This window comes from Triturus cristatus, chromosome 9, assembly GCF_964204655.1.
Source record: "Triturus cristatus chromosome 9, aTriCri1.1, whole genome shotgun sequence".
Lineage (NCBI taxonomy): Eukaryota > Metazoa > Chordata > Amphibia > Caudata > Salamandridae > Triturus > Triturus cristatus.
This window is the reverse complement of record NC_140592.1, coordinates 712,973,241-713,045,329: the sequence shown is the minus strand read 5'-3', so window position 1 is coordinate 713,045,329 and position 72,089 is coordinate 712,973,241. Positions and strand designations below refer to the sequence as shown.

At 45.4% G+C, this 72,089-nt stretch overlaps 1 protein-coding gene across 1 annotated transcript; it reads right to left on the bottom strand.

Annotated features, from left to right (window-relative positions):
* Positions 1–38,085: 38,085 nt before the first annotated feature.
* LOC146798579 (transmembrane protein 272-like) lies at positions 38,086–57,200 on the bottom strand. The gene is made up of 6 exons (XM_085625880.1): positions 57,150–57,200; positions 48,373–48,501; positions 47,898–47,943; positions 44,961–45,023; positions 42,533–42,712; positions 38,086–40,432 (listed from the first exon to the last, which is right to left on the bottom strand). Exons 2-6 carry the CDS (start codon positions 48,403–48,405, stop codon positions 40,212–40,214), a joined length of 543 nt encoding a protein of 180 aa, XP_085482006.1. The 5' UTR covers positions 48,406–48,501; positions 57,150–57,200; the 3' UTR covers positions 38,086–40,211.
* Positions 57,201–72,089: the final 14,889 nt, after the last annotated feature.

Below are 72,089 nucleotides of genomic sequence, written 5' to 3'. Positions count from 1 at the left end.
GAAAAATACTTTTGGACTGGGATGCTGCCCTGAGCAATTAACAGTGGCTGAGATCAATCCAAGCATTCCATCCATCACTTTTTGTATACTTTGTGTGCTCACGATTGGGAGACAAAATTCGGGTGCAAATTGCGCACCCGCTGATTTTCCTTCCATGGGGTTCCCAAATTAGCTGACGCCTAATGCAGCTTATTGCGTGGCTGACACCTTGGAAAAGTAGTGCATGTCCTTACTATTTCCATCTGTGCGCTATTTGCTCCCGCGATTTCTGAAAACCATGGTAGATAAAATACACCAGTTGTGTGCAGATTGCAATACTGTTATTGGAGTAAACACGAGTTTGCCAATAAAACAAGATTACTTTGCGTTATGGCGAAGGCTTACATTTTCTGCTAAGTAAGCAGTGACGTAGCTAGGCACTTTTCCACCCCTTGACGCGCGAAAGGCGATGATTTCTGCGTTTGCCGCGTTTGACTCCCACAACACTCGCCCTCCCCCTTGCTAAGCCACTGTAAGTAAGCGCTCTCGTTAAAACCGATTCTGGTAATATTCGTCACTGTTTTAATTGTTTCTCTCTTTGTAACGATCGACTAATTGTTAGGCTTTCCTTCAGTACTACTCAGCAACCGTTTACATTCTTCAGATTCCACAAAACGATTTTACATTAACATGCCGGAAACATTTTTCTGCTGACTCACAGCATTACTCCAATGTGTGGACGTTGTACCTGCAGAGTTAGACATAACTCACATGTGCGTCTCCCCATATCGAACTCTCCCCACGTTCTGTTCGCAGAGAAAATAGCAACCTCGTCCATCAAGAAGCCAGAAATAAATGCAGCAGCGTGATTCATGACTGCAGAGCGGAAGTGCACGCGCCAGCACGCTTCACACCAGTTACATCACTAGGCCTGCAGTTTCTTTTGTTTGGTACCAACTTCATTTTAACAAAGTGATGTAGCTGGAATGTTAAGGTCCAGGGATCCAAGCATCTAATAAGTTACCACATACATACCTCATAAGGTACCGCATTAGGGGCCAGATGTATAACGCAATTGTTGCCATTTTAAACCCGCAATTCGCAGAATCATTGTGTTTGATGCTCCCAAATGTCTGTTTTGTGTGTAAAAAACCCATTTTACAAGCCTTAAAAGACTTTCGGACTCGTAAAATGTTTTTTCCGCCAATACCGCGTAACACTTTGAGGGCGAAAAAGGCATTCCTTTCAAAATTCAATTCAGTATGTAATGAATCAATGACTACAACCCGCATTTATGGTTGCCAACCATTGTAAAGTTTCTGGCACCTCAAAGGAGGTTGTGACTGAATTGTGTAGGCAGCCTTAGGGGTAGTAGGCAGCAGTCCAGGGGAGCTGCCTGCTCAATCTGATATTCTGCTGTCCTTCTCGGGCCACCGTCATTCTATTTGTAACCAATTACACTAGGTCTCAAAACTCGGTGCACAACTTGTAATAATTTTTTGCGATGGATGGGATGAACCATTTGGCCCTTAGACGTGACCATGGTAAAGTGAATCGAAAAAATGCAATAATAAAACAAATATCTGAAAATATTCGCAATATGGCAAATATATTTTATCGAATCTATAAAACAGCCCTTTTAAAATGTACCTGTGACTGTACTGGTACTGCAGTGCTCCTCCTTCCACCAGTACTGAGGAGGGAGAAGCTCTGTAGTACTGGTACAGCACTTCTGCATCCTTGTCCTCACTAGTCTCATTGGCCTGCATCTTCTAGGCCGCAGCCTTTCCTTACAGTTTCTCTTAACTGTGACTCAGTCCCTGATGAGTTTAACTCACCTGCCTCCTGCAGTTATCCAGCCATTTTTGAGTCCCCAATGGGATTGCCTTCTTTCCCATGGCACGGTATCAAAGTGCAAGGGGTTCACAGTGACAAATACATTGGTGATTTGCTTTGACCCTTTGGGGCTCATTACGACGGCGGATGTACTTCAGTGCGTCTGGCTTCATCCCGGGATTGGGACCGGTCGCCTATAAGGCGGTGGTCCTGCAAATGATATTACGATGGTGCGACCGCCACCACGGTTCACCGCCATCGTAATCAGCCCCTTTGTGTTCCCCGCCGCAGCTCCAGGTTTCACCCTATTTTCACCAGATTCTGTCAATCCTTGCACTGGCGTAACGAAAATTGAGGGGGCCTCCCTGCACGATACGAAGAGGGGCTCCCTCCAGGATCAATCACGAGCTCTCTGGCCAGAGTGCAGTGCCAAGGGGGCCCCCTAGAGCTTGGGGCCCCCCGCACCGCGTGGGCTGCGGGGGCCTGTATTACGCCCCTGAGTCCTTGTTGACTTACAGCATTGCTGCAGGATCCCTGGTTTATCCTGGTTGTCTGGTGACTGGACCCACACTGGTTGGTGGTGGGTTTTGTTTCACTACTATCTTATAGTTTGCCACCCGCTGTTCTTGTCCACACTTCTGCAGTGGGCAGCGGTTTAGCCTTGCCTCATTGCACTGAGTCCCTCTCATGTAGCTGAGATGTGAGACAGAGGGGCATCAGGGGGATGTCCAGTCACAATGAAGACATGCCGGCCTCGCTCTTAGGCTGCAATGACCCTACTCTTCTGGCAGTAAATTGGCAAAATATCCCCATATGTAAGAACGACTTTCCATTTTCTTTCTTTTGCAGATTTATATAGCACAAACTCGACCCGAAGGTATTGGAGCACTTTACATGAGCAATAGTTACGTTACACCAGCACACATTCATTATTTGGTAGGCGCGGGGAAATTACGTTATTTGCCCAGAATCACAGGATGCTGAGCCTGGTTCGAACCCATTCCTCAGCTCCAAAGTCGTAAGGCTACAACCTCTCCCCATTGAGTAGTGACCTGCAAATAGTCCATCCCGGTAGTCCTGAAATATTAAATTGCTTCTGGTGGATTCTGTAGGGACCCAGAGGGAAGGGCAACAGTTAAAAGGAGCAGGATGATGGGAGCTGCAGTCTCAGAATAGCACTGTCGTTATGGGAGGTGGTGGTGAAAAGGAGCAGACTTATGGGAGGAGGTGGGTCAAGCCCTGTTTGCTTATCTGTGAGGTTAAATTGTTCAGCCTTTTGTTTCACCAAACAAAAATATATATTTTTTATTTTTTTTTATATTTGCCATCCAGAGATATTTTTATATCCCATTTTTTGCATTGTTTTCTCAGCGAGTGAATTCTTGCAAACAATCTCAGTGATAAAAATGAATATTGAGGTGAAAAGTTACGAGAATTACAAGGACCCTTCTTACTTCCAGACGATCTTACCGTAGGCATGCTAAGAAACAGGACAATAAACTTTCATTGCTGGCGTTCATCAGTCTCATGTGGTACAGATACAAGATTTTGGTAAACCAGGATCCGATATTCCATCACAAAGAAATGCAATTTCTATCAGGAACTTTAAACACAATTGAAACCTAAATCTCATCTGGAATAACAGAGAGCAGTTAAGACACTGGGATTCTCTATTTTTTTATTACCCGCACAGAACTGCTCTCACTCGCCAAAGATAAAGCATATTATTTCCTCGAAAAAGGATGTATTTTTACATGTTCAAAAGCCCACAGAGCCCATAATCTGTTGTTCCCTTTTGACTCTTGCAAAGGCTCAAGTAAAGGTCGTGGCTGTCGAATATGCAATTCTTAATATTCCATTGTCTCATGTCTTCTAGATGAACCTTTTTGGTTTGATTAATCAAATTGGAAAAATCACTTTAAACTCCTGAAAAAGGGATATGGCTATTGAAAGAGTTGGTACTGTAATTTCTGGGGTGTCTTTATTGCAAGAGCAAACAAAGTCATGCACCCCTTTATTGGAGGAAGTTCTAAGAAGCGGGAGTCAACACCTGTAAAAAATAATAATGACACAGGTACCTGTCTCCATTGAAGACCAATGTCTTTCTTATGATATGCATGCTTTACCAAACATTCTTTTTTCTATATTTAGATCACTCAAAAAAAGATGGAGCTCAAGAACACACTTTTACTGTTCTTAAGGGTATTGTATACTCTCTTTTGAGTCCAGAGATTAGCCAAAAGGAGAATTTCTGAATCATCAATTCGAGCAGATGCCACTCTATTATCTACCTATAAATCCTCATCTGTCTCATATGATCAAGACTGAGAATGGAGGGGGACCTGGGTGGAGGCTGTTTCCCATTGGTGTGAGCCAGAGTTCCTCAGCCATGTGCAAGAAAAGCAAGGAATCGTCGACGAAAGTAGAAGGTGCTCAGCCATTGCTTCTGTTTTGACCGGACTGACCCGGTATGACATTGTGACGCTCTCCCAACAGCCAGCCACTCACTTTGTCAGTCTGAGTTCTTGCATACATGATTTCGGTAAAATTAGCTAGTGCCAGATGTGGTTAAAAAGCATAAAGGTTAATAACAGCCCGATCTCTTGTGGACAACCATGAGGGTCGGTGAAAGTGCAGGGCGTATGAAATATTCACCCTGTGTAAATGGATTTGACAGGAAGGGAAAGCTTAGGGTGAAGCCGTAAAGTAGTCTGTTATCAGTTTTTGAACAGTTGTGGTGGGTTTGGAGGGGGCTAGGTGAGGAATAGTAGATCTTCCAGCTTCCTGACGTATTTGCCACACCTCGCTAGGGTTTGAGTGAACGTACGGGAGAAGTATAGTGCTGCTGCCTCCAGGCATTAATGGATGCCTCTTCTTAAATAGAGTGGCTTGAGGAGAGCTCTCCTAGGGGCTTTCAGAGATAGCAACACAGAAAGTGGAGCAATGATTTCGTCTTATAGTTACATAGTCTGCAGGACTCTCCTGCTCGGTGTGTGACCCATTTGTTGGCGTTGACAGTTTGCAGACCGACCAGGCGCGAAAACATGATATTCCTTCTCGCCGATCCGTTTAGGCTGTCTAAAAGGTATGATTAAGGTTTCCATGGTAAATAAGAATCATTCAAAGGAGAAAGGATTATTGAGGCCTTTAGGGTCCGAATGTCCTGGTGATGCGGGATTACTCTCACCTGCTTGCTTATGACTCCTTTCCACACCATGTAAGGGAGGAGTCTGATTTTAGCACTGTGTCTTCTATTTGAAGTTAGCCGTTTGAATTTATCAATTCCAAGGGTTCCCTGGGCTCTCAAACGTTTCTTTTAAACAGGCTTTGAGAGTGATGTCCGGAGCTTTTAGTACCCTAATGTAGAATTTCAGGGTATCATCCTCGCAGGAAAGTGATTGTTTTGAGATGCCCAGCTCTCGCCGTAGTCTTGCCCTGTGTATGTATTTGGGGAGTTGGAAGGCACACTTACAGGTACTGCATTGGGTGAGGTCTAGGCTGAGCGCACATTCCTCTGGGTAGGCCTGAGGCCCATAGGGTAGGGCAGGGTGGCATTTATGACCCTTAGAATAGGGTCTGCTGAGGCGCTACGCAGAGTCCGTTTGAGCCTTGTCAGGCTGTGGGTTATAGCTCCGGCTTTCTTTTTTAAGGCAGCTAGGTGGACCAAGTGTCGGGAGGACTCACTAAACCATACCCCCAAATAGTTGAACTTAGGTGTTGTTTTGATCGAAGCAGCTCCAATGATCCAGGTTAAGAATGTATTTTTTCTGCATTGACCAAAGATCAGGACTGGTCTTGCCCTGATCAATTTTGAGAGAGTTGGCCTTGTTGTATTCGTCGAGCCTATTCAGACCACATTGTAGTCCAGTTTTGGTGTGATCCATTATGACGATATAATTGACATATTGTACAATGTGTAATTTCGAGTAGGCCAGGTGTGGTGGAAGCAAGCAGCTGCACTCCAGAAATCTCCCAAGAATAGCTGTGTAGAAGTTAAAAAGGAGTGGTGGGAGAAAGCATCCTTCCTTCAAGCCTTCTGTGTTGGTGATTTTTGTAGAAATGGTTGAGAGGCCTGTTCTCACCTGTACCCAGGTGTTTGTGTACAGGGATATGAGATCACCAAGCAGGTCCCGCGGTATCCCCCAGGTGTCTAATTTTGGCCAGATAGTATTACGGACCACTTTATCAAAGGCGGTACTGTAGTCGATGAAACAACATTAGAGAGGGAGTTGACTTTTTTGAGCAGCTCATGATGGCTAGAGCAGTGATGTTATCGATTGTGGAGGCAGCTGTGCGGAACCCAATTTGGAAAAAAGTTAAGATGTTTTTTCCACAACCCATTCCTTAAGTGATTTGAGAACGCACTGGGCATATACCTTGGCCTCTAGGTCTAGCAATGCAATAAGTCAGTTGTTGGAAAGGATGGCCGGGTCCCCTTGTTTGAAGACTGGGCATAAGGTCAAGCCTCCCCACGAGTCAGGGATCTGTGCTGTGGTGAAGGCTTGGTTGAAGAGGGGGTTAGCACATTAGCCCAGTCCTCCAGGGCACATTTAAATGTGCCGGCTCGAATGCTGTTGAGGCCTGGGGATCCATAATTTTTAATGTTTCTCTAGTGTCTGCACACCTGCGCAGGTGTGGTCAGGCCATGTGTTTCCATCGACATGTAATCGCTTGTCCCTTTCCTTAGAGCGTCACTGGAGCCTGAGGACTCACTGTTGTATTGTGTTTCAACATGCTGTACCCAGGTTACTTCTGGGACTGCACTCCTCTTGCAGCTTTTGGAGGAAGTTTATGTAGTTCCAGAAGTGGGCCAGACTTTTCTATTTTAGCATACGGTGAATTTTTATCCATTCTTGTTGTTCATTGAGTTTCTTTGCTTCCCAGGTTAATTCTTTGTGCAATTTGCGGAGATTGTTTTTTTTTTTTAAAGTGCATACAGTGGAATTTTGCTTGTGTGCACAGGTTGCCCTCCTTAGGGATCTTCGTGTGCTACTGATGGCCCTGTTGTGAGGTTTCCGCTGAGGCTTCCTTGAATGCACGCCATGGGTAACGCATCCAGTCAGAAGATCTCTTAGCTTGGTTATTAGATCATCCAAATTTTGGTTATAGTTTTCTTGGAGGTTGGTGTTAAAATTCAAGGTTATGTCGTTAAGCCATGTTCTCACCTTGTAGAAACCTGATCTTCCCATTCAATTCTCCTGACCAGAGTATGGACCTCGGACCGAGCTGAGTGCCCCACTTCTATGACAGTGGCGCCAACTGGGGCTTGTAAATCCACTGTTTGGGTCAGTGGGTTATGTTCGCTTTCAGTGCAGATAGGGATTTACAGTTTGACTAAGTGACATGCCATGGGGGACAGAAAAATGTAGTCTATGGTTGAGATGTTCTTGAATGTTGTAGGAAATTATACATGAGGAGTTTGAGACTGGGAGATTTGTTCCGCTGAGTGTAAATTACAGTTAAACAATAGAGTGTTTATGGTTTTCTGTTCTTTGGATTTGGGGACTAAGTTGTCGTTAATCCCCAGACCCCTGATGTTGAAGTCACCGAATAGTAAAATTTCAAGAAAGGCATACTCTAGGAGGAGGTCTTCCAAGCTCTTGGTGAGAAGTTGATAATTTGGGTATTTTGGTTATATCATGATAGCAGTTTATTAGAAGTAAAGAGAGAGGTAAGACCCCAGAAATTAGGAAATTAGGACTGCTTACCTGGTTGTGAAATTTCGGTGAAGGGTGTAGGAGAGTAGGGTCTGCAATCCTATGATCACCCAGATTTTTTGCTTTTGCTTCATTGGTTTATGACTTTCCCCGGCTGTCGGCCTGCCAATCAGACCCACAGCCTAGCTGTTCTCTCTCGAAATTAAACACATGTACATTAGGTGCATCCACCAATTGGAACTGGGCCGCCTTGTCAGTCCCTGTCTCAGCATACCACAGGTATCCAGGGCATCGGTGTACCCAGGGCCTACCAGGGGCTGCAGCATGTATTATGCCACCCCTGGAATGGCCGCCCAAATCTGACACAACTGGCTGCACGACAGCTGGGGCAACGTGGTGTAATCACCCGTTGCTGTAGGTGTAGTATTCCTACACCTAACCCTAAAATGGACACATGGATTCCTATCAGTCACTCCTATGGCAGGCCTTATCAATCCTGAAGGCAGAGTGCAGGGAATCATGTGGGACGGTGCTCTGGCGCGAGCTGAGCCCGTCGACGGCTTGCGGAACCAAGTCCTAATAGCCGTTCCATGGTGACGCGGGCCAACTACTTTTAAATGCATTATAATCCTCGCGGTTATTTGCTAACTTTGGCATCGCATCACCTACACATGTCGAGTAAGGTGTCATACGAATTGGAATACGAACCCCTCGCCAGTTCTGGCGACGGGGTTAGCATTCCCCCCTTTTAGAGGGGCACGACATGGAAGTAACCTTGAACCCCGGTTAAAGTTGACTCAAGCCTCAGCATCACAAAATGGATGCTGCCACCAGACACAAGTCTGACCTCCTGCTGCTGGGAGACCTTCCAACGAGGGGAGCTTGGACAAAGGGTTTCCTGTCGAGGGCGGTGTTGGCACCATCCCAGACAGGGTTTGTGTATCCCAGGTAGGCAGGGCTGAAAGGAAGGTGATTGCCAGTGGCACCCCGGTGCTCACTGTGCATAGCCCGGCTCAAACCAGTTTCGGGGGCACACCAGCCCCTGAGCTGGGGCGAAGCCGGACAAAGGATAGGGGTGTAACCACCCCCCTCCTGGCTCCACCCATAGGTAGAACCTAGTCACGGGCCAGCCCCTTTTCTTAGAATAAAGGTAGGAGCGAGTCCCCTTCCCAAATTGGATAATTCTGAATCTTGAACTACTTTCCACGAAAGGAACTCTTGACTATTTCTGAAGACTCTCCCTTGTGGCTAAGGAGTAGCCACCCTGCACCAGCAGGCACCACCTAAGCGCTTGCGGTTTGCTGTAAGTCTCTCCTACGGATCAAGACTGCCCAGCTCGACGAAGCCCGAGTCCCTGCCATCTCTGACCTTTTACCTACCTCATCAGCCCAGCTGAGAGTCGTAGGTGTGACGAGACCTGCGGGACCGGCCATCTTCAGAACCTGCACGACGCTTATCTAGCACGCCCACCGAGGGACCCTCGGGTGAGTGCACCTAGGGTTTGAGAAGTCCTAACCCTGAGCAGCTCCAGCACCGAAGTCTGCCTCCCCAGCATCCCCGAGATCTGCGTGGGAGCCCTTCCGCTCCTTGCTGTTCACCGCGTTGTTCGACCACTTGCCGACCGGCTTGTGGCCCTCTTCACGACGCACCACGTTTGTTTCATCACTAGTCTGGTTGCTCCAGACTGGCCCTTGCTCCCCTTCAACAGAGGAGTACCTCGGACCCTCCTGGTCCACTCCAGAAGCCATCTTGACTCCACCGCGTGGGTTGCCACTGCCAAGATCCGCTGCCCCATCCCTGGGCCCAGCCTCATCGACAGCAGACACCTGCGTGGGACAGCTCGCCCTCCCTCCTGGTCGCCGCCGCGCCTCCTGGTCCGAGGAACAGCCGAGTCCGACGTCATCCACTCACCTGGTCGAGATGACTTCAGCCGGTACCCTCCTGGTGCCCACACGATCGCTGGCTAGCGGTTGAGAACTGAGTCCCCTCTGCTTTCAGGTTTCCTTCATCACCGATCCAGGCTTGGATCTCGCTGAACATCGACACTGGTCGCCTGCCAGCAACTCTTCTTTCAGGCTCCTGAGACTACAACGAGGACTTCCGACACCTGGCCGAACCTTCCACAGCCGCAGCCTCTGGGCTAGGTAACTCGAGCATTTCGGTGCTCCATCGCAGGTTCGCTTTACAAGTGTCCAGTCCCTTTTTCGTTTAGTCCCACTGATCGGATCACTCCGGAATCAGTAACTTTAGACTTTCTAACTTCCCCCCTTCCACTTACAGTGTAATGGTTTCGTGCCCTCGGGCATTTGTGTAAATTGTGCAACCAGAAGTATTTTCCTAAGAGTTTTGTATTGTGCTTAGCTCCCTGACTCATAAAGAGCCAGGGTAGTCTTGTTATAAATAAATATCCTTTATTTTCATAACAACTTGTGTGGTGTCCTTTCACTTGGTGTTCAAGGGGTATATGTGATGGTAAACAGCTGGCTTAACACGCCCTCTAGAGTTTAGCCTAAGACTGCTCGTATCCACGCTACTAGGATAGCTGGTCTATAAGGTTGGCTTACAACCAATCATCAATAAGGGTTGTTTGGAATGATACACAGTGATCACTAGAATAGTGAGCACTACATATCAGGCCAACTTCTCACATTGGTGAGCAGCGGTTGGGATTTGAGCTTGCTGTTGTTTTACCACACACGTATCCTAAGAATATCGCAGTGAAAGATCACATAAGTACCGAGGTACATATAACTTAACTTAGAATACTCCGAGTTCTACTGAACCGGCTGTTGTAGTGTAACAGGGCTTAGCACACCCTGACTACAACTCTTAGCAAGGGATCAGTAGGTAAACACATAGTGTAGGTAGGTGCATCACTTACGCCTCACTAGAAAAGCATGTCGGTCCACGGAGAGTCTTCGCAGACTCCCTTAGTGGTCGGTGACCCTCCACAGGTCGTGTCACGATATGCAGCTCTTAGCTTCAAGGAGATGCGACAACTGTGCGCCTCCAGGAAGCTAAACCAGGGTTCTAACCCTACCATCGCAATTCTGATAGGTCTCTTAGAGGCGTACGATGCTAGGAGGTCCTCTAACACAGGTCCCCCCAGTGCTGATGGGAACATGCCTCCCTTAGAGGGAACCCTCGGTGACCCAGACCTCGACCTCCACACAGAGGAGGAGGACGAGGAGGAGTTATCAGGAGACGAGGCAGACAAAGGTCCAGTGGTAGTCGGCAGGCTTACAAGGACCAACTTAAGCAGGCATGAGAATGGAACTGGGGGAGCCCGGGCCCACGCTCAAGCAGGCCTAACCTTGGGAACGGACGAGCTAGGTCTCTCTCCAGAGGCTCTGGCAGATCGGTTCACACACATGTCTCTCAGGCATCTTCTCAGAGAGGAATGACGTCCCCTCAGAGAAGGGAGCATGAAGCGAAGATGAGGGAAGTCAATCTGAGGATCGAGCGGGAAGAACTTGCCCTCGCCAAAGAAAGACTTGCCCTGGCCCGAGAGCAGAAATTAAGTGGGTTAGATCCCACTGGTGGCAGCATTCTCAATAGAGAGAAAGACAGGGGTATAGACACTAGACACCTGAGTAAAATAGTGCCCCCCTTTAAACAAGGGGACGACATCCACAAGTGGATAACTGCCTTGGAGAGGGCCTGCACTGTCCAGTGTGTCCCCCCAAGTCAGTGGGCAGCTATACTGTGGCTTTCCTTTGAAGGTAAAGGAAGAGACAAGCTCCTCACTACTAGAGCTGAGGATGCTAACAACTACCAAGTCCTGAAGAACACACTGATTGATGGGTTCGGCTTAACCACGGAACAGTACCGGGTGCTGTTCCGGGACACCCAGAAGATTCAGTCTCAGGATTGGACTGACTTTGTCGATTGTGCCACTAAGGCTTTGGAAGGCTGGTTGCTGGGTAGCAAGGTTACTGATTACACAGGATTGTACAATCTTATCATGCGAGAACAGATTTTAAACAACTGTCAGAACCAATTGTTGCATCAGCACCTTGTCGACTCGGATCTGACCTCTCCCCAAGAATTGGGAAAGAAGGCAGACAGATGGGTCAGAACAAGGGTCAAGCAGAACCAGAACCAGAACCAGGGTGGTCAGAAGAAAGCAGACCAGAAGGGTAATAACAAAAACGAACAAAATGACCAGAAGTCTTCGACAGGTCCCCAACAAACCAAAGAGGGTGGGGGTCAGGCTTCACAGAAGAAGAAGACTCAAGAAGGCCAGTCAAAAAGGTGGTGCCAATACTGTAAAAGTAAGACTCACTGGTTTAGTGAGTGCACCAAGAAAGGAGGGCAAACTCCTGCCACTGCAGCCCCTAAGGCACCTGCACCCCCTAGTACAGTCAGCAGTGGTAGTGCGCCTCCCAAGGCATTAGTTGGGTTAACCTTGGGAACCGAGGGGAGTGACGACTTAGTCGGCACACTCACTCAGGCCGTCCTTGTCTGTACAGGGGATATGGATATGTCCCCTGATGCCAGTCCCAATACTTTGGGCAAATACAGACAGACACCTTTGATTAATGGAAAAGTGGCTCAGGCCTACAGGGACACTTGTGCCAGTGTCACCATGGTGACGCCTAACTTTGTGGACCCTGGACAGATCATGCTAGGTACCAGTTACCTAGTGACCAATGCCAGCAACGTCACTACCAATCACAGTATGGCAGTTGTTGATTTCTCCTGGGGAGGGGTAAGTGGCCCGAAAAAGGTTGTGGTTAGTTCAGACCTCCCCGTAGAATGTCTGTTGGGCAATGATTTGGAAACGTCACAATGGTCAGAAGTGGAGCAGAGGACTCACATGGAAATGTTAGGCTTGCCAGCACATGTCCTTGCTGTGACCAGGTCACAGGCCAAAAGGTGCCCCACTGAACAGGTGCTGGATCCTGGAAGAACGGACCAGACACCTTCCAAGAAGAGGAGCAGTAAGGGTAAGGCTTCGCCTTCCCCCTTGCCCCAGGTCGTGGATCAAGTCTCTGAGGAGGCTGACCTTAAAGAACTGAGGGAAACTGAGCCGAAAGAGCTTGAACCTGGTCAGGTTGAGTTTCTGGGCTCAGGGGGACCCTCCAGGGAAGACCTGGGGAAGGCACAGTTAGACTGCCCCTCCCTTGAACCCCTCAGACAGCAGGCTGCTGCTGAGGCTGCAGGGAACGCCACAGGTACCCACAAGGTGTACTGGGACGATGGACTCCTGTACTCCGAGGCAAGAGACCCCAAACCTGGTGCGACCAGGAGGCTGGTCATCCCCTTGTCTCTGAGAGGTTTCCTTCTTACCTTGGCCCACGAGATTCCCCTTGCAGGTCACTTAGGCCAGAATAAGACTTGGGACAGAATTGTTCCACACTTTCACTGGCCCCACATGTCCGAAGATACGAAGGAGTTTTGCCGCTCCTGTGTCACTTGCCAAGCCAGCGGTAAGTCAGGTGGCACGACAAAGGCCCCCCTCATACCACTACCGGTGGTGGGGGTACCCTTTGAACGGGTGGGGATCGACATTGTCGGACCAATGGAACCCCAGACAGCATCAGGGCACAAGTTTATACTGGTGGTGGTGGACCACGCCACTAGGTATCCTGAAGCTATTCCACTTAGGACCACTACAGCACCTGTGGTGGCACGGGCCCTACTTGGAGTGTTCTCCAGAGTGGGCTTCCCTAAGGAGGTCGTCTCAGACAGAGGTGCAAACTTCATGTCGGGATATCTGACTGCAATGTGGAAGGAGTGTGGTGTCAACTACAAGTTCACCACACCCTATCACCCACAATGCAATGGGCTTGTTGAGAGATTCAACAGGACCCTAAAAGGGATGATTCACGGACTACCTGAAAAGCTTCGGCGGAGATGGGATGTCCTGATACCCTGCCTCTTGTTCGCCTACAGAGAGGTCCCGCAGAAGGGGGTTGGCTACAGCCCTTTTGAGCTTCTGTTCGGACATCCTGTAAGGGGCCCCCTTTGTTTGGTAAAGGAAGGATGGGAGAGACCTCTCAGAAAGCCGGCATCGAACATTGTGGACTATGTACTCGGTCTCAGCTCGCGGATGGCGGAGTACATGGAAAAGGCGTCTAAAAACCTTGAGGCGAGCCAAGAATTACAGAAAGCTTGGCACGACCAAAAGGCTGTCCTGACTGTGTACCAGCCTGGACAGAAGGTGTGGGTGCTGGAGCCGGTGGCCCCAGCAGCACTCAAAGACAAATGGTCTGGGCCCCACACGATCATTGAGCAAAAGGGAGAGGTCACCTACTTGGTAGACCTGGGAACTCCCCGGAGCCCCCACAGGGTGCTCCATGTAAACAGGCTCAAGGCATATGTCGACAGGGAGGGCATGGGCTTGCTCATGGCCACAGACGAGGGACAGGAGGAGGAGAGTGACCCTCTCCCGGACCTGCTCTCTCAGAACCCTGACGATGGGTCAGTAGATGGTGTTGTCTTTTGTGGCAGCCTCTCTGGACATCAACAAAAGGATTGTAAACAGGTTCTTCAATCCTTTCGACATATGTTCTCTCTGACGCCCAGTCAGACCAATTGGTGTACCCATGAGGTCGACACTGGGGACAGTCTGCCCGTAAAGAGTAAAATCTATCGGCAACCTGATCATGTCAGAGACTGCATCAAGACGGAGGTGCAGAAAATGTTGGAGCTGGGAGTCATTGAACCCTCGGACAGCCCCTGGGCTAGTCCCGTAGTTTTCGTGCCGAAACCTCACACCCAGGGCGGTAAGAAAGAGATGAGGTTTTGCGTGGACTACAGAGGTCTCAATGCAGTCACTAAGACTGACGCCCACCCAATACCAAGAGCAGACGAACTTATCGACCGGTTGGCTTCGGCCAGCTACTTAAGTACGTTTGACCTGACAGCTGGGTATTGGCAAATCAGGTCAGCTGAGGAGGCCAAGCCCAAAACAGCATTTTCTACCCCGGGTGGGCACTATCAGTTCGTGGTAATGCCCTTTGGTTTGAAAAATGCACCTGCCACCTTCCAAAGGCTGGTGAATCGAGTTCTCACTGGGTTGGACGACTTCTGCGCGGCGTATCTGGACGATATCGCTGTCTTTAGCTCCACCTGGGAGGATCACCTGGTCCACCTGAGGAAAGTGTTAGAGGCCCTGCAAAAGGCAGGCCTCACTATCAAGGCCACTAAGTGCCAGATAGGGCAGACACAGGTTGTATACCTGGGCCACCTTGTAGGTGGAGGCCAGGTTCAACCATTGGAGAGCAAAATACAGGCCATCCAGGACTGGGCTCCTCCAACCACCCAGACTCAGGTTCGAGCTTTCTTGGGCCTGACTGGTTATTACCGGAAGTTTGTCAGAAATTATGGATCCATTGTGACCCCGCTAAACGACCTGACAAGTAAAAAGATGCCAAAAAAAGTTCAGTGGACAGCAAGCTGTCAGAAGGCATTCGATGACCTAAAGCAGGCCATGTGCACAGCACCTATCCTAAAGAGTCCAGACTACTCCAGACCATTCATTGTCCAAACAGACGCTTCGGAGCTGGGTGTGGGAGCTGTTCTATCTCAACTGAATTTTGATGGTCATGACCAGCCCATAGCTTTTATTAGCAGGAGGCTGACCCCCAGAGAGAAGAATTGGTCAGCTATTGAGAGGGAGGCCTTTGCTGTGGTTTGGGACCTGAAGAAGTTGAGGCCATACTTGTTTGGCACTCACTTCAAGATTCAGACCGACCATAAGCCCCTCTTGTGGCTAAATCAAATGAAGGGTGAAAACCCCAAACTACTTAGGTGGTCCATTTCCCTACAGGGGATGGACTTCACAGTGGAGCATAGACCTGGCACTGATCATGGCAATGCAGCTGGGCTCTCCAGGTATTTCCACTTAGAGCAAGAAGACTCACCTGGTCAAGGTTAGCTTATTGTCCCAAAGTTTGGGGGGGGGTCATGTAGGAGAGTAGGGTCTGCAATCCTATGATCACCCAGATTTTTTGCTTTTGCTTCATTGGTTTATGACTTTCCCCGGCTGTGGGCCTGCCAATCAGACCCACAGCCTAGCTGTTCTCTCTCGAAATTAAACACATGTACATTAGGTGCATCCACCAATTGGAACTGGGCCGCCTTGTCAGTCCCTGTCTCAGCATACCACAGGTATCCAGGGCATCGGTGTACCCAGGGCCTACCAGGGGCTGCAGCATGTATTATGCCACCCCTGGAATGGCCGCCCAAATCTGACACAACTGGCTGCACGACAGCTGGGGCAACGTGGTGTAATCACCCGTTGCTGTAGGTGTAGTATTCCTACACCTAACCCTAAAATGGACACATGGATTCCTATCAGTCACTCCTATGGCAGGCCTTATCAATCCTGAAGGCAGAGTGCAGGGAATCATGTGGGACGGTGCTCTGGCGCGAGCTGAGCCCGTCGACGGCTTGCGGAACCAAGTCCTAATAGCCGTTCCATGGTGACGCGGGCCAACTACTTTTAAATGCATTATAATCCTCGCGGTTATTTGCTAACTTTGGCATCGCATCACCTACACATGTCGAGTAAGGTGTCATACGAATTGGAATACGAACCCCTCGCCAGTTCTGGCGACGGGGTTAGCATTCCCCCCTTTTAGAGGGGCACGACATGGAAGTAACCTTGAACCCCGGTTAAAGTTGACTCAAGCCTCAGCATCACAAAATGGATGCTGCCACCAGACACAAGTCTGACCTCCTGCTGCTGGGAGACCTTCCAGCGAGGGGAGCTTGGACAAAGGGTTTCCTGTCGAGGGCGGTGTTGGCACCATCCCAGACAGGGTTTGTGTATCCCAGGTAGGCAGGGCTGAAAGGAAGGTGATTGCCAGTGGCCCCCCGGTGCTCACTGTGCATAGCCCGGCTCAAACCAGTTTCGGGGGCACACCAGCCCCTGAGCTGGGGCGAAGCCGGACAAAGGATAGGGGTGTAACCACCACCCTCCTGGCTCCACCCATAGGTAGAACCTAGTCACGGGCCAGCCCCTTTTCTTAGAATAAAGGTAGGAGCGAGTCCCCTTCCCAAATTGGATAATTCTGAATCTTGAACTACTTTCCACGAAAGGTACTCTTGACTATTTCTGAAGACTCTCCCTTGTGGCTAAGGAGTAGCCACCCTGCACCAGCAGGCACCACCTAAGCGCTTGCGGTTTGCTGTAAGTCTCTCCTACGGATCAAGACTGCCCAGCTCGACGAAGCCCGAGTCCCTGCCATCTCTGACCTTTTACCTACCTCATCAGCCCAGCTGAGAGTCGTAGGTGTGACGAGACCTGCGGGACCGGCCATCTTCAGAACCTGCACGACGCTTATCTAGCACGCCCACCGAGGGACCCTCGGGTGAGTGCACCTAGGGTTTGAGAAGCCCTAACCCTGAGCAGCTCCAGCACCGAAGTCTGCCTCCCCAGCATCCCCGAGATCTGCGTGGGGACCCTTCCGCTCCTTGCTGTTCACCGCGTTGTTCGACCACTTGCCGACCGGCTTGTGGCCCTCTTCACGACGCACCACGTTTGTTTCATCACTAGTCTGGTTGCTCCAGACTGGCCCTTGCTCCCATTCAACAGAGGAGTACCTCGGACCCTCCTGGTCCACTCCAGACGCCATCTTGACTCCACCGCGTGGGTTGCCACTGCCAAGATCCGCTGCCCCATCCCTGGGCCCAGCCTCATCGACAGCAGACACCTGCGTGGGACAGCTCGCCCTCCCTCCTGGTCCGAGGAACAGCCGAGTCCGACGTCATCCACTCACCTGGTCGAGGTGACTTCAGCCGGTACCCTCCTGGTGCCCACACGATCGCTGGCTAGCGGTTGAGAACTGAGTCCCCTCTGCTTTCAGGTTTCCTTCATCACCGATCCAGGCTTGGATCTCGCTGAACATCGACACTGGTCGCCTGCCAGCAACTCTTCTTTCAGGCTCCTGAGACTACAACGAGGACTTCCGACACCTGGCCGAACCTTCCACAGCCGCAGCCACTGGGCTAGGTAACTCGAGCATTTCGGTGCTCCATCGCAGGTTCGCTTTACAAGTGTCCAGTCCCTTTTTCGTTTAGTCCCACTGATCGGATCACTCCGGAATCAGTAACTTTAGACTTTCTAACTTCCCCCCTTCCACTTACAGTGTAATGGTTTCGTGCCCTCGGGCATTTGTGTAAATTGTGCAACCAGAAGTATTTTCCTAAGAGTTTTGTATTGTGCTTAGCTCCCTGACTCATAAAGAGCCAGGGTAGTCTTGTTATAAATAAATATCCTTTATTTTCATAACAACTTGTGTGGTGTCCTTTCACTTGGTGTTCAAGGGGTATATGTGATGGTAAACAGCTGGCTTAACACGCCCTCTAGAGTTTAGCCTAAGACTGCTCGTATCCACGCTACTAGGATAGCTGGTCTATAAGGTTGGCTTACAACCAATCATCAATAAGGGTTGTTTGGAATGATACACAGTGATCACTAGAATAGTGAGCACTACATATCAGGCCAACTTCTCCCAAAGGGGTATAGCCTTAATCTTGCAGGAGTGCTTGATGAAAATTGAGAGCCCCCCTGATAGGCACCCAAAGAGGTTGCACTGAGTTGCTGGTTGGAAGAGCTCATAATAGCCATAAAGAACTGATGGAGTTAGAGCCCAGGTCTGTAGGCAAATGATGTTGCTTTTGTTTAAGAAAACCACCACAGGTTTTCACGTGCGCATTGACCTGAGCCCAGCCACTTTCCAAGAAGTGATGGTCAATTTGGAGGCTACTTGTGTGGGTGGAGCATGGGGACACTTTTGGATATTTCTGCTATGAGCATGAATCTTGAGGCCCTCGGTGGGAGATCCCCTGGTGGCTCCATCTGTTGGAATTGTCAAAAGAGTTTGACTTACATCTCACCAGTCGTTGATTGCTAGTGCAAGAGATTTTGATGGAGTTGTCAGATTTCGAAGTGTTAGGGACCCAGTCTTGGGTCGCTCACATTGTCCCTTTCAGCACGCTCATGAGAGGCCTTGCCGTGTCTTCTTGTTGTACTATGTACGGGTATTTTAGCGGGTAGCCGTCCAGAGCTAAATTTCCCAGCCTTCAAAAGTACTAGCTTCCCCGAGGCTGATGTCCCTTAATGTCACTCTTGACCATGTTGTGATGGGGGCCTTGGAGGTCCCTTTGTCCGGTATTCGAGCAAACTTCATTGATGTTAGATCAGAGGAGTTATCCCCCTGAGGGCTGGGATGTCTTTAAATAAGCACAGCAGGATGTTCCTGTTAAGAATGTCATGCTGTCCCTTGTGGGTATAATGCAGGATAAGGACAAGTTCTGACTCATCGTGGGTGTTTAGAGAGGAGGACTCCCTGAGATCTGCGAGGTATCATAGAGGAGCCTTGGGGGGGATGGGCTATGGGTTCAGGTGGAAAGCTGCTCTCCTCTGTCCGCCTTTGCCCCTCAGTTGCCTGGGTTTGGGGATCCCTGTAGGGGGTTGTACTCAGTGAGTTGGCCCAGGGAGGATTATGAATGCAGCGGGTCAGCTGCGGCGTATTTAGACCTAGCATGCTGCCTTCTAATAAGATATGTGGTGTCTCAGTGTTAGTGCTTTTGTTTGTTGTTTGATTGTCTGATCCCGACCCTGCATCTGGGGAGCCCCTTGCAGGGGGTATTTTGGAGTCTTGGTCAGCCAGTCTGTTGGTCCGTTGAATGTCCCTCGTGAGTTGGGTGTGCAAAGCACTTGCCCAAGCTGTGAGGATATGGGGTTCAGTGGAAGTAGAATCAGCAGCGAGGGCCTTGAATGCATCTTGTTCATATGTAGTAAAATAGTTTGAAGTAGCATTTGTGGTGGTATTGTCTTTCTTGCATTCAGTGGTTTTGGTGATTTTCGTTTTTGGTTTTGGGATCTGGTTGAAGATGGGCAAGTGGTTTGGTCCCCCTCTGTTCCTGCGACGCCTTGATGAGGACCCATGCCCAGGCGAGCCAGGATCTCCGTTTTTCAAGACATTGTTTTTTGACTGTTTTTTAAGTTTATTTTTTTCTCCTCTGGATGGGATTGTTACTGTTAGGGGTAAGAGAGAGTTGGGTGGTGTCTTCTTGGAGCTTGTTTATCTATCCTGTGTAAGCTTGAAGCTGATGAGCCCATCTGGCTGTGAGTACATTTTGGTGTGCAAAGTGCTATTAATTCCAGAAACGGGGATCTTGCTATCTGACCAGCAGGGAGGGATAGCTTATTAGGAGTGGTGTTAAGATCCAGTTCTCGGGAGGGGGTGGCACCTCTTTGTGGGGTTGGCGTGGCGCTTCATTACAGAGAAAAGGGATTCCCGCTTTGTGGGTTTTGAGTGTGGTTTCCAGAGCGTTGGATGTTATTCTTGACACTGTCTACGAGTGATCATAATAACTCTGAAAGGGACGAGAGTTTGTTAAGCAGTGGGGAGCAAGGGCATGAGTTGTTGACTTCCATTAGCCTGATGGACTTTTCCATGATACTTAGCCTGGAGTCCAAGTCTGCTAAAGTGCAGGCCATAGTTTGAATTAGGTCGATCTGAAGTTCCATCTTCTGTGATTGCCACAGTAGTGCGGTTGTTAAGGAGTCTTGTTTTATGTGTAGAGAGGTCAGTTAGACCGAGGGAGGGCTGAGGGGTCCGAGTACAATGATGGTTCTGTATCTGCTTGTGTTGAATTGTAGGGCTGCAATGAAGTTTTGTGCAGAGTCCTGGTGTTTGGGTCAGGGAGGCTTCAATGTGGGCTTCCAGCAGGGCTAGGAGCCGGTCTGATAGGTTCCTAGGCTCAGGAGAGCTTGTCATCCTTGACCTCTTTGTTGGCATTGGAGTGTAAATTAGCCCAGGTGAGATGTTGTCCGGTGGAGGCCTGTCGAAGTAGGAAAGGGCTTGGGTAAGATACTGCCAGGTTCAGCGTCTGTCCATCTCTCAATGGGGGTTCAACAAGGCAAGGGAATTAGTTACATGAATTTGAACATGTTCTGACGGGAGCGTGCACGGGCTTGTATGTGGGGCTCTTGGTATAACTTCTGTGGCCCTGGGGACTTCTGAGCTGTGGGAATGGCCCCCCTTAGTAGCTGTGGTTGCTTAAGCGTGATGGTGGGTCATTCTCTGACTCTCGGGTGAAATGAAGCTGTTGGAGAGGCTCAGGGTCTGCATGTGGCTGGATTGAGTGGGGGCAAGGTGTTCAGGTGGTGGCCTGACAGTGGGTCTATTTATGGAATTCATTGCCTTGGCTGATGTGACTGGATTTGATGGCTGTGTGGAGGGTGAAGGTGAGGATAGATGTCTCAGAGTGCGAGTCTGAGGCTGAGTCATTGCCTTACTAAAGTATTCACTGATCAACCACTGCGTTGGTTGGGCTGTTTAGCCCCCTGATGTTGCGAGGATTGGCCCGCGGGTGGAACCAGTGAAGTTTCGGCTCGAAGAATGGTGCCCTTTTTCTGGGGCAATAATTTTCTTTGCGGTATAGCCCCTGGGCTTTCCTTGCTGCCAGCTGGTCTTTTCAGATGGGGGCTGTTGTAGAGGGAGCTTCACAGGAGGAGGGCAGCAACCTTCTCAGTCCTGCCCAGGTCAAAGGTGGGACTCTCGCAATGCTGTCACGCTTGCAACCTTTCTCCTGCAATTTTTTTGTACCATTGCTACTTTGTACGTTGTTCAGCTTAATTTTTAAAGGAACGGAATCTTTTTATAAGAGTTCTTTTTAATCTGTGTCTTTTACCTGATTGCATACTGCACTTGCTCGCTCCTCAGCGTGTCCCCACTTCCGGCCCAAGCACTTCCGGTTGGTTCCCAGTCTAGTGCATAGATTAGACAGCCGCTGCACAGCAGGGCTGAGTGGTGGGTGGATGGAGCCTCAGGGTATTTTTATCGAGCTGGAGCAAGCGTGCAGAGGGCGCGCGCAGCGGGCGCGCCTATGGCAAGCCCGTCTGGGCCCGTCCGCGCCCGACCGGGCCCAGGGGCCAGGACCCTTGGCCCGGGCCATGTTTACTCTCTGGCAGAACTCCACCACCTAAATCATAACATAGCACCGCCTGACAACTTAATAAAAGCCACACTCCAATCAGAAGGGCTACTAAGGCCACGTAAATCTACGGTCCACCACAATCACGCAGATCTTTCTCCAAGTCCACTTTGGCACACTACCCCTCCGGGACTCAGTTTTGCGACCTTGAACACTCGGTCCTTGCAAAAACACAACCTAGAGGTTTTCTCCCTACTGCAAGATGACACCACAGATATATTAGGTGTCACCGAGACCTGGCTTGAGGAATCCTCAACCCAGACCTGGTAGCCACTATGACCCCTAACTACGCAGCCCTCTATCATAATAGACCAGGCAGCAGCAGAGGGGACGGGGTCGCCTTTTTCTACAAGCATCCCCTCAAGACTGAGATGCTCTTTGCAGAAAGCATTGAAGGGGCAGATGTACTAGGGGCAAAATTCTATTTTCAGACAGCTTGCGTTGTCGCCCTGATTGTATACCGCCCCCGAGAACATCGCCCAGGTTTGTCTAATACCTGATGGAACTGACCCACGATATGCGCTCACAGTACCAATATATAGTAATAATGGGAGACTTCAATTTCCACTGGGAGCAATCTCCCAAAGAGAGCCAAGCTACATTAAGGGACGAGGCTCTGACCGCATTGGAATTCCACCAAATTGTGATAGGTCCCACCCATGAGAAAGGCCACACACTTAACTTGGTTTGGACCTCCCAGCCACATGTTGACCCTCCGGTCATTAGGCCCTGCTCCTGGTCCGATCACTATATCATTAGTGGCCGGTCCCACCTTTGGAGCATAAAACCCTTCCACCCCCTGAATGGCAAGTCCTTAGGAGCTGGAATAAGATCAGAGCAGAGGACCTATTCTCAACCCTCAAAAAATCCAGCCCCCCGAAGTCCTACTCCAGGTGACCCCGATGCACAAAGTACCACCCTGATACAAAGGCTGAACAGTGCTATTCGCACTTTCGCACCTGCACGTAGGGAAAAAATAAGGGACAAAGGGAAAGAGGCTCCCTGGTTCGATGATACCTTACGAAGTTTGAAACAAGAACTTCGCCAATATGAAAGAGCCTGGCGGAAAGCTTATGAGCTCGAAGCTCGATTAAAATACCATGCTAAATTCACTGCATACAAAAAAGCTATACTAACAAGAAAATCAGATTTCTATGAACTCAAGATCGCGTTCGCTAACAATGTACAAAAAGAGACTTTCAAGATCCTGAAAGAACTTAGACAAGTGAAGCAACAGAAGCCTTCCTTTTGTAGGGAAAACAGCAATTTATTTCAAGCCTTCTTCACCTCTAAAATAGAGGATCTTCTGACCGAAATCCAGCGTACCCCTACTCTCCCCTGCCTTTTAGAACCTGTACCCCAGGCCCCCTTCTTTGACAAACCCCTCACCTCCTTCCGTGTGCTCACGCCTGACTCTCTGGCTTTACTTATAGGACGTGTGAAATCAGGTTCACCCGCAGACCCCTGCCCCCCTAGGATTTTCAGGATGGTCTTCCCTGGGATCAAGGCCGAGATCCTTTCACTTCTCAACACATCCCTGTAGACAGGACAAGTCCCTAAGGATTTCAAGGAGGCACGTGTAATTCCGCTCTTAAGAAAAGCGGGGGCCGATACTAGGAACCTGAAGAGTTTTTGGCTCATCTCTCAACTCCCGTTCCTTTCAAAGGTTCTAGAACAGCATGTACTTGTTACACTGTCACATCACCTGGAAGTCAATCATCTCCTGCAAACTAACCAGGCGGGCTTTCGGGCCCACCACAGCATGGAACTGGTTATACTCTCAGTGTTGGATGGATTGAGACTGAGGGCAGACACCAAAAAACCATGCGCCCTGATTCTGCTGGATCTATCCGCAGCATTCGACACAGTCAGTTATGACTTACTCCTGTCGTGGATATCTGATCTAGGAGTTCAGGGCAAGGCAATAAAATGGCTCACGTCCTTTCTGGATGGCCGTTCCCAGAGAACACAACTAACTGACGCTGTATCCAATGTAGGCACACTTCCCTGTGTGGTTCCACAGGGGTCTGCACTGTCACCCCTTCTGTTCAATGCCTATCTCCAGCCTTTGATAGCCGCACTGAATCAAATGGAGTGCCAGATTTACAACTATGCCGACAACACCCAAATTATCATTCAGATTGATAATTCTCCAATCGCCCAGGCTAGAGTTCAGAACATCCTCAAATTCACTGTCAACTGGATGACGGCCAACTCTCTAAAGATCAATCCAGATAAAACAGAGGTGCTGGCCATCGCCACTGATGCCAACCCCTGGAGCAATCTCTTCTGGCCTCAAGAACTAGGCAAATACCCAGAGCCGGCACAGGCTGTTAAAAGCCTGGGCTTGAACATCGATGCCAAGCTATCCATGACCCAACAGGTATCGGCAATAGTGGGCACTTGCACAGGCTTACTGAGACAGCTACGCAAATTGGCCCCCTTTCTTACCTTTGACACCCTTAGATTAGCGGTATCAGCCCTAATTATATCAAGACTAGATTATGGCAACTCCCTCTACCTCGGTCTTCCAGGAAAACTTCTGGCAAGATTGCAGATAGTTATGAATGATGCCGCTAGACTGATCTTTAAGTTACCCAGACAAACGCATGCCACGCCTATCTTGCGCCAGCTGCACTGGCTCCCAGTCAGACAGAGGATTACATTTAAAGGCCTCTGCATTGCACACAAAGCTATTTATGGCTAAGCCCCAAGATACATCAAAGACAGTCTAGCCAAATACAATCCAAGTAGAATGTTACGGTCATCAGAGGCCAGTCTCTTGGTCTGTCCTCGCTTTCGCTTGTCCTCCATTGGAGGAAGGGCGTTCTCCTGTTGCACCCCCCAAATCTGGAACAAGTTGCCTGAGAATGTACGAAAGAAACATTCCTTGCTCCCGTTCAGGAAAAAGCTCAAGACAGTTCTCTTTCAGGAGGCTTGCGCCATCCCCCACTTGGACTAAGGCAGCACCCTCTCACAGCGCTTAGAGACCGCATGGTGATAATGCGCTTCACAAATTCCAATTCCAATTCCAGTTATATCTTGGTTACCTCCTTAATTTCCCTTGATCCTTCTGGGCCTCCTGACTCCTAGCTCCTGCCACCTGCCTCTGACCCTTAGAGCTTTGTTGCATTTGGTGAAGGGCCTATTGGGACCTCCTGACAGCCTCCGAGAGCCTTGTGAATCTTGCTGCTTACTGTGTGCTGGCCGTGTGTGTGCAAGGGCCATGCAGGACCCAGAGGCTTGCCGGGGCAGCAATTGTGATGAGGTCCAGCTGTAGAACCTGGGTCTTGCGGAGGTCTTGCGGTGGTGTGTGGGGGAGAAACAGCTGACAGACGAGAGCCTGCCCGCCCCTGGACAAGTCGCACCAACCTAGTGCAGGCCACTTCCATCCGCGATGGGGCGTCGTCTCAGGCCTAGCCCACTGTATGCCGGGATCCTTCATCCTCCTCCACTACCCCTTCACTGCCTGGGGGTTTGATGGTTGATAGTGGCCGTGGCAGTGCCGCGTTCCGCGGTGACGGTGGTGGAGGGAACTGGTGATGCGGATGGTGCACCTGATAGTTGATCATGGGGAGGGTAATACGGGCCGGTCCTTGGCTCTGATGACCGGGACCCCCCTTTCCTTCTCCCGATCCCCGCACTTCGCACGTGCTGCGACTCACCAGCACTGGCACTCCGTTTGGTCACTCGGCCACACCGCTCTTAGTTCTCGGTCCCGCTCTGCTCTGCGCCACTGTGTCGGCTGCAACTGCCTGCGCACCAATCTGCTCCAATCTGAACCAGTGTTCTCTCCTCGCCCAGACTGTTTACACGCATGTGTTCCCAGAAGTGGTCTAATGAACATACTGACAGGGAGTACCTTTAAGTTTAGTTTTCTGGAACATCATTGACCTGTTTTCAAATTCTATTTAGTATTTTCAGGAAACACAGATTTGTCGTTCCTTTGAACTCAATGATTATAATGTGATTAGTAAAGCTGCAAAAGATCATCTCACGACCATGCCAGTGGTGGATTAACTATTTTACTCTTACAAAAGTAGCTTGTTGCTAAAATACACTTTCTTCTGTGTCTCTGCACTAGTTGGGTAAAACACTGTTTCTGTCTCATTATTTACATATAATCTCTATGTTTCTCTTTAACATTTACATTGCCCCAGAATGGAAATTTAATAATGATTTGGTGGAAGTTTTGTATGCTATGTCAGTAATTGTAAACGAGGAAGCAGATTGTTTTATCATTACAGGGATCTAAATACAAAAGTATCATACAAAAAGTTGGAGCTATCTCAGTCTCCCGAGATGGAGCTGATTTGAAATAATCCCAAAGCTTTTTCCCAACAACTTTAAAGAGACACTGGATATACTCTTGTAGACAAATTAAGAGAAATGAGATGTATAACTTTGAAAGATTCCCACCTATTATTCAATAATAGATTATACAATTGTAACGTAAACATTTTTTTGTTTAGTTAATGATTTTAAAGTGGATATTTATGAACATAGTGACAATTATTTTTTCCATTTAACTCTTGACTTTACCACCTCTGCCAGTCCCTCCAGGAATTTACTAGGTGCCAAACTAGAAATAAATTACTTACTTGTCTAGACCAATATCCTCCATCTATTGCTGTTTTACTCTGTTTGATCTGGTCTGGGATTGGTTAAACTTCCCCACAACCCTTTTTTAGGTCGAGCATTCGAGACCTCTTGTATATACTTTAGTATATACTTATATGTGTATGTACTTTGTGGGCTCTGGAGATCATCCCTAGGACTTGTCTGCTTCCACTTAGGGACTTTTTTTTCCTGTTCAACTGCCGCTATTTAACTGGCTTGATAGAAAACGACCAGCAGAGGTCAGTAAAATACCAGAATTGCTTTCTGCTGAAAGACTTTCTTTTTTTTCCTGTTCAACTGCCGCTATTTAACTGTCTTGATAGAAACGACCAGCAGAGATCAGTAAAATACCAAAATCACTTTAGCATTCCCTAGATTCCAGTCCATAGAAATTGTCTTCCACGAGCACCCGTAGACAATAATATTTTTTTCAAATCTTGTATTTTCAGTGATATGACCACCGAAGGCCCTGAATTTGTATCAAAAACAGAGCTTTGGACTATACCATTTCCTGCTAAAAGGCAATATTTCTCTCCATGTGTTCCAATACCTGCCGTGTCACGCAGTTTGATGCTTACTTTCCCTCCATGTTACAGAACAGTAGATGTTTCAGAACCCAGACTAATGTGCTGCATAGCTAAATGCATATAAGGTCCCAAAGGGGAAACCGATTGCAATGCAAATGCTTGTTTCAGATATTATTACAGAGGATATCATTATACGAATGAGCAATGGACCTTTTAGTCATTCAAATGTAGATGCAAAATGGTAAGCCTACTAGGAGATGCACTATAAAACGAGAAGTAACTAAGCAAATATTATGTTATAGTACGAACAATTTAATTCGTAGGCAATATATTAAGCCTAGGCAAAATTTTAATTACGCCAGAACAATTATAGTAATTTGGTAAACTTGCATTACTCTTGTGATGCAAAATTACATAAAATTACGCAATCTCAAGAGCACAGGAACAGAGAGTGAGCAGCTGATGACTCTCTGCTGCAGTTCCTGTTCTGTTGCATTTAGCACTATTCTCTTAGTGCGAGATTGTTAATTTTGGATGTGGGCTGCTAAGAAAATGCAGAGAAAATAGTACTAAATGCAGGGCTACCCGCCTTGAGTAATTTAGCAGTAATTTCGCATAATTACACTATAGCACATTATGCAATTAACGCCCTTCCCTACAATGTGAGTCATACTTCAGAATAAGAGTGAAACGTATAAGATCCCGAAAGAAAAAATTGTGAAAACTCTGTAATAACCTTTCATTACTCTGCGAGGATGTGCAGGGCACCATTTATTTAAAAAAGCAGCACCAGAAAGTTATTCAAGAAAATACTGGCATTTTATTGCTCTTTCCTTAGGGGCTTGGTGCTCTCCTAATCCAATCACTATCCCCGAAAATGTATAGTTTCAACATGTATCTGAAATCTATACTCAATATACAAAATCTCTGAATAGTTTTCTCACAAACACACATTCACACTCAATTGTTCAGCCCCTTTGGCTGATCGAATTGTCAAGTATATTTATTCAGCCTGATTATCCAATGAACTAGGTCCAGTTCAAGTTCTCATTACTATAATGAAAAAAAGACTATGAGCTCAGGGGGGATATCTTGAAGCCAGTACTTGATGAATTCCATCTTTCAGGAACAATTGCATGCAGTTGAAAGGGGAGCATGATCCTGCCGTCAATAAAAAAGGTTTGCAAAAAGATCCCCTCAATTCTCGACAAATTGCCTTCCTTGATAATGCCGGGAATATATTATTATTATCAGAGCATTCAGAAACATGGGTTGCAGAAAAGGGCATAATTCCCATCAAACAAACAGGTTTTCAAACTAATTATTCCTATTTAGACAACGTTGCTGTATTGAATCCAATATTATATAAATATTTTAAAACAAGAAATCAGACAATCTATGTTGGCTTTTTTTGATTTTTCTAGTGAATTTGACCACGTAGACAGACCCACACTATGGAGGAAATTAGCATCCCTTAATATTCCTGATGGCAATCTAACTCTGGTAAATGAACAACCAACCGCGGCTTGGATTAGGATCCAGAGGGGCCTGAAAGAGTCCTTCCTCCCCATATTCCAACTGAGAATGGTTTCAAGCAAGGGCGCCTCTTAGCCTCTCCTATTTTCTTTATACTTATACAAGCTTCCAAAAAACATAGATACTACGTTTTCTGTCACCCCCACAGTAGGAGGGCGTTGTCTCCATACACTAATGTATTAAGACAATATCATGCTCTTATGTTTATTTCCCAAAGACTTGCAATATGCATTGACTATACTTCACAAATACCACAATCAAAGTTAAATCAAGATTAACACTGCTTAAAGTGAAATTATGATTTTTGAAGCTGGAAAAACAAATCTTTTTGGTTGGCACCTTGGAGGAGAAACAAGTTGAAATGTATCTGTAGAAAATCTGCGCTTCCTGATGGGTCAACTGGGATGTTTTGCCTTTTTTATTGAGCCCTGTGTTTGTTGGCTATAGAACTCTGTGTACTTTACTCCAACTAAAGTGCCTATGCTCTCCCTGTTGAACGTAGTAACATAGGTATACTTCTGATTGGTACATTTAATATACTTTAAGTCCATAGTATAAGGTATCATCTGTACCCAGGGCCTGCAAATTAAATACTACTGGTGGGCTGCAGCACTTATTATGCCACCCTCTACAGTAGCACTGTAAATCATGTCTCCAGGCCTGCCACAGCACTCTTGGTGTGCAGTTTTAAACTACCATTACTACTTGTCAAAATTAACCTTTTGCCAGGTTTAAGCCTTCCTTTTTGACACTTATAAGTCACTCCTAAGTTAGCCTTTAAGTCCCGAGTCAAAAGCCCATGCAGTTAGGTGTTCTAACGAAGTTTGATCATAAAGTTTGAACTGATTATCAGGAAGAGAAATCAAACGATAATTAGCAGGCTGATCCCGTTTGTCTTTTTGTGAATGGGCTTCACTATTGCTCCCTTTCAGGAGTCTGGGATAATGCCAGTAAGCATTACCCATCAGAGAAACCAACTCAACATTAGTCCCCATTTCTTATGATCCTTTCTAAATATCACAGATGGAAACCCATCCGAACCACCTGCCCTAGAGGCATTCACATTTCTGATTATGTTGGAAAGCATTACTGCCGTCTGAGTAATTGCAATCACTTTCACTACAGCACTAGCCTGGAACACAAAATATTTTTCAAGGTTTCCACCACTATATAGTGAATATATAAAAGTGTACCAATAATCCTCACTTATCAGAGCCTCAAGAGAGGACTGCGAGAAAAGAGTTACTGAATTCACTAGCCGCCAAAGCACTTACTATGTTTATCAACAATGGCAGATAGCATTGACTCCCAATTTAACATACAAAACTCTCTCCTTTTATGGGCACATAATATGTTCACAGTCACCATTGCGGTTTTTTAGCTCACATCACTAGGATTTGACTTGAAGTGACAACTACTACTATTTGCCACGCTTCTACCCTCCCTCCAATCATCATCAAATCAACTGTTTCCTTTACTTCTTATACTACTAGCTGAATGAGGGCCCCCCTTTACAAGTTTGAACTGGGCTAACAATTACTTTGTTAACCCGGACTACCAATCCAACACATCTTGACCTTTTTCCAGGTCAAAATGCTCAAATTCCATTGTGGAAAAAGCCTGTAATATATCTCGGAAATCAAAACTCCTATTCTCATATAGTAAACTATGTCAAAAGATGAGTTGGTACTTGGACAGGGCAAAAAAAAGTACTCCGGACTAAGGGCAATATGATCGCTGGGCCCTACGTCTAAAACTCTGACATCTTTTACCTAATGGGACTGGTGCACTGAAACCAGCACATATTCAATGGCCAGATTGCTAGTACCATGTTTGAAAGTTCTCATAGCAGGAGTATCGTCATTACACCGACCATTAACATGTATCAAGTTCAATAAACGAGACAGAACCTCTACATCTCCTTCTCTAGGAATTTCAGGAAAAGTGCTTTCTGGAATGTTTAATGCTAATCATGCCTCTTTCATAGCCACATCAAGCTCCTTAAAAGTTGATCTTTCATTAAAATCCCCCCAACCACCAACCATGCATTTGGATAATCACATATCAATTTTCCCATATGATTAACCAGATTCAGCAATTCACACTGTGGCAGGGGATGAATTGGAGGAACATACCCTGTTTTCTCAGGCAGGTTGCTCCCCACGCCGCACCGCACCACCTGTGTGTCCGTGTCCCCGTGAGTCCGCCGCTGCTGAATGCCAGAAGTTCAAGGACCGCCTCCACCCGCAGGCTACCACCTGCGCCTCATACCTGGTGGCCAGTGGTAAGCCGTAGGTTCTGTGCGCTCGCTCTGCCCCCTTTCTGCCTGTCTGCCCTGCTGCGATTTGCCTTTTGTAATTGTGTTGTATCCTGTTAATTCTGTGATTGTGTTTTTATTCTGTCTTTGCCCCTTATTTGATTTTGGTATTGTGTTTTAATTCTGTCTTTCCCCTTTATTTGATTCTGGTATTGTGTTTTTATTCTGTTTTGGCCCCTTATTTCTCCTGTACTATACTGTGCCCCTCTGTTATTTCAGCCCGTTCTAACTCCCGTTTTCCCCGCCACTGCGTCCCCTGCTGCCCCGCCCCTCTACTCACCCATTCGCCGCCCCGGTCCCGCCTCCCAGCTGCTGCTCCCTCCCACCTCCCCTTATATGGCGGCCGCGCCACTGGCGCACCAAAGGCGCGCCTAAGGCAAGCCTGTCTGCGCCCGTCCACGCCTGGACAGTGTCCAGCGCCAGTCCCCTGGCCCCCATGAACGCCACGACTCCCGACGCCGCTACGACGCCAGCACCCTCCATGCACTCAACGCCGAACAACTGCACACCTGCTTTCTGGCCGCCCCGAAGCGCACCAAAGGACCCTTCTCCTGCCGGAGCTGCAGCTTCACCAGTCTCCAAGCTGCCAACCCTCCCACCAGGACAGGACGCAACCACCTCAGATGCATACTACTGAACACCCGCTTCGCACGCAAACACGCAGTGGAACTCTGGGACCTGCTCGCCACATCCTCCCCGGACGTCACCTTCCTGACAGAGACCTGGATGAACGACTCCTCGGCACCCGACATCGCCATAGCCATCCCGGATGGCTACAAGATCACCCGCAGAGACCACACCCACGGAGTAGGAGGCAGAATCGCCATCATCCACAAGTCCATCCTCAAGGTCTCGACCAACTCCGACGACACGCTCAGCACCGCCGAACACCTGCACTTCCAGATCCACACTGATCCCAACACCACCCTCAGAGGAACTCTGATCTACAGACCCCCCCAGACCCCGGCCTCAGTTCAGCGACTCCATTGCCGACTTCGTCAGCACGCACGCCCACGCCTCCATGGACTACATCCTCCTCAGTGACCTGAACTTCCACCTCGAGAACAACAACAACACCAACTCCACCCCCCTGATCGACAACCTCACCAACCTTGGACTCAGGCAGCTCGTCACAACACCCACCCACTCCGCCGGCCACACGCTTGACCCCATCTTCTCCGCAAGCTCCCACGTCTCCTTCAGGCAGACCACCGAACTTCACTGGACCGACCACCGCTGCATCCACTTCACCTTCCAAAAACCCACCATGCACCACCGCACCAAACAGATCCCCCACCGCAGCTGGAGCAAAATCACTGAGGACCAGCTAAACACTGCCCTCGCCCAAAGCCCACCCACTGACCCCACCGATCCCGACACCGCCGCCAGCAACCTCAGGCGTTGGATCGACGACTGCGCCAACACTCTCATCCCGACCAAGAAACCCTCCAACAGACGCACCAACAAGACTGCCAGCTGATTCTCCACAGACCTCCAGGCCACCAAACAAACCTGCCAAAAACTAGAGAGGAAATGGCACCGCAAACAGACACCGGAGAACCACACAGCCCACAAGAATGCCATGCGCTAACACCATCACCTCATCAGATCCACCAATAGGACCTCCATCAAGGACCGCCTCGACAACAACGCACACAACTGCAAAGAGCTCTTCAACATCGTGAAGGAACTCTCCAACCCCAGCTCCAACACCAACGACATCCCACCATCGCAACTCCATTGCTACCTTCTTCCATCGCAAGATCGCAGACATCCACGACAGCTTCGACAACCTGACTACATCAACAGCCAACGACACCTCCGACCCCACAGCCACTACCCACAGTGACCCCCTGCTCACCTGGACCAACATCAACGACGACGACACCATCAAAATCATGAACACCATCCACTCCGGCTCCCCATCAGACCCGTGCCCACACCACATCTTCAACAAACCCAGCGCCACCATTGTACCCCATCTCCGCAAGGCCATCAACATCTCCTTCGAAACCGCGATCTTCCTGGAGAGCTGGAAGCACGCTGAGATCAACGCCTTGCTCAAAAAACCCAAGGCGGATCCGAAGGACCTCAAGAACTTTCGGCCCATCTCACAGCTCCGGTTCCCAGCGAAGGTCATCGAGAAAACCGTCAACAAACAGTTGACCCGCTTCCTCGAGGAGAACACCATCCTGGACCCGTCCCAGTCCGGGTTCCGCAGCAACCACAGCACCGAAACTGCCCTCATCGCTGCCCCCGACGACATCAGGGCCCTGTTGGACAACGGCGAGACAGCGGCCCTCATCCTCCTGGACCTATCAGCCGCCTTTGACACGGTCTGCCACCGCACCCTATGCACACACCTCCACAACGCAGGGATCCGAGACAAGGCGCTGGAATGGACCACCTCCTTCCTCTCCGTCAGAACCCAGAGCGTCTGCCTCCCCCCTTTCCGTTCCGAAGCCTCCAAGATCATCTGCGGCGTACCCCAAAGATCATCCCTCAGCCCGACATTGTTCAACATCTACATGGTCCTGCTCGCCCACGTCACCAGACTGCACGACCTCAACATCATCTCCTACGCCGATGACACACAGCTGATCCTCTCCCTCACCAAGGACCCCCTCACCGCCAAAACCAACCTCCACGCAGGAATGAAAGCCATCGCCGTATGGATGACGAACAGCCATCTGAAGCTGAACTCAAACAAGATGGAGGTCCTCATCCTCGGCTCCACCCCCTCAGCCTGGGACGACTCCTGGTGGCCGACCGCCCTGGGAGTAGCACCGACACCCAACGACCACGCATGCAACCTGGGATTCATCCTTGACTCAACGCTCTCCATGACCGAGCAAGTCAACACCGTCTCATCCTTCTGCTTCAACACCCTCCGCATGCTCTGCAAGATCTACAGGTGGATCCCCACCGACACAAGAAGAACGGTCACCCAGGCCCCCGTCAGCAGCAGGCTGGACTACGGAAACGCCCTTTATGCGCGAGCCCCGACCAAACTGCTGAAACGACTGCAGTGCATACAGAATGCCTCTGCCTGCCTGATCTTCGACATCCCCCAACACAGCCACCTGAGAGACCTGCACTGGCTTCCCGTCAACAAGAGGATCACCTTCAAGCTCCTCACCCACGCACACAAGGTACTCCACGACACTGGACCAGCATACCTCAACAGACAACTCCCCTTCTACACCCCGAACCGCCAGCTCCGCTCCACCGACTGCGCCCTCGCCACCGTCCCCCGCATCCGAAGAGCGACATCCGGAGGCAGATCATTCTCCTACTTCGCCGCCAAGACCTGGAACACCCTCCCAATTCTCCTACGGCAGACCCAAGACCTACTGACCTTCAGGAGGCTACTCAAGACCTGGCTTTTCGAGCAGTAACAGCACCCCCCCCCTAGCGCTTAGAGACCCTCACGGGTGAGTAGTGCGCTCTACAAATTTCCTGATTGATTTATTCTAGACAAATCATTTGTTTTAACCCCTCATCATTGGTGAATGAATCAATTAAACAAGTGTGGGGTATATGCAAGTAGTGTAGCGTTTCATTACCTTCTTCCCACAGCGGACAAATACCAATATGAGCAGTCCACCCACTGCTCTCCCTCTTTTCGAAAGCCTTGGCATTTTGACCTAAGGCAACAAACCCCTCCAATGCTGGGCACTTCAACAACCAGGTATTCTGGAGGAACAATATAGGGTAATTTGTTAAGACCTCTCTGTGCTTTTCCATTTCTATATATGATTTAAACCCATGATTGTTCTAAACCAGGACACGTCCCACCAGCGGATGCCCCCACCCCTACCAGTCAATTTAATCAGCCACCCCACTGCTCCAAGCAGAAATTAAGAGAGCCTCAAAGTTTTTTAGGAGGCGCATCTCTGTTCTATGAGGGATAAACCCCTGGCCACCCTATCCTCTTTCCCTCCTATGTTCGTCTAACTGAGGGTGGTGAGGACGATGGGACCAACTTTGACTCTTACAATGAGGGCTCTATCATTATGGAACTTTATTGTATCTATTCATTCTTGCGAACGGTGTCGCACAGCACCAACTCCTTCTAGCGCCTATTCTCTGGCCTCCACCCGGGGGCCGCAAGAAAATCCTGGTTACATTTTAGCCCTCCATGTTCATTTAGAAATGTGGGAAATTCAGTATAAGAGCCCTCCCCTGATTTGACAGCGGGTGCACATATTGCCTCACTTCCATCATAGAGACTAATGCAATTTGTCACCAAGACTGAGCCTGAGGACACCACTATGTTCCCTGTCTCCTCTGAAATAAACAGTACACTGGTCAGGTCATGCAACCTTCCTGAAACCAACCAGGGCCAAGTCCTTTTAGTAAAACTTCCTAAATCTTTTAATATTGGCAAAAGTCACTTAGCAGCCTGGATCTATTTAGAGGTTGACAAACTGAATGCTGCATTTTCCTTTTAGAATGCATAATTGGGAATAACAATGGAGGTGCCAATTGTTTACAAGCCCAACCTGCCTGTAATAGGGAGAAATTGTTTGTATCAAGACAGGATTTTCTTTAGTCAAATCACTACTCCAACGTAAGGGTTAGGCAACGATCTCCCCTTCAAAATTGTAATACTTTGAGTATTTTGTTGTGTATCTACTTATTTTTGTCCCCAGAAACCTTTTTTGCCACTTTTGAGCTTTCCTTGATTTCCTAAATGTCCCCACTCCCTTTCTCTGGAAGTTTTCCTAACCTCACTGTGCCTTTTTCTGCCCAGCTTTCCCTTAGTGGTTAGTTGTTTACACATCTTAGGGGTAACCCTTGGAGCTGGCAGCTTGGAAGAATCAAGGAGTCTGGCTCAGGGACTCCATTCCATGTGGCCTTAAACAGCTCCTATGCTTTCTTCCTACCCTCCCTTCTTGAGCTCTCCTTCTCACCCCAGGTCTCAACAACATAGTGAGGCTGCACTTAGATAAGACCCTTTGTTTCCCAAATACACAACCCTTTTTTTTAAATAAGAAAGGGGCATCTAGAAACATATATCTCATCATTTATGGTGCGAGTAGATAAAGGGAACCCCACTATAGGAGAGGAGAACTAGGATCAGTGATAACACCATTTAAATCTCCTTCTAAAATGTCCACCCATGAACCATCCGTTAGTGATTTAATAATACTTTCGAGTAGGTGGATAAGCTTAACATTTCGAGTAATGCTCAAAACCAGTGCCTTTAACATTCCCTGAAAGGTTGTTTGCATTAGGGAAAGGAGATTCCACATTGACAATTGTTGGGCAAAATCAGAAACATTTCCCAGGGAATTGGTCTTTTTGGTTCGTTCATGCTTAACATGCTTATCATCATCATCGTCAGTCCTTCACCTGGGCCCAGCGGTCGAGTCCTTGCACTCCTCGTACATGGCAGAAGAAATACAATCCGATTGACCATTATACGGTGGCTCAGAAAAGGTTACACCAGACCCAACTCCTCTCCAAATTATTGGGGAGGATGAAGATCCTGGGGTTCTGGCTCCTAGGGCTCCCCCTTCTGATATTGGAGTCCCTCAATCAGGTCGGAGAGACTTGACGATTCATACCTTTCCGAACCTCACTGACTAAGCTATGCTCCTGAGTGTATGTGGAAAACCTGTAAAAAGTCCTGAACATTGGGAGTTGGGGGGTGTAGCACTAGATGTTCACTGCTAAGAAAGGGCACATGCTGCCTCTTTGTATAGCAATGTTCCACTTTTCCTATTTTGCTGAGTAAACTTGTGCAGGCCTCACGTAAGCATACAATTGGTCCAACTAATCTCTGACAATATACAGCTGTTGACGTTATTCTGCGTATTAATTCGTCATCATATAAGGTCTGGTACATCCATCAGTACCAGCTATGGATTGTGTCCTGCAGTATTATTAAAATCAAAGGACACGGGCATCCTGGCCTCACTCTATTGCTGTTGTCTGCAGGACTGTGGCAACATTTGTTTTTCCTTTGTACTGACGGGTGTGAGTGGTGGAATCCCCTAATGCAGCAGACGTCACATCCGGTCTCCTGCAACAGCTCATAGAGTTTTCTCTGCTCTCTGTTTAACCTGTAAAGAATGGCACCACATCAACTATGCTCATTCAAACAGGTGCACACACAAACATAGTATATTTCCTTGACATTGCAACCATGTCTCGCTTTCTTGTTCCACTGGTCAAATCACTGAAGAAGGTTCAGAAGGCAAATCCAGCTACACTTAGGCGCACTTCAGACTGTAACAATTATCCAGACCAGCACCAAACCTACACGTCGAGCATGATGCAACTCTGCATGATCATCAACTAGTCTTTCAACTTCAAATGTAAATGTAATAAAGAATGCTGCTTCCTTATTTACATATGATTAACCATGGTTCTTAAGAAGCTGATCAAATTTTGTGTAATTCCATCACTTGAAGGCTAGTGGGGTTATGTAAGAAATGGTGATATTATAAAGCGGAGAGTACATTTATATGGTCTGTTCACCTAAAACAATATGCATTAATAGTTTGTAGAAATTATCGACTTGCAAAAATGCAATGACATATCTGGTACATTAGCAAGTGTTCTGCTCAGGAAGTAAAACGTCCAAGAACACAAAAGAACATTCAAGAACAAAAATGCGACAGTGTATGTAAAACAGAATATTTTGATTGTATTTGTTCATCCCATTCATATCCAGGTGTGAATTATTTAAACGATGCCAGTTTTCCAAACAAATTAATTTATTGAACCACAATAACAAACCGACAACGAATAATAATCATATATACATAAGGCACCCCGGAGCAAATGGTTGAAAACCTTATGTAGAAACATGGGTACCAGGTGTAGCTCCGTTGCAATGAGAATACTGCTGACCAATACAAACAAATCTAGTGTAATAGCAACTGCTAAATTCCTAAGCTGGAAGTGGTTGATAAGTGAAAAAATGACTGAGAGTCCCAAGCCCATCCAACCTAGTGATTAGCAAACTGAGTAAGCCGATGTACAAACGGTTAGGATAACATTACTCTGGCAGCCCGACGAGTAACGTCTAATGCAAACTTCTGTTTGGCATAACTCCAATCATGGGCATAGAATTTTATGCTTATATTAGTGTTTCATATACTGACGCATCATTGACAGTTCTTATGTTGATCTCTTTACGGCCATTCGAGGATGTATATATATTTTTTTCTTATCAATTGTTCACTTTTATGATATTTTTATGGAAATCGACATTTTTAAGCATTTTAGAACAATATGTGTGGTTTATTAATGAATACAATGGTCTTACGCTTTTAGCGAACTTCTTAACATTTATACGGTTCTGAAATCCTTGAATAGCAATGTTAAATAATTTTGTATACATACAAACTACTATGATAATAGGGTGTACCTATCCCCTAATGGAAATGTTGTGTGTACTGTTGTGATTGTCTTTTGTGGTCTCAGTGATCGAAATAAAGATTATGAACTGAACTGAACTGAAAAATGCAATGGCATATCTGGTACATTAGCAAGTGTTCTGCTCAGGAAGTAAAACGCCCAAGAACACAAAAGAACATTCAAGAACAAAAATGCGACAGTGTCTGTAAAACACTATCTTTTAATTGTATTTGTTCATCCCATTCATATCTAGGTGTGAATTATTTAAAGGATGCCAGGATTCCAAACAAATTAATTTATTAAAGCACAATAACAACGACAACAAATAATAATCATATATTCATACATGATTTTGAATGTGTTAACAGTCACATTTTCTTTATTAGTAAGAAGTAGTGGGGTACTGGGAAAAACTATTTGCTAAGCATTTTTCTACCTCTAAAGTTGTATGTCAGTCATTACCCTGTCGCAAAGGCGTTAGACACCTGTGATTCCATGACCCTCAAATGTTTTTAATTTTGACTTGTCACATTAAGATAAAATACTGAAAGGAGAAGCACGAAATAATCACTCACATAAAATAAATACTATTGTTTTAAATAGAGAAATGTATAACTTATGGCATTCAGCAATTCGCCTTAGAGGTACTTTATCACTTTTTCTTTTTTTTAGTTTTATATAGCGCAAGCTTGACCCGAAGGTATCAGGTATCGGAGCACTTTACACGAGTACCAGTTACATTACACAAGGAAACATTCATTTCAAATTAGGTCTATTTGTATACCTTTCTTATTTGAAATACACATTCAGGCCCGGATTTACATATTTTTCACCCAGTGCAGCATAGCACCCACATTATTTTCGAATCTACCAAGATTGACCTTAAACTGGTGTTGCTCCGTCTGATAAATCACAAAGGCGCTGGCATCATGGTACATCTGTGAGTGTTCACTGTCTAGCATAGGGTTTATGCTGGAGACCTACCATTCCAGAACTAATTCCTACGTGTAAACAAACTCAGAAGGCTCCAGTGCATGGGATATGTGTTGTGCACTGCATTCCATATGGAATGAAAGGATTTAAAAAAAATAAAAAATAAAATGTACTTTTCTTGAGCCTTCTTCTACTAGGCAAGGCCTGGTCTTGCTATGCTTCTTAGAGCCGGCTTTGCGTCAGAACCTGTGCATGCTTGCGTTGATCCACCCTAGTAATGCCACCTTCAAGCAACAGTTTGTGTGATCTGTAACGTTCACCTTCCCATTGGAACATAGATTTTGCTCTGAATAGTGAATAGCATGCGCCACTTTGTGGCTGCCTGCACAGGCATGAAGCCTTAGTAAACCTCGGCCGCCTTCTCTTTCCAACAAACGCTTTCATCTTACACTATTTCAACAGTGTGGCTCAATTTTTTCAATTCCCAGAAATGTTGGCTATCTAGGGTCATCATAATGATCTGAAAAAAACCTTTGTTGTGATCCGTAGGTGATAATCTTCTATTATTGACCAAGATAGTTCGCTGGTGCACCAAATTATGCTCATTGTTGTGTGCTGTACCGGGCAATTAACAAAACTATTCTAGAAAAAAATATTTCCTGTGCAAATCTTGGTTAAGACTTTACTGATTTTGTAGCCCGTAAAATAACTCGAATCGCAACACCTGTTACTTTTTTGTGACAGCGAGCAACCTTATATAAATCAGTATTAACCATCCTTCAATAGTAAGAATGCAGTCCGAATTGCTGAAATACATACCATCTAAAAGGAACAACAGCAAACCCAGTAAATCTATTAGTTCTGTGTCACTAGGATGTTCGAAATACAGTTAATTACTTATGTAGAAAAACAGTTCATGCAGCTGCAGCCTGTGCAGGTAAGTGTGGTCGGGCCAAGTTGGGGGGGATTTGACAGACGACCACGAGGGAAAATTAAATAATTATTTTTTCATCGTCTTCATCTTTCAAAATACCCCTTTTCCCCCACTCGGCCCCGATGCCCCACTGGTCTTACCTGCACCGGCCGCGGCTGAGTTCATGCCATGTTTTCCGTTGGCGCTATACATGGGCCACTTGTCAGTGACCCTCTCTCATAGCCAAGTTTTACCTTTGGCCCATACATGTGTCCTGCCTTTGTGCAAAATCAGGATACACTACACCTTTGGTTATCATGTGGTCTTTATTGTTAAACCACGTGCCTAATAATAATAGGGTTTGGCCATCATCCTGGTGAGTAGATGATGTGTCAGTCAGGAGCAAAGGTGGTCCCTAATTGTCAGTGCAACAAAACCATCTATTAGCAATTATGAATTTACAAAATAACCAATTTCTTTCTTGAGACACCGTTGTGCAAATAGTCCATGGAACTGCAAGTTTTCTAACAAAATGTAAGGATTTTGGAGCCTTAAGTTCATCATTTAGTAACACAGGAAACGCAAGAGGAGCACTGAGAACAAAGACAGCAAGAGGAACAAGAAGAACAAGCGAGGAAAGAGGAGAAAAGTTTGACAATGATCGCGGGGAGGGACAGCGCCAGGATGATCCAGTGGATGATCAAGATGGAGAACGTAAATAGGTAGACAGTTCTGTTGCAGTTCGTGTAGTTGGGGTACAGCGGGAAAGTCCAGACGCTCCCTGTTGGGTGAAAAAAAAAGATTTATCATATCCCCAACACTGATCTCAGATCCTTGCCGGACCATCTTTAAAATAATCCTACATTTTTGACTAACCCACATTTCCACAAAACCCATGAGTGCAACAGCCACCATGTGTCACTTAAAACTCTACTTATGTGTATAACTCCCTTTTCCTGGCATAAGATGTAATCTCCAGAAGTTACATTGATACCAATGATAAAACTATGAATCTTTCAGTTTAACAGTTCTATAATATAAGCTTTAAGACACTGTATATTTACATGAAACAATACGGCCGCTCTCTAACGCATGAGGGGGGATTGGAGGACTATAACATTAAATATCACAAAAGATGCGTGTAAAATTTCACTTTAAATATTTACCATGGAAATAACAGAGATGCATTTAGATAGCGTAACCTTTTTGGAGAAGAAATTATTTGCAATCAGGAAGAAGTCATTGGGGGGCTACGATAAATTGGATGGACCTTAGCGGTACTAAGTGAGATGTGTCGCAATTAAGGAAAATCTCTCCGAAGGCCCATCTTCAGGTGTTTTCACTCACTGGGGCAATCTCTGACCCCCACTGATAAAAGTTTGAAACTTTAAGGTTATTTTTTAAGTTAAAATGGCTTTTTATCAGAGGTGAGTATGGTAAGGCTCTGTTTGAAATACTTTTTGAGTAGGATACATATTTTTTCCCTTTATCATCGAGCTCAGCCTACAACTGATGGTAAAATCCAGTTTACCACTTAGAATATAATTTTCATTTCTGTGCTGGAAAAGCTGCTTGGAAGCTTCAGCCAAGATGGTAGAGACCTGGTCAAATTGTTTTAAGAAAACAAACCCACTCTAGCCCAGTAGATCAGGTAGGGCTTATTGCTTAACATACCACAATCTGCATCTCATGGTAAACAATGTACTTTTCAACTGTCAAATCTGGCAATTCTGGGTTGCCCAAATCTTATGAACGGTGTGGACTATATTGCCCCTGGTAATTAGTGGGTGCTGTAAACTCCATACAACATGGAATTCCGACCCCTGCGCAAACTCTGGCCTGCTCACAGGTAGGGCCTGTGGAGGAACTACATGTCTTGTGCTTATGTTTGAGTTCTGATTGATGCTGGGTTCTTCCATTCTAGTCAAGGCGTAAATAAATATGTACCTGTCACCCTTTGCAGACCATTGAATAATAATTGAATGATGGTGTCAAGGTTTGAGAAACAGACAGGTGCCAAACTCCTCTGTCCGTATCTCCACGAAAGAACTGAAACTCTTCACCTTCTCTGTTTACTTCTCTCCCTACCCAATGTCCCCTCTTGGCCAATCGACAGCACCTCCTATCAATTTATGCACATGTCAATGATTGTTCTTATATGGATTTTACCTGGCCACACCCAATTTGTAAGTTAACCAGACATTTGTTTTAAAGCTGCATCTGTCAGTACAAAATATCTGCCAATGTAAAGCACTGTGATAACCTCTGGGGCTACATCAACCCAATATAATTATCGCCAATAAAATGCAAAAAATAAGAGATCTGGAGGCAGGAAAATATAGGTATTTGGAATCAATTTATGGAACAAGCTGCCACGCTAAGTTTGACTTGGGACAAATATATCATATTTTAAATGATGTTTCAAAAAATTACATTCAGACCAATTTTAGCAACCACTATAAGTGCTTCTAAATAAAAAAAAATACACAAGGAATCTTAGTATTTTACTAAGAAATAGTATGTATCACTTGTCTTACCTTGCCCAAAAATTTAAATCGTGGTGGGTATTTTCTGTTGTGATGTTAATAAATTGTACAACTAGCCATTCAGAAACAGGAGCCTATCAGATCACTTTATCTGTAAGTATATTGATAATGATAATCAGTATACCCACCACTTCATGCTCATTCACTATCTTGTAAATGGCTTGTTGTCTCATTTTAAAGCCCTTTCTTCATCCACCATCCTACGGATGGCACTTTGTGTTTATAAATTATGTTGCAAATGGACTGCTAATTTCATTAGTTATCTCGTGATTGATAGCTTCCAATCGTTGATGATAACTTTCCCTAGAACTGTACGACATAAGTAAAGGTATTACCTGTGATAAGCCAAGCAAACCAAAAGAGGCTCAACAGCGCAAGGATGCCATAGACGAGCTTATTTGGCCTCAGTCCAGCCACAATAGAGAGGAGGGACATGACGATGACGGTGACACCATTGACGATGAGGTAGATAGGGATGAAGCGTTGTGCTGGGCATTCATGCAGATAAACAGAACCTGTGAGTATGAAAACAACAAACCAGTGAAATAACTACATTAGGTGTTGCATTACAGAGCAATGAAATATTGCAAAAGAAATATTCAGTAGGGTGGCTGATATTTAGTTTTATCTTCTCCCAGGAAATAACACGTTGCCAGATACTCCAGACGCACCTGATAGGAGGAACTAGTCTTATTAAATGTATAGAATGCAGACAGTATTGCCTCAAATCTCCAGGCCACTAAGCACATTCCTAGACAAAACCATCCTGGGATATGCAGTTGTGTGGTTTGTTGTTGAAAGGCAATGGACCTCATTCCAAGTTAGGTCAGTGAAGGCTTTTACCACACTTGGTAATACCATTACCACAGAATGAGGTATTTACCACCCCAGTTATGGTAAATGCCTCCTCTTTCTAGTTTTCATCTTGCAACTGAGACATAACATGTACAATTATTAAGGTAGCACACCAAATTCTGGTTTGTGTGTGTTTCGGTTCAGGAAGGTCCTGGCTTGGCAGTTCGGGCTGGACTATTCCTATTGGAGCAGGGTCAAGGTTGATTTGCATAAAGCTGGGTCCAAAATGAGCCGGCATTGTGTGCCAAATAATGATGGATTGGGATGCGGCCTGAGTGATTACCAGTGTCTTAGATTAATTCAAGCATTCCATCCATCACTGTTTTGTATACACACCAAGTTCCACATATTTTGGCATTCCTAATGGCCTTTACCTTAATTTGTTCCATCAAGGAAAACTGTGAGGGTATGTTTATCAAACAACTCAGAATCCCCGTCCCTTAGTTTACACAGAGATCAGCATTTAGCCCTGAACTTGAAATGGGGGCCTAAAGCAGTTTAGCTTAAAAACATATGATTTAACACACCGCCTGATTTGACTCTGGTTTTCTTTTTAAACCACCTGTGCCTCGTCAACTTCTTTTTCTCATTCTTTTCTCCTCCCTTTCTCCAATCCTCATCTCCTCCTTTGCTTTGATCTTTTGCTCTCATTCTAGCCATCTTCCAATCAATCATTTCTATTGGACCCTCTCTTTCTCTTTCTTTCTCTCCCTGTCTCTCACTCTCTCACTCACATTCTCACTCTCTCTTCCTACCGGTCAGTTTCATGTTCCAGCTAGTTTTTTCAATCTATTATTTTAATTGTATTTTACATGCTTTTCTTATAGCTCATCGGATCATTTTGGGATCACATGACAATCCATGACTTACACTACTGACTCAATTGTAAGTTGTGAGGCATTATATAACACCCGCAGTCACACCTCAGAGCTCTCACAAAAATGTGAGACAAAAGAGATCATGCTTATCAGCAGTGTCATAGCAAGAATGTTAATAAAATCCTATCCTATGAAAATTGTAGAGTGTATGCTTAGGTTGGTTGAATCTAAACACAGAAACCAACGTGATTCCCTTCGGATGAGTTACCTGCAATAATTTCAAGAAGTGAGGTGAGTCACATCCTGAATATTGGCAGAGGTTCCCTCAACCTCTTGCCCTTGGATTACAGTCGGGGAGGTGAGCACTATTTTTAAGAGGCACTCAATTAATTTACTATGACAGCTCTTTTCAGGGAAACATTTGAGTCCCTCACAGCTACTCAGACATTTGTCTCAGTGGATTTTGGTGCTTGCAGTTCTGTTCTTCCAAAAGAAAAAAAAAAGTGCTGAATAGTGAGTAGCATTAGGGTTTTGGCCAAAAGAGGTATTTAAAAATAACTATCCAGAGATGTTGTGTGGGACTGTTTCCAACAGAGACTACTTTACGTGTATTTATTGAGTTTCAAAACATTGCAAATGGCCAACAGTCCAGAGATAGCTCCTTTATAGGGTGAAATTAGGGATGCCTTAGTTGAGCGGAGAGGTTGGGGTGGGTCTGTCGCCGGAGACATCCCCTTGGTGGGGTGTAGTATGGACTTAATGATCTACCACAAACCAAAGTGTCACAGAAGTTCTGCTCGAGTACTAACAAAATCTTTCTTAAAAGAGATAGACAAAGATCGACCACGTCCTCGTTAATGAGGTAGATCCCAAATCGCATGTCATACACCAAATAAGGCATTACTAGTCAACAGGTTATAAGTATGTATCCATTCAGCATTAAAAAAAAAACTTTCCAGGGGTGATATCTCCTAACCTCATGAGGTGAACTGGAAAAAGGGATGAAAAGAGGATAGAAAAAGAGATGCATATGTCAGGGTAGAGGGGAGACGAAGGAGTACAAAGAGGCAATGAGATCCTTTGATCTTACCAATGACAATCTCAGCGATGCTCAGTGCTATCCAAACAAGTGACATTAGACCAAGAAGCCATTCTGAAAAAGAAGAAAACATATCAATTTGTGAAATGCCTACTGCTACTCATCTGTGATTCTAAAGGTAGAAGCCATTTAGAAAGGTTAAATAAACAAAATACAACTTTCAAATTAAACGTTCAGTCCCTAACCACCTCATCATCTCGCCAACAACAGGTTAGCATCAAAAACAGAGCTGATTTAAAGGCCATCCGGACCCCACTTATTTCTATAATTCTCATCTTGTTCTGTCGTATAATTCTCAGCCCTTTACTTCTTGTAATTCTCGGCGAAACATGTTTCAAGTCACACAGCAAGTGATTTTTCTTTTTAGTTCATTTCAAACATATTTTTTGCATATTTATTGTTCTTTCCTATTTTAAGCAGTGAATTATATTTCCAATTGCAAAATAAGTTCATGCCATACTGTTACTCTACTTTGTAAGTTAAGAACTCATGTAAAATCTTTTTTGCCAGCACGCATTTCACTCTAGGTTTCATTACCTGTGTGCTCTCTGAAGGCAAGTATTGTCATCCGACTCAATGTGTGCCTTTCGTTCTAAGAATATATCGAAGGAAACCTCAGATCCCTTTTCTAAGTTGTTACTGAATAGCAAGATTGGTTTGCGATTCGGTATTTTGAAGGGGAGTGTTTAGGGCATCCCTTCCAAACAGTGATTCGCAGTGGTATGTATTAATGTTTTGGGACCAAATTTCGTTCACAAAACATAAATATTGTACCACCAATTCAAAGTTGGTGGTAACCCATTCAAAATAGGAATGAATACCATGGGACCACTTTCCCTTTGAGAATGTAACACAAATATTTTTTAAGTGCGGGCAGTGGTCCCAAAGACCACTGCCTACTCTTAAAAATTTACTTTTAAGCATTTAATTTTTTTCTTTTTAAACATTCAGTTTTTCATGAAAGTTAAACGGCTGCATTTTAAAGTAAAAAGTGTTGCTTTAATCAAAAGCAATCACAGACAAGGTGGTCTGCGGACCCTAGCAGGCCACCATCCCTGTGATGGCTATGATTTCTAATAGGTCGCAATCTCCGACCTATCTCATGAATATTTATGAGGTAGGTCAATTTACAACCCATTAGGAATCGCTAATTGAAACTCAACAAGTTTCATACCTTAGGAATAGTGATTTAATAATTGTGATTTGCAGGAAATCGCAATTAGGAAATCACTCTTCCCAATGTTTGTACATCTGGCCCATAGTTGACTCCTCCATCACCCCAAAAGAAGGGCATTCTCCATACAACCACCAGCCTCAGTGTGACCACATCATCCCTATCTTCAGGGCTCCTCTATAGCTCCCAACCCCATTATGCATTAAGTTCAAAACGTTTTGTATCATTTAGTAGGTGATCTATTCAAGCAAATCTAGCTAACCAGCTGAAAACACCCTTCATTCCAGGCCCCAGCCTCAACAAATAACTGCTGTAAATCATTGATTGAATACTAATACCCAAAGCTGTGGTATCCATTCTCATAGAAGAAGTAGTGTCTGAGGGACAGCTTCCACTTTGCAAATATGGACTATTGGGAATGGGGACCCGCCAGTGTCCCAAGGTACTGCTGCATGCACCCAGCAAGGCATTTGCCAAATGCGTATTCTATTTTTTGATTGCAGCTCCTGTTCCTTTAAAGTGCAGGAAGTGGAATGATAAAATAAAATGTTGTTTAAGAATGCAAAGGCAGGGATGAGGTCCGCTGCCTCTTCAGTCCTCCATCCCTACCATTCTGCACCATTCGTAGACAGAAACCTGCATCATCGATATTAATAGGACAGGATTCTGCAAATCCTACTGAATGTTCATTTTGTGCTCAAGAGTAATATATCTATCACAGTCGAAAAGGAAGGTATGGTAACAAGGTGTTCGGTGTGTACAAACACCAACTGGCCTGCGATTCAGCCCATAGTACATCTGAGGCCGTATAACAAATATGGTGGCTTTCCCTCTTTGTGCAATGGTGCACCTTTAGATAGGTGCGCCGTGAGCAAACAGGGAAAGAGCGCAATATCACCATGAATGCTCTGCCCCTAGGCCAGCCGCGAACCAGTGCTGCCCTGGGGGCAGCGCATTCCAGATAAATACGGCGCAGCTGCTTTAAAGCTGCTCCGTGTTTTACTGTGCAAGTGGCATCTGCTTGCACTTTCAAGAGGGGTGAGAAATCCCCTTGCAGGTGGATGCAGTGAGTGACTGCACCCTCCCACAAGGGGATGACTGTGAGGTCCATGGGACACTCTTTCTCCCCTCTAGAAGGCTGCCTTTAGCAGGCGCCTCCTAAAGTCATGTCTGCGTCCAAAATAGGGCACAGGCGCAGAGGCAAAGTGCATGGGCTGACGCCTCCGTGCAAATGAGGAAACACCCTCTGATGATAGCGCTGGTGTTCCACGTGTGCCAGAGCTATCTGTAACACAGAGTGGGCCGTAGAAGCCTCTGAGGCCCCTTCTGTAATACCAATGTGTCCCGGGGGTGCACAGAGCGGGCGCACATGCCCTTTGCACCCCTGAGGTTTTCTGTGTAGTACGGCTCCAGGTCCCTAAAACCACAGGGACCTGGAGACTGCAATGACCTGTCATCTGTGCAGATGTTTGTGCCGGATGGTATGTCAAGGCATGAATGGAGATGAGGGTGAACACTCCATCAGTGAGCCATTCATGGAAAAGCTCAGCAGTGACTAGGCACAAAGGTGGAACTAATTCATGTGCATTTGTGAGAAAAGCAGTGACTGGAAATGTATTTTTCTGAATAAAATGATTTCCATTTCCAGAGGAACTCAACCATCAAACACCAAGAACTCTCCAACACCAAGAAAATCCCAGAAGAAAATGATAATCTTAGTTAATTTAAATGCAGTAAAATAACCAAATACTCACTGAAACACTGAGTGGCACAGCAACAGCAACTCTTGACTGATGTGTCCTGTGCAGACATAAGACAGTGATTGCATTAGAACTGAGATCAAGCTTGGCATTGAGCAGCTTTGGGTCTGCTTTGTACCAGCAGGGAGCTGTGGCAGGCGTGCCTTGATGCTGCCTTCAACCATGAAATGCGCTACGAAGCCTCAATGATGGTGCGCTATACAAATGCTAATTAAAAATGTCAGTAAAGAACGAGATTAATTTGCCATTGAGATATGTGTGTGTGCCGATGCTGTACCGTAGGTCCTCTTTGTGTTTCATAGTGGCATTTGTGAGCATTGCATCTGTCCTTGCACAGCCAACAAAGAATGTTGTAGAAGTGAAAGAGAACCACACTTCCAATCTTCTCTTTCAAGTATAGTAGAAGCTCTTATTGATTCCATATTGATATCTTTTGATGTTTCTACGTTTTTTACATCTGTCTATTTACCTGGCAGTCCTGATGCACTCTGTCTTGGGCCATGACTCTGTTGCTTGTCGGTTTTCTTCGGATTCAGTCCCACGGCTCACCAAGGATGTCCTTATGAGCCAATGATGGGCGTTTTTCTTGTTGGCCGACCTGCAGAAAATGTAGGATTAGTTAGTTTGATAATCCCAAATGCACAACTTTGTTTGAGATATTTTGTTCATCTCAACTCCACTCTTTCTTTCTATTGGTCTCCCTTGCCATCTCACTCCTGACTGCCTTGAACTCTTTTTCTTTGTTGTAAGTGCTTCTTTCCCTGTTTTATGCTGCAATCTGAGTCTTTCTTTCACTCATTAGCTTGCCTTACCTTTCTTGCTCACTTTTCCTTTCACTTGTATGTCAGAATATCGACCAAAGAAATATCATGCTGCAAGAATGTTGTAACAAAAAAATCTACTGCCAAAATATTGTGGAGGTAGGTTCCAGGGAGAAGGTAGAAAATAAAAATACCTCCACTTTAACCAATACTCTGATCACACCCAGCATGCCAAGTGAGCAAACCTGCGCTTAGGAGAATTTTGTTTACCTTCTCATCCTCCTTCCATCAATTCATACATTTATACTTTCCCCATTTATATATTCATCCATCCATCCATCCATCCATCCATCCTTCCTTCCTTTCTTCCTTTCACCATCGTTCCTTACAATCTTACCCATCTGCCCATTCTTCATTCTTCCTGCCATTCACCCTTTTATCTGTTGATCATTTCACTCTTCCATCTATCCTTGTGTCCTTCCACCTACCCAATCTTTCATGCTTCCATCCATTCATTCTTTCACTCTTCCATCCTACTTTTCACATTTTCTTCATTATATCTTTCAACATGTACTTCCTTTCTTGCAACCTTCCTTTGACCACCAGCTCTTTCCTCTCTCTTTCCATCTACCCATGTTTATGTCTCTCATCTTTATTTTGGTCTTTCCTACTATTCTTTCTCATGCTCACTTTTTTATTTCACCCTCTATGTGCATTTCCCCTATTTTAAACATTTCATCATGTCTCTGTTTATTTTGCAATGAATGTCAACCCACCTACCAAACCTCTATGTCCATTTTGTAACTAATCGTATTTATTAGCATTTTGTTTGCAGACAGGAAAGCACCATACACATCGAATTAACGTTTTCGGGGGACCCAGTTACCCCGCTCGTTCACCCAATGAGCAACCCCCGCTTAGGCTGCTTAAGGGGGTGGTTCACTGCATCACTGGTTACGTGTATATTGGTAAGTATAGATTTACTATTTTAACTTGACATCTACATACTTTAAAAATCAATTTTTGGACAAGAGACATATATGTAGTGATAAGTACAGCAAACAATTACTGACCTAGCTGATATTTTGGTTGTCTGTATTGTTGATATGATATTTTTGTAGTGTGACAGTTACACTTGATATTTCATCACCATCCTCCTCCCCCATTTCTATTAGGCAGTTAAGAGTGTACCAATGACGGTTAAGAAGCCCAATGATGTCATGACTTTCAGTTTCAATTTCCAAAACACTATCTGATATTAGACAAAGGGCCAGATGTACGACCCGCCAATTAGCGAGTCGCAAATTGCGTCGCATTTGCGACTCGGTCATTGGAATGCACAACAATGTCTCAGACACTGTTTGCGATTCCTAATGGGGTCGCAAATTGCATGCCTCATTAATATGAATGAGGCAGGCGCAATTTGCGACCCCTTTAGGAATGGCTAGCATTCACAGGGATGATGGCCTGCTGGGGTCAGCAGGCCATCATGTCTGTGACTGCTTTTTTAATAAAGCACTTTTCTTTTTCTTAAATGCAGTCCGTTTTCCTTAAAGGAAAACAGGATGCATTTAAAAAAGAAAAATGAAACTTTTCAGTTTAATTTAAAAAAAAAATATTTCCCCACATACTCACAAAGGGGAAGGGGTCCCCTGGGGACCCCTTCCCATTTGCGAGTGGTTTACCACCTACTTGAAGTAGGTGGTAAACAGCAAGTGTTTTGCTGCCGCAAATGCGGCTGCAAAACATTAGTACATAGCATGTTGATTCGCTATTAGGAAGGGATGCCCCTTCCTAACAGCGAGAGTGGCAAATGCTATTTTGCGAGTCAGTGACTCGCAAGATAGCATTTGTACATGCTATTACACTTTTTTGCGGCCACAAACGGGAGGATCTCCCCGTTTGCGGACGCAAAAAAGGGTCGTACATCTGGCCCAAAAGTCATTTAACTGTGACTATTCCTAGCCTTTCTCTCGGGATTATTTCTCTACTTTTCATTATTTATAAGCCTCCCACCTGTTTTCTCTTATGTGTTTATCCATTTTTCCACACCATGCATACCCATTATAATATGTCACATCTAATAATGTGGAAACTGTCCGTTTTAGGTGTGAGGATGCATTTTGCGCTTAAACATAGAGCGAAAACGCAAGAGCCATGAACAAAAGCTACTTATATTCAGGTCGTTTGTGTTATTCCCGTGCTCTCTGGGATTAGTTTTGGGAATTTCACATAACAATTGTAAAGCAAAATTCATAAAAATACGCATGATTGCATCGGTGTATTAGAAATGTTGACACTGCTTGCTGATAACTACTGAGTACATGTTCTTATCTGAACCAAATCCCTCAGTTCCGTCTAAACGTAATTAGTACTTTAATCACATCATCTCGTCCATTCAGGAAAATCCGTGATACTTCAGAGAGTGGGAATTTGCCTAAGTAGGTGAATTCATACAATAAAGGACAGCAATTGGGGGCATTTTAGAGGGGGCTACATGGTCCAGCATCACCAGGACCCCAGGAGGCAGTCCCTGGTCTTTCCCCTCACGTGATCTACCACGTGCAATAAAGCGCGACGAGGAGTCCCACTCCACGGATGAAGTTGGCGACATTTCAGAGGAGACTACATGGTCCAACATCACCAGGGCACCAGGAGGAGGTCCTAGGTCTTCCCTTCACCTGATCTACCAAGCGCTATAAAGCACGGCGAGGAGTCTGGCTGCACGGGTGAGATTGGCGGCATTTCAGAGGGTACTACACAGTCCAGCTTCACCAGGACCCCAGGAGGCGGTCCCTGGTCTTCCCCCTCACCTGATCTACTAAGCGGTATTAAGCGTGGCGAGCAGTCCCGCCACATGGGCCACGCCCGGGCCAATGGCGGTCCCGTCCTGCGCCCATCAGCGACAGGCAGAGGGAGGGCAGGCCACCCCCCTTGGCATGCGGCCGAGTTGCAAATCCCCATGCTAAATAAGGTCAACTCTTACGAACATATATCTACTGACTTTTGTGGTGCCTGTTTGGCTGTCCTTCCAGACTGAGACCAAATATGTCAAAGACCGGATCCAGGACTCATCATCAAACAGTCTCCCCCAATGAGGCAAGTGGTATTAGGCATTTAAAATAATAGTAACCCCTCATGGTTTTCCCACATAAGCTTGTAGCCTGGCCAATTGTTTGTGTTTTTTGGAGGGAAGACTGTTATTTGTAGTATGACTATTTAGTTAAAATCCCTGCAGAGTGATATTTAAACTGTCAACCATCGGGGAAAAGGAAAAGCACCGAAAAACTCACTGGTGAACCAACCAGGAAAAAGCAGTAGACTGTCCATCCCGCAGCAATACCCTACAAGTTATAGACCATCTTGTAGAGGAGGTAGATCAAATCCTTCAACCTGATGCTTCTGGTGCTAAGCCAAAAAAGACACAAGTTGCCCAGTTGTTTAAAAAAGTTGGGAAGGGCAAATGGTCTCCTTTCATGGCAATTAGCTCAATAAGAAATGCCCCGGGGGAGTCCACTATCGGCAGTTCTCCGTTGTGTATTTCTTCTAATTCCTTTAAATCCCCCATTCCACTAGAACCTGTGGTTACATGATCTAATAATTTTTCTGTTTTGGCCTCTAATGATACGCCGCCAAAGGACTCCGGAGCGCTTGCTAATCCCCCCACAACGGTCGGATGTAGCGGATGATACCTGTGCCCCAATCAAAGAACTATGGGTAGTTACTAATTCTTCATGGGCTGAGATTAAGGCCCTATGTGATGAGTTACAGTCCTCGCCGAAATACCAGCACCTTGAAAACTCATCGACAAGCCAGGTTGATGGTTGCAAGGATTCACATATCCAGGTTCCATTACTTTACCCTGATTTTACTCCTAAACCTATACTGCCTCACCCTAGTTTCCAATTGTCTATTGTCTAATACTAACCCTAATGCTTTTTCCCACAGCTGTATGTTATATATGACTGGTATCCCAAGGTGCCCTTGTGTGTCGAAGAAGATGACGCTTCCCTGATAAATAAAGTGATGCACTGGATTAGAGACGTGAGGAAATGCTACACTGTAATACATTCTGACATAATTAGTGCGAGTCGTATTTCACACTCTGACACCTTTGACTGCATTAGTTTACAGTTCTCACACTAAGCTTTTGTGAATGGTCTATTGTCTTTACAGGCACAAACCTCTACCCCCAATAACTCCCAGATACCGTTCAAAACAAGGGTCCCCCTACTTTAGAGCCAGGAGCACCCTCAGACCACATTTTCTCCTTCTTGTGTGGATTGACTGGAATCCTTCATCAATTGGTAGTCATGACCAAGAGCAGCCCCGAGTGTAGGTTCCTCCAACTAGTTCTTGCATCTTGCACAGTGAACAATTTTTCTACTCTCTAGACGTGTAGGTCTAATGATTTTTGTATCATCTCTTGGAACTTTGCGGGACTGGGGAGTACGTTTTCCCAGGGGGGCTCAGGGCCCTTTATATACACAGCCAATATTATGTTTAAAGAGTCCTGGGAGGTTGTCCCAACCCATAGACAAGGGTATAAGAAATTTCATGTGCCTGCTCGCAAACCCAAACCCGTTAGACTTTCAGGTGGTTTATCCACATGGATTAAGATCCCTCTGGAATACCACGTTAAGCAACTGCCAATCAATTCACTGGATCTACTTGGCCTCGAGGTTGCCCTTTAGGTAAATGTAACACTACTGTTATTTTAATGTTTATAGCAGGAGCATTCCCAAGTAAGCAGAGTCTTCCATTCTAGACCAACTGAGTGATATTACTAACTCAAAATCCAAGTGGGAGGTAGTAGTAATTGTAGCCGTGAGTTTTAACACGTTTCAAACCTACCACCCTCCAAAGGGAAATAATCGGTGACGAAGATCAATCCTGGGGTATTCCCCAGATTGCGGGTCCATGTCTAAAGTTCACATCAAAGGTAGACCTGCAGTTGCTGGACCTCTGTATATGTTGTCATCTGAGGGCCTGCAATGGCAGGGCGAAATCCTATGTAGAGAGGCGCCCAACTTTAAAAGACATTTCAGCCAGAGTTGTATTGATTATTTTCTTGTGGACCTCCGATTCTGGGAACTCATTATAGATATGGAGGTTTATATAGGACGGAGAGTGATCATTTTCCTCTGTTTCTTACACTGCATGACAAAACGGACAGGTCAAATAAGGACCCTTGATTACCTTGTGGTGATATATAAGTTAGCAATGATTGAAGGAAGGTAGGATGGAAGACTATATTGAATAATGAGAATACATACGCCCACATACACCAGGGCCTGCCCCACATCTTGCTCCTATTAGTTCATCCTGAGCTGCCTTCCGATAGGGTAATGGACATCCATGCTAACTGGTTCGCGGAGTTAAGAATCAGGCTTTTTCACCAAACCCTACTCAAATAGGAACTCTAAGCTGTCAAAAAATGTGCAAAATCAAACTGGGATATGGCCATTTGGACGGAAATGTTGACCGCTGTGTACCCAGGGAATCAGGCAGCCTTCTGGCATGTCATCTCGCAAGGCTCCAAGACAGTGTGGGCGAAACCTGAATCTAATATTGCTCCCCAGAACTGGTAACCCACTTTAAAACCCTATACTCCTCTTCCCCTCCCACCCCAATCCGGAGACCCAAGATAACTATGGTCCCTTACCAGCCACAACACTCGGTGTCATTATCTACAACTCTGACACCTCCAGAAATGAAGAATTTTTCACTGTGTCGCAAATCTGTAATGCCATTAAATCACAGAAGTTTGGGGAAAGCCCTTGGCAGCATTGAATTCCAGTGGGCCTGTTTATCTCCGAAACCACTATTTGTTCACCATACCTTACCCGGCTCGATAACACCGTCATGGCAGGAGCAGACCTCCCAACATCTTGGAAAGGTGTGGAAAGAATCTCTAACCTTAAAAAAGGCCCAAAGACAGACCCGGCAAAGTATCTCCCAATTAGACTCATTGAGTCCAGTCAACACAAATAAGCTAATACTACACCGATTGTTACTCTGGTTCGATGAAACCAAGATTTTGACATCCTTTCAAGCCAGATTCCACACCAAAACTAGTATGGTCGACCAGATTTTTAGGTACCAACCAATAAGTTACACGGAGGTCGAATTAAATGGGGCTAGTCTTTATAGTGCTTTTGTAGACCTTAAGGCGGAATTCGATATGGTCCCTAGAGATAAACTATGGTGTATCCTCAGAGACCTGGGACTCCCTGGCCCCCTTCTTAATATCATTTTTTGGCTCCACTAAAGTTAATTCTACCCAAATTCGTTGAGGAGCCAATGGGGAAACTACTGATGCTTTTGGGATAGATAAGGGGGTAAGGCAAGGCTGTATACTTGCTCCCATGCTGCTTTTGCTGTTTGTTAATGGAGTATTGACTATCTACTAGCCTACGACCATGATTACCCGGTACAAGGAGAAACCAAGAAACCTGCTTTGTTGTTCTCAGACGATACGTTGTTGGCATTTATGACTCCCAAAGGCCTGGAGACTCTCCTGAATAACTTCAATTTAGTTTACTCAGACCATGGCCTAGCAATCAATGAAAGCAAAACTAAGTTTACGGCCATCCACCCCTACAGAGGCTTTATAGGGAATATATCCCTTGAGGGGGTGGAACTAGAGTGAGTGACAGACTTTTGACTACCTTGGCATATGCTTATCCAGCTGCAACACCTGGGTCAACTACTTTGTAAAAAGCACTCTCATTTTTAAACACTGGGAAGCTCCTATTATAAAATTTGCAATTAAGACCAACTCGCACCCAGTCTCCACCCTTCTTGTTGTCTGGAGGGCCCAAGCCGCAGCTGCTGCTACATATGGGGCAGAGCTCTGGGGCCAAAGAAATCGAAATGGAATGAAAAAAGACGAGAATAATTTCCTGAGAGCAGCCCTCAAATTACCTCTAAGTACTCCATTAGCCTTTAAGCAAGACTTAGGGTTATGGTCTATAGTGTCCGTAACCCGCCTAAAGCCAATCCTTTGTAGGTGTTGTGTATGACCCACTCCTGAATCTGAACATTACAGGGACGGTTTGAGTTATGTCTTGAACAGATCACAGGGCGGGACGAAAAATCCGGTGGTTGGCATCTGTGATGCAGTTTCTCATCTCCAGGGGTTTGCATGAGCATTGACTAGATCCAAGCTCTATCACTCCCCTCGCTGTAAAAAGCTGACGTTTGCCTACTGGGAGAGCAGGGAGGTTAAACTATGTAACCAGATAGGCCTGGGGCACCCGACTGAAAGCTTCCTTGAGTTCAAACCAGTACCACTGTTTGAAATTACTTGACTGAGATAGATGCTCTATTAACTAAAGCACTTTATTTAAGGTTCAGGCTAGGTTCGCTCCCTCTTTCTACACTCACATTCAAATGGAAACGTGACCAAGGTGGATCCAAAATGTGTCCCTTATGTGGCAAGGATGAAGAAACGTCCGATCATCTCCTGTTCTTTTGCCCTACCTACAAACAGAGGAAAAGCGGATAGCTCCCGTACGTCGTTATCTAGGAGCCCGCCAATATGAGATAGCCTCGAGGATCTGTAGAGCAGATACGTCCTCTGTTAAAGTTTCTCTGTAGGCAAGTATCTCGAGAGTATATGGCCCATTCGGAGCAAAATCCTCTCTGTCCCACTTCAAACAACCTGGCGGACCCTTGGTAGGCAGTACCTAGGCCTCTGACTGGTCAGATACAAATGTATTTTAATGTATGGTACGGTTTTATTGTTTTTACTTAACTGGTGCTATTTTTCAGTACATAATTCATCCATCTTAAATGAATTGTTTTTACTCTATAGATATCAAAGTATAACATTGTACTGTTTGGTTTTAATGTTTTTATCAATCTAGTGCTATTACTGAGTATGTAACACATACTGAATTGTTTTTATCCTTTTATGGTATGATATATTTGTGCTTGCACTGATGAATTGTTACTTTTATGGTCTATGACCGAAATAAAGTACCAAAATGAAATGAAATGACTGACTCAGTTAGAATACAAACCACCTCAAATCGTGGAAAATAATTGTCTGTATACTCCTGCTTTAGGGTTGAGACACTAGGGTACACTGAGAACCTGACGACTTTCTTAGATTCCCCTTCATGTCTTTACGGACACTGAGTTATAGTTCACTGGTCACTTTTCTAGACACACTCCTCGCTCTGAACTAATCCTACCCGAGAGATTGATATGAACTGCTTTCGCCGGGTTTAAAAAACCTTGGAATAAAAACTACACAGGAATATCCCCCAAACACTTAAATAGCACGTGCATCTATAAATATTACAGATCAATAAGAGAAAGGGCGTTTTACTCACACTCTCAGGAAAATTCAATAATACACATTCCAAATGTAGTTTGTTGAAAATTAAAAACAGTCGCTATTTTACAGCAGCTTCAAATCCCAACATGGCAGCCACCCTACCCTCCGCAAATAAAGAGCGCGCATTCAAGCACTTACCTCCCTGTGAGTCTGAGGATTGTTGGCAGAGAAGGTGCCGGGCTGTCCAAGTGCTGGTAAATGTGTGTGCCTCGAAAGAGGTTTTATAGCACCGCTGCCACATTGACTAGTATGTAATTAACGGCTCACACCCGACACGAAAGCTCATGAATATTCATCACCTGCAATTAAACAATGAAACATGTGGGCTACTGAATTAGGAATGTTAAAGAGGAAAGTCACGTTTATACTATCAGCCCGACCAGGACAAATTCCGCAAATTGATTAGGTACAAAAAAATCCTAGAAACAATGGATTCCTAAATACATCACCCACCGACACGTGAAGCATGAACAGCACATTCGTACCTCTCAAGCAAGGGCTAAATTCGAATTCTGTACTTTCTGGTCGACACTTTGAGAGTGACATAGAACCAGCTGTGAAATGAAGGCTTTTAGCAAAGAAGCAGGGTGATCAGGGGTTCTATAGATGTTTCGATCTTGGGGGTCTATTTTCTTCCTTCTGCGGTGCCCATGTAATGCCATTTATTACACTGTAGTGCACTGGAGACTTTTATTCCCATTTAAAGCCCACAAACAATGTCCTTGGTTCAGACAAGAGGTGGTATCGCCACTAATTCTGATATTGTCATGGAGTGCCTACTCAGTTATGGTGGTCGTCAATAACACCATAGACAGAAGAGTGTGCTTCCCAATGCATCGCCTCCTTTGAAAGGGGGGATATGGGAGATCATACAGGAGAGCGCCATGTTTACCCAAGTCCTTATGTTTTAGGAGTAACTTAGGGTTAGGAAGGGTGCTGGCCTTGACTGATCCTCACCCTCTGGAGGCCCTCAAGCTCCATCAGAGACTGAGCTGTGGGTGCCTATGTACTGTGTGCACAGTCTAAAAAGTACTCACAGACTCAGTGCCCCTGTGGCCAGCAGTGTTGTCTTAAAGAATTTTTGGGGCCCGAGTCAAAAATATATTTCTGTGCCCCTGTTTGTAAAAACTTTGAATTTTATTACCTACGTTTGTGCTAATTGTAGCCTGTTCGATGCCAAACAAACCTTTGCAAATGGGTTTCGCACAAAAACAGTTGAAGTATTCCTTTTTGGGGACTCAAAAAATTCTTAAGATGACACTGGGCAAAGAGACCGAGGTAGAGGTACTCAGAGAGAAGAAGAGAGGTTCAGATATAGAAAAAGACAGAGATGAGCTAGAAAGAGAGATCAAATTTCCTTCGCCTGTGGGCACCATGGAAGGTGAGGGCCCTGGGAAATTGCCCACTTTGCCCATTCCTTAAAACGTCTCTGATGGCCAGCCATTGGATGCGAATGCACCCATGTGAAGGGAGGGTCTTGAAGGGCAGCCCACAGTCACACTAGGATGTTGGTGATGTATGGGTGATGAATGTATGGCGTTACAACGCATACATTCGCAACGCGGTATTTTACATTGCATTCGTTACAACGACTTGCGCTGGAGGGTGCTGGACTTAGGAATAGTATGATTTACTATTCCAACTCCAGCCTACGTTACAGTAGGGAAGGTGGTGGAATAGTAAATCATACTATTCCTTAGCTTAGAGCGCCATCCAGTGCAAGTCGTTGTAACGACTTGCGTTGTTATGCCCGCAATGTAAACATACCGCGGTGTAACGACCTTGTTGTGAAGGTCATTTTCCATGGGTAATCGGTGTCTATATTTCCTCCTCCGGTCCTCCTTTCACATTTGAATGCTGCCTTACTAGGAGTATGAGCATGCGCAAAGTGAATTCTCTCATTTTCATGGGGTACGGCTCTGTAAATGGGAGAGCACTCTTATTTCCAAGGCATGAATGGGGGCTACCTTTTAGACTCTCTCGTGATCAGTATTACTATGCAAATTCTTGTCTCCACTTCAGTAATATCAGTTGTCAGAGGGTGTCAACCAGGGATTTTACTCTGCACATTTTATGCAACATGCAAGAAGAATATAACATTACTGCTTAGGTGTCATCATTTGGGTGCCTAAAGTTCAAAGGTTAGATTTGGCGATTTTAGAACTGAAAATATTGCCTAGCACAACTGCTTTAATTGTTTCATTCCTTGCTAACTGATTCTGCTAAGTTCTGCCCATCTCTGACATGTAAACCTGTCTCTCATGTCTAGCACCTTAGCCACACAATTCTTTTTTTTAGCATCTTTTTATTGTAAAAGGAAAAATAAAAAGGACAAAAGGACACTTGACAGCAGTGTTTATCACACCCAGCGTCAGATCACAATTGCATGTCTTATAAATATCAAGATATTTATCTCCAAGTTTTGATGAGTTGCTCACCCATTTCCCCCTTTTTAGATCTCAACAATATTGCTATTGTTCGTAATCCTCAGTCCCTTCCAAACTGGGAGGTCTTCCAACGGGCTGACAGAACATCCCTCTACTTTCATTCCAGCGCCCCCCCCCCCGAATTTTTGTCCATTTGTGTGGGCAACCTCTCCCTTCGTAAACCACCTTCTCTGCCTGCATGCACTAATCCATGTTGGTTTCCAAATCCCGGGATGTGGGCCCCATGTCCATCCTCATTTTCTAGCTATATTACGTTTGGCCACCATGAGGCCTAATGTGACCCACAGTCGTTGCCCGGCTCTTAGATTTGCTGTCTCCCAAATATTTAATAAACACCATTGAGGAGAAGCCTCTGCCTATTCCCCACACAATATCATCAAACGTGTAACAATCGCCTTCCAGCACGTCTGAATCATTGGGCAATTCACCCACAGGTGTAAAAATGTGCCCTCCTGGCTGCAGTTCCTAGGACATTGTGTTGACTCTAGTTTGCCCATTTTTACTAGTGTTGTGCATGTATAATTTGTCCTGTATAGGATCTTTAGTCCGACCAATTTGAATTGTGACCGTATGGCCACCTCCCAAGGGGACGCAAGCGCCTCTAGCCACTCCTCATCACTCAGGTCCCCCAGATCTCCCACACATTTGACCCACACTTTCTCCAAGATGTCAGGGGAATTGTTTAGTATTTAGATATTGCTTTTTTTCAGATAGTCATCTAGCAACCTATCCTCTAGAGGGGAGGAGACTGGGAGATCGGTACCCTTTCGAATGGCAAGTTGTAGATCATTCCTTATGTGACTATATTGGTAGGTTTTTTACGACACCAACTCGTAGTCCCTTTGGAGGTTCACCCACATGTCACCTACCCTTGAGAGGCCAATAAGGTCCCATTTATCAAAACCTGGGTGGTTTGCTAGAAAACCCAACTGTGCCGTATCTGATAGGGGAGTGGCTTGGGTAATTTTCTCCCTCCACCCTAGAGCCGCTGACGCTTTATGCCATATATTGATTGAGCTTGATGTTGGTGTTTGCTACTCATGTTCCTCCTTTGCCCCCCGGATCACATATTGTGTTTATCCATCCTATAGGCTGGGTCATCATGTGCTGTATGTACCCACTGATTGATTACTATAAGCTGCGCTGCCCAGTAATAATATTGAAGCACCGGCAGAGCAATCCCTCCATTGTACCATTGCTTAGTCAATTTTTTTAACGCTATTCGTGGAGTCCCTCCATCCCAGAGGAGTGTCCATAGTCCACTTCAGCTGCTCAAAAGTATGTTGGAGAGGCCAAGTAGGGTGTATTTTGCAAAATGTATAAGAAGTGGGGAAGCGCAATCATTTTGTATGAGGAGGCCCTGCCTATCACCGACAAGGACAAAGACCTCCAATGTTGTACATCTTCCCAAAGCCGACTTAATGGGGGGACTGAGTTGCGTTCATAAAAGACCACGGGGTCTCTGGTGACATAAATTCCCAGATATTGGAATCCTTCTGTTGCAACTCTTGCTGTGCACGTTCTGGGAAGTCTCAGTCTTGGGCCACAGAGGACATATATCATCAATTTATCCCAGCTTATGGTGTAACCAGAGTAATTTTGATACAGGATAAAGATATGGAGCACCCTGTGTAGGGTGGAGTAGGGTTTCGCCAAGTAGAGAAGGATGTCGTCTGCATAAAGGGAGATCCATCTAAGTCCCCTAATAAGCGGGTCACCCCGTATCAACACCGCTAGTGGCTCCAGGACCAGCGCAAATATCAAGGAGAAAGGGGACATCCATGTCTCATCATTCTTTGTAATTTAACAACAGCCTAACGCCCTCCCATTTACCATCACTTGTGCTAAAGGTTCCGCAAATAGCAGAACTTACCCCAAACCCTAGTCTCTCGAGGACAGTGAACAGAAAGAGCCATTCTATCATATCAAACGCCATCTTGGCACCCAAGGACACCACAACCGCCTCTTCTCGAATGCTGTCAGCTCTCCCCAGTACTTCCTGAAGACGCCGCAAGTTAAGTGCGGTATTTCTACCAGGCATAAAGCCTGATTGGTCGGGGTGGATTAACTTGCGTAGCATTGGAACCAATTGCGTTGCCAACACTTTCGCTAAAATATTGACCTCTGCGTTTAGCATGGATATTGGTCTGTAAGACGCACAACTCCCCGTGGTTTCCCGGTCTTGTGTATCATTACTATATTTGCAAGCCTTTGGTTTTTGGGTAATTTCCAGATTTTAAGACTTTCCTGGTACATCTTCACTAAGTATGTGGCAGTTTTGGACTCTGTCAATTTGTATAGTTCAATCGGTAAGCTGCTCGGGCCCATTGCTTTCCTGGCTTTTAATGATCGGATAGCCTGCACTACTTCACAGTCTGTAAGGTCTGATTCTAAATGATCCTTGACCGCTGCCTCCAGTGAGGGCATATCCAGAGTTGCTAATAGTTCAATCGCTTCATTTTGAGTGAGCGAGCAGATGGTGTATATAATTGCCTATAGTAAGTTGCGATGGCGTCTGCTATTCCCTGCTAATCCCTCACTTTCTCTCCCCCATCTAGAGTGATCTCAAATACCCATAGGAAAGCTTCTGCTCTCTTGTTCAACTGTGCCAGGATCTTGCCCTCTCTGTCCCCCACCTCGTACAAGCAATGTAGGGTCGCTAGGTTTTTGGCTTTTGCCGCATATCAGCAATATCTCTATATTCTTTTTGTTTAATTCATAGCCTATGTTCTATATCCGTTTGATCTGCAGTAGCAGTTCAGACTCTAATTTTTGGATTTCTCCTTCTTTGTCTTCCAACAGTTTCTGGTTTTCTTTTTTGAGTCTGGTGATCAAAGAAACCCCCTGGCTTCTAACCACAGTCTTGAAGGCCCCCCATAAGACCCAGGCCGATTCTACTGATCCCTCATTTTCTTCAAAATAACAAATCGTCACCTTCTGCAGAGCAGCTTGAATTAGCCACACAATCCTTGAATTCTGTGGTCAGCTCTGAAAGTTTTCATTTTTCAGTTTCTGAACCTGCACAGGTTTTGTTTCAGTTGCATTAGATGATGTCCTCTGCTATGGAATAACAACTGGTGGCCTATGGCGGCGGATGTCTGTCCTAGTCCAAGTACCAAGGTTAAGAACTTGGGGGTGATTCTGGATGAGCAGCTTAATCTGTCAGCTCAAGTTAACCAGCTAACTTCCTCCTGTTTCTTTCTCCTAAAAATATTAAGGAAAATGTTCCCGTTTATTGCATACAAACTTCAAAAAAACGTTGTAGTGGCACTTTTTCTATCCAAACTTGACTACTACAATGCACTCTTTGTGGGAATTGATCAGGCACAGGAGGGGAAGTTGCAATCATTGCAAAACGCTGCTGCCAGACTGCTCATGAACATCCCCAAGGGAGGCCCCATATCAGAGGCTATTAGAGCTTTACATTGGCTTCCCGTCCAGCAAAGAGCCAATTTTAAGGCTCTTTGTATAGTACACAAGACCCTCTATGGAGGAATATCTGGGGAGGTGCGGAAACTTTTTACAATGTACTCTCCAGCTAGATCTCTTAGATCCTCTACTAAGGGCTTTGTTTGTATTCCAAAAATACGCAAGGCAAGATGGGGGGGTCGTATGTTGTCATTCTGTGTGGCCAAACTCTGGAATCAGATGCCATCCACATTGCGACTTCAACCTAACCAGATGATGTTCAGGAAGGAGCTGAAAACCTGGTTGTTCTCTCAAACTTAAAGCTTCAGAGTCTCACGCTAGTTATCCATGTGTAACAGTCAGCGCCAAGACGCCACGGCATTCGTGCGCTTAATAAGTAATATTTCAAATCAAATCAATGTCTATTAGATCCCTGTGTATGAAAACATATACATTTCCATTCTGTACTAGTGTGCTTTAGCTTTATGCTACAGTTTCCCGTGGATGCCCTTGTAACCCAGCTCTATGATTCACAGACTATTTCATTTATTTAATACATATTTTCAGACTTCAAATTAGCATGAGCAGAGACTTTTTTTAGCACAATAGGTAACGGCATGACAACTATTGGCCGCAAATTTGATACTACCTTTTTCACTAATCTAAAAACAGCCTGTAAGAAATTGGGGGATTAATTGAGGGGCGTGAAACTCTCCTCAAGCTGTAACCACAATCCTTGTCAAGGTGAAGTTGCAAGCAAACCCCAACATAATCTGTGCTCAGCCCTCTAGTAGCTTGGCATTGAGCAGTCCGACTTAAAGGCAATGTGCAAAGTATTTGTGCAGCACTTCAAAGAGTAATACAGTGGAAAACACCACACAAAAAAGATGCCACACCAGATAAAAAAAATTGAGAAATTAAGAACTCAAGATCAAACCGGCAAAAATCCAATCAGTAGAACTAGAGATATGCAAGTTTAAATATTTCAGTAAAAATAGCACCAAAAAGCCCAAAGAGGCAACTATGGATATCTGGTCGCGCCAGACTGGGACAAAGCCACATGTTCATTCCGACCGTGATAGGGAGCATGGACCGGCTACAAGGACCCAGGTAAGCCCACTGAAAAAGAGTATTTTAAATCCTGCTTTACGGAGTGTAGCGTGGTCCCGCTCAGAAGATGAATCGCTCAGGCAAGATGATGCATTGGTTCCAAGAAGCGAAGGTGTGATGTGAGGTCCTGCATCATTGTTGAGATCCTCTTGGAAAGAGCTTGCAATGGAGAAGTCCGGTGTGGAAGATACAATATTGAAGGCGATGTGTGGGTTCCGAAGAGCTATGAGGCTGAGATGCAAGAACCTGTGTCGCCATCGAGGCTGCTGTTGACGAGGGGTTTGTGATGCAAGGGCAGGTGTTAGGAAAGGTTCAAACTAGTGACAGTTCCGATGCAGGCTGCAGGTCGATACGGAGTCCTTGTATCAGGAGAGCCCTCAAAGCACAGGTGATGCATCAGTTCCGAAAGTGATGCGTCAAACAGCAAAGGCAATGCTCCGGGTGTGCTTGTGTTGTGCCATGCCGCGGAGGAGATCCATCAGTTCTGCTGACTCCATAGGTAGTGCTGGGAGAGCACCTTCAGGCCCACTTTGAAGGGTCCACAAGTGGGTTCAAGGTTGTTGAAGCATTTGTCCCTGAAGCTCTAGTCAGGATTCACTTTGAAGTCCTGGCTTCAACAGATGCAGGTCCAGTCCTTCTCACAAAGGCAACAGGGCAGCACAGCGGGGCAGCAGTCCTTCACAGCAGCGGTCCAGCAGAGTGGCAGTACTATCAGAAACACAGCAGTCCTTCTTTCTAGCAAAGTATTGACAGCACCAGAAATATACTGAAGGGTTGGTATCTAAGGTCTATTATTTTTACCTTGGCCTTACTTTGAATTGGGGGATGCTTCTAGAGGTTTTCATTTGAAATTCCCAATCATCATGCCTTCCCTGTCCTGGTGCCAGCCTAACTGCAGGGGGTATGCAACCCTTTGTGTGGGGGCAGGACACAGCCTGTTCAAGTGTAAGTAGGGCTGTACCCTGTCCCGCTCCCCCATCCTGTCAGTGATGGCCCATCCAGCCGCCTCTAAGCTTTCTATAGTGTGTGGCCGTCTAAGAGGAATAAAGAAAACACAAGGAGACGATGGACGGAGCCCTTAAACTTTTCAGACACTCACCCCCAGGCACAGATCTGGGTTGAATCCATCATCATTCTTTAGCTCACTTCTCCACACCAGTTCAGACCTAGCCATATGCAAATCAGTCTTGACCCTGTGCCTCATGGGAACAGTCCAGCCCAAACTGCCATGCCTGGTCTTCCCTAGACCAGAAACAAGGATCCTGAGACCGATTTCAGGGTAACACCCCCCATCAGCCAGGCTAGCTTGAATCCAGTGTCAAAGTGAGCAAAGGACCCATGCTTGGGCATACCCTGCCAACTTGTGAGAAAGTACTTCAGGCATGATATGCAATTAAGTTCTTAAAGTCCACCACAAGTCAAGTCCACCACAAACTCAGGATAAGGAAAGTCACAAAATAGTCTCCTGACCTTATGAAGGAATATAGCCTTTGGGCATTTCACTGATTTGCGTCACTTCCTTGGATACATTTTTTAATGATGACAGACAGGAGACATGTTATCTCAAATATTAGTATATTTTACTATTAATTTGTGGTCTAATTTAACATGCGGCGATGAATGAACACTCACACATTCTTGTATGGCACTTAAGGGGCTTAGGACCCACATCCACGGGAATTCTGGTGCACCAGAGTCACATCAGCATTTTCTGGAGGATCCATTTCCTCAAAATATCTCACACTTCATCATACTTTGAACTTTACCTTGTAGCTTCTACTCTTACACTGTTATTTTGAGCGATCAGGCTTGTAGGCTGGTGTTTCTCAAAATGTACAAGGTACACCAAGCGGCAAACTGCGTTTTTATTTATAAAATAAAATACTTTTGATACTGTAAATTAGAAAAGAGATTAACATTTGAAAAGAACCAGTTGCAAAACATACTTTTCTACTTTGTCCCCGGTCTTCTCTGAATGAGATGCTACTTCTCCCTAAGTCTGAGTCTAAAATTTGCCTGGATTGGGTTAATCAGCAAGTCACACACCACTCCTGTTAGTAAACAAATCTATGCGTTACCTAACTTGTGCAGACCACTGACATGTCTGTATGCCAAGCATCATGCCTGTGAAACGTGAGGTCAAAAACAAGTTTAAACCATTGTTATATATTGCTGACCATATGTACACCGTGTGGAACGATAGTTTGTCCATGACCATAACAGGCCACACCCTATGTATTTTATACACCTCTCATGTTGTTGAAACATTTAACGATTAGTGGAGGCAGAGCAATCAGGACACTGAGAAGGCTTAGATTCTCTGGAGCGCCAAAATGGTTTTCTCTCGCTGACCTTTGGAGGCCTGCTGATGTGATCAACCTTTTCCAGGAAGAGGCCAGTGCTGCAGTGTCTCTGAAAGTCCTGCAAGCAGAATGAGGAGAAAATGACACCATGAAGGAGAACTTTCCGAATAGAAGATCTACTTATGGATAAGGGAAGATTATAAGTGCATCAACAAATACGTTTATTTCTTGGAGTAGACTAGAGAGAGGAGCAGGGTGAAGAACACTATCACATCACAGGGGCCATTTTGAATGATGTGCCATTCCCTCCATCATTCATTGGCAGACTAAAGTAGAAATGCTGGAGAATACGGTGAAAGGTTCATTTTGAGGACACTGGCTCCCCTTCAATCTACCGAGGGCGAAGACTTCCAAGACATAACAGTTCTTCGACAACGAGGTGCTAGGGACCGACTCTGCATTCAGGATTGAAATACTCAGGGTCTCAAAGCTTCCTGAGCTGGGCCCGGTAGGCAGTATGGTGAGGTTGGGCTCACTGTGGTTGTCTAACTCCAGTCAGAGATAAACAGCAAAGATAGCAGGACTCCGGAAGCTCAACCTCCATTTTAATGTCAGTAAATTGCATGTATTAACTTTTTAATACATGGCATTCTGTAATCCCTGTATCAACATGATGTAATTTCTTTATAATCGGTGACTTGTGAGGCCCCATTATAAAAAGAGAGGCCATAACTCAACTATTACGAGGTTATTACTATTACGAGGTAATTACAGTTGAGTTCTGAGCTCACAATTCCTACTTCTAAAGCCAGCAGCCGAGGTGAAAGGTAGGTCTGTTCACAGAGCATAACTGAAGCAGCTGTTCAAAGCAACAAAAAACGGAACACTACTTTTCTTCCTTCTTCTCTACTCTTTAGCTTACAATGACAAGCAGAGAGAACATGTTTATTTTTTACCCTCCTTAGATAATTAGAGAAAAACTAGAATCTCTCTGCATGTTCCTACGCATTCCAAACTAGTGCTGCTTTTTATTTTTAAACTAGATTTCTAATTTATCTTTGCAATAAATAACACGTTATTGATTTGTTTAATTTTGACCTAGAGGTTAATTTTTATTCTTCATTTTTGTAAATGCGCTCACTCTTTCATATGAAAGAGTTACACACCAAGATTTTAAGTTGTTTGTGTGAAAGGTAATAGTGTGACCCTGTATTATTATAGGGATAAAGTACCCCCTGGTGTACCTGATAAGGATTTTGGAGTTCCTTAACCTTATAAAGTATCTCAGCCATTGGCCTCATTCCTCTATATGGTTATAGAAGTCCTTGGTGACTTGCAATATCCTTATATGGTACAGCGGGGGGGTTGGGGTACTTCACCACTTATAATAATTTTATTGAGGTGCTGTAGGTGCTCAAAAAAGAGATGATCTCTAAAGACAACAAGGTACCGCTGTGGTTCCATCACATCTGCGGATAAAGGATGAGGAGGAGATCTTCTAGTTCACTCATCAGACAGCATCCTGAGAGTTTTTGAAATCCCACATTTTGAGTGGAACGGAGTGGGGCGTCTCAACAGCTTATAGGGATATATTCATTACACTATATTGGTGCAAGCTAGCTTCGCTCACCTTAAGTGTCACGTCAGCCTGATTATGTTTGTCTTTTTTACTGGATACAGAGACTATTCACAACTGACATACGTGTTTAGTTTTGGATCGTAAAAGATCAAGTGTTATTCATGTTCCCTTCTTCTTCCCCTATCAAAGTAGGCAGTTCAAGAGAATAACTGTGGTGACATTTCTCACATGTAAAAAATTGTTCGCTGAAATGGGTTGAGTTGTGCCCTTTTTTCAGTTGTACAGGTTTACGATTTATCTGGAATGTGTATTCTTTGAAAAAGATGTTTTCAAAATGTGTTTTATCTTATATTTAATGAAAATCATTTAAAAATATTCCAATGGGTAATCCAGTGAATGAAGACACACTGTGACTTAACACCCCAACAGACGGAACATTCTAGAATTCCTGTTCTCGGTAATATTTCGAGATGCAGGATGGGGGAAGCAGACTGTTATTTCCTCTTTACTGGATTAGACATTTGAAATTGGTGTACGAGAGGTTTCAACTTCAAGTGCATGGGAAAAACATAACCAGTGATTCTCTACACCTGCTTAGACTGCTGAAGGGCATACCAAATGTCATCCCTGAGGTTCACTGCTATTGAACAGTGAAAGCTTTGGTCCCTTTCTGACTGGATTATTATATTGCTAATTTATTTTTTAGACAATAATTACATTATTTAAACTTAATTGATACATAACATTTATTAACTTAATAGATAAATATAAACATTTTTATTCATGTGGGTTTTTGAATCAATCTTGAAAAAATAATATTAATTGTATTTAATATACCTAGACTAATTAAATATTCATTCAAAATTAAGTTTAAAGTGCTGCAGAGTTAATTCTAATTTGTACTACCTTTAAAAGAAATATATAACATTAATTAACATTAATATTTAACATAAAATATTTTAACTATATTTGTTTTAAACTTTTTAAACTTTCATTATTTTCCCATAGGCTTTACCATACTGAGATCTCTGCTCCAGTTGCAGAGGTATCCACCAAGTGTGCGGAACTTAAAAAACGGTTGTAAACTCATCAATCGTAGAAAGCTTTGGGTCATAGATGACGTTTTTAATGACTCCACCCATTGTTTCAGGGAGTGTTGACTATCTACACTTTTGAGTAACTTTAGACTTGGAAATAGTGGTTAGCCAAAAGTAGTAAAATTACTCCAAAAGAGTAAGAGTAAACTTGCAGGTGTAGACATACTCGTGTGTAAATTTACCTTTGTGAATAGCCCCATATGTTTTGTTTATCTGCCCTTGCTTCCTGTTGATATAATGCACATAAATACTGCACTTTATGGTTTGTTGTATGTACCCATGTTCCCCAGAGGATATTAGGATGCCATGTAGTTTTTTTCCTAGACCAGTGGAGAAGTGTGGCTCAATGGTTAGAGCGGCAGACCTCGATGCAGAGCACTGGTCTGGGACCAGGGTTCGATTCCCGACGCGGCAGGGTCTTGGGCTATAAATTCCTCTGACCTGATATTCTCGCCTCAGTGCCTATTCTAATCATGGCTCCCATGCTGTAAATCTGGGCAATAGATTGCTTAATCTCCACAAAGGCCCCAACAGCACTGGGATGCCTGGCTTCACCATGGAGGTACCCAGGAGTGGACACTTCACACGGATAGCCAGGAAGGGTTCCTACAGTGGTATGAGTACAGCGCTGAGATACCCCTAGGGGTGATTCGCGCGCTATATAAGTACATTTACATTTACTATCTGAATAAGCTCAGCTAAATCCCTTTGGCATGAAGATGCGGCTTACAAATGCTTCAAGTAAAACAATTCTTTCATTTTTGGATATCCTTTAGTAGAACTATGGCTTCTTTGGATATACTCACGCTCCTTTGGCACCCAAAGATATTCCTCACATTCCAGAAAACGAATTTACACTCAGAAAATGGTTCTTGTCATACATTGAGAAAACATGTGGAAAAGGTAACATTGTCAAATCTCTTTCTAAACACACAGAACACCAGCCTTCGAAGAATTTGGCAAGGTTTTATCCCTGACGCAAGCTCTTGAATCTGAATGTGAAAGGGCTGCCCTCCCCCCTCAGTCTGGAACTGCACCAGCCTTTAAGCTGATGAAGCTCATGTTTTCCAATGGCAGAGCCAGTGGCCCACATGATTTAGAGCAGAGCAGGCAGATTGAGGGGTTGGAAGTCATCAGTAATCCCTCAGTTTGTGAGGGATTACCCTGCACGCCAAACTCTAAATGAGGCCCTAAGTCTGACATATAGTTACATCATTTTCAGAGTTCATGCCACCCTATTTTAACTGTTTCATATGGCTTTGTTTAGTGGTTATAACTTAACTGTTTTGCATGGTGTCTGCGCCCTATTTTCAGTCCTTTTTAAACTTTTGGAATGCCCATACTTACACCTTTATTTACTCTGTCAAATTGTATGTTATTCCTCTTGTAAACGGTAAATGTAATATGGCTTTGTACAAAGCGCTTTGTCACACTCTGGGGTTAGTCAGCGCTATGAAAAACTGCTTATAAATGCAGAAAAGAAATACTAACATGTCTGAAATATTCTGCTGCTGAGTCAGAATACTACCCTTGTGAATGGACTTGTTTTCGGCAGGCTTAGATATCACTCCCGTTTCTGTTTCCTTATCGGATGCTCTCACGTTCTCTTGGTAGTCCTAATAACATCCCATCTGGTTATCAGCCAGAAAAACGTAACAGCGTGACTCACGACTGCACAGTGGAACGTGCACGCTTCGTGCAAGTGACATCATGGACTGCAGTTTCACTCACGCGGGTGACAGCTTCATTTTAATAGAGTGACTCGGCAGAAAGGCTCTGATTCAGAGAGTCAACGACACAACACTAGAAAGGCTATCAAATCTCAGTCAGTCCCAATTCCCATCACAATGTATTATATAAACGTATTTGCAATACTAACAGTAAATACAAAAAATACATTATCACGTTTAAAATAATTACAATATGAACAATATCCAGAATATTACCAATCTATGTTATTAAACCCTAAAACAAACAATTTAAGACACACCTAACTGACAAAATCATAGGGAAAGCAATAGTTTTGCTAATACCTCCACTAAATGAATTAACATTTGCATATCTCCTACACACCCTCCCCTCCAGTTGGTACAATCTTGATTCACTTAATTAAAATACATTTCCCAGATATTTGGCACGCTTCTAATTTGAAAAACGGGACTATCTTTAATCACCAGTAATATGGTTTGATACAACAAGGCAACTGTGTTTACAACTGGGGCCGTATTACACAAAGTGCTTCGGTGGCACAATGGGCGTTTGTGCCCGATTTACGCGCCCGAGGCACTTTGGTATTACAGACGGGACTGCAGATGCTTCTGCGGCCCCTTCTGTAATGCCGATAGCGATGGCGCACATAAAGCACCCAGCACTATCTTCATGGGGCGTTCCTTCATTTGCATGGGGGTGTGCAATCATTTGAGGTGCAGGCCAGGGTTCCAGCAGGGCAGTCCTTCTTCTCCTTGTAGTATCAGGCAGCAGATCTGAGTTGCAATGCAGCTCTCCCATATTTATTCACAGTTTCTGGGTGTCAAGCGGGGGGCTCCTCTGACCAGTGAGATGCAGGGTGCCACCCAGGTGTATGAAGGTGAGGATAGATGTCTCAGAGTGCGAGTCTGAGGCTGAGTCATTGCCTTACTAAAGTATTCACTGATCAACCACTGCGTTGGTTGGGCTGTTTAGCCCCCTGGTGTTGCGAGGATTGGCCCGCGGGTGGAACCAGTGAAGTTTCAGCCCAAAAAGTGGTGCCCTTTTTCTGGGGCAATAATTTTCTTTTCGGTATAGCCCCTGGGCTTTCCTTGCTGCCAGCTGGTCTTTTCAGATGGGGGCTGTTGTAGAGGGAGCTTCACAGGAGGAGGGCAGCAACCTTCTCAGTCCTGCCCAGGTCAAAGGTGGGTCTCTTGCAACGCTGTCGCGCTTGCAACCTTTCTCCTGCAATTCTTTTGTACCATTGCTACTTTGCACGTTGTTCAACTTCATTTTTAAAGAAATGGAATCTTTTTATAACAGTTCTTTTTAATCTGTGTCTTTTACCTAATTGCATCCTGCACTTGCTCGCTCCTCAGCGTGTCCCCACTTCCGGCCCAAGCACTTCCGGTTGGTTCCCAGTCTAGTGCATAGAGCAGACAGCCGCT

What these genes read in the sequence shown, in the direction of transcription:
- LOC146798579 (XM_085625880.1), bottom strand. Translation starts at nt 48,405, where the DNA reads ATGGCCCAAGACAGAGTGCATCAGGACTGCCAG. An exon ending in CTGTGCCACTCAGTGTTTCA is followed by an intron (nt 45,024 to 47,897) that starts GTGAGTATTTGG and finishes CTTCTTTTTCAG; the next exon opens with AATGGCTTCTTGGTCTAATG. An exon ending in CATCGCTGAGATTGTCATTG is followed by an intron (nt 42,713 to 44,960) that starts GTAAGATCAAAG and finishes TCATACTCACAG; the next exon opens with GTTCTGTTTATCTGCATGAA.